Genomic DNA, 72089 nt, shown 5'->3' on the forward strand with positions numbered 1-72089 from the left:
ATATGTTTGTCCACAGACTCCCATTTTGCCCGCACCACTTCACCATTTCCGTCGGGTGTTTACGTGGCAATCCAGTACAGGTGGTTTGTTGAACTCGTCGTCCACTTGGGAGAGTTTCCCACTGTCCTTCTGTTTTGAGGCTGCCACAATCTTCTTTTTCAGTCCTATAATGAATCGACGAAATGTACTTATGAAATGGTCAAGTTTGCATGAAAAGGTAACAAACACTGATAACATATAATAACCACACTACTTACTATTGAGTATTGTATGAAGGCCAAAAAAATAATATGTGGTTCCGGTTAGACTCCCTTGAAAAATAGGGTAGGTAGGTAGGTGGGATTTTATTTTATTATGGTAATGATAGATTTTAAATGGAAACACCATTTTCTTTTACTTTCACTTCTTTGCATGTACCATTTATATATATTATTGATATGGTGTGATATACATCTATCAAAATGGTAGGGATCACCCTAGTTTTGAGAAGTCATATATATTTCAAATAAGAATTTTGCTAAAAAAAACCACCACACATATAAAGGGTGGAACCCCCCTTTGACAACTAAAATTAATGATAGAACTCCCTCCCTTCCCAAAATTTCTGGATCTGCCCATGATTTGTGTAAATTAAATTAGTGAATAGGGGTTTCCGTCATATGTAATTTTTGGAAATAGTTTAATTTTCATTAACGTGTCAATCCAAAGGATGTACATTTAGGAGTTATAACGGGGATTACAGTCCACCCACTCTACACCCCCCTGCCTTCACTTGATTGATAACAATTGGTATTTTTGCAAATGCTAACATTTAATTGTGTTGGAAAAATATGATGCCCACTAAAAGAGTAATACTAATAGCAATCCACGTATATTTATGCAAAGTTTTTGATCACATTACTGAGAGAGGTCAGTGGATTGATGCAAGCTGAAGATAACGAACAGTGATCAATCTCATAACTCCTACAAACAATACAAAATAGACAGAATATGTTTATACGGCAATCTAATCGAGCGTCCTGATGGGGCATGTAAGAGACTCATCATATGATACGTGTATTGTAACTTATGAATGTAAGTTTGTAAGATCTAATTATTTTCATTATGTGAATAAAGTTAATAAACGTCACAGACTGCAATAACATTTATCAACTTTCTTAGCGATGGAATCTTCATAATAAAGTTACACACGACCTAGCCTATTTTTCTCCAGCTTGGCGGCAACCTGGTGCTTTGGTTTTAGGCTTGGGCGAAGAGAGGAAGGCAAGGTTGAGGTCGTCCACTTTCCTCTTAGGATAAAGCGATGGAATCACACCAGAGCAGAGGCATTTTTTTCGCAGGAATTTCAAATTCCCTCATTAGTGAAAACTGAACCTCAAAACATCCGTCCGTGAAGTGTACACTAAAAACAACACTATACTTGAACGGTCCTGTCCATATTACACGGCTCAGTCTCACAAATCGACTCTATGTTGCTCTCTGTCGCTCGTCCTTCGGGGAAACATGGACGGGAACGGTGTACGAAGACCTGTTGTTACAATCTACAACTACACAGATACATCCCTTACTCTTACTTGCCATTTCTCTTCGAATAGTTTCTTCTCTTATATCCGGTATTGCATTTTCAGTCTCGTTTTCGGTATTATAAAGGTGTGGATTTATAGAAAAAGGTTGTTTTTGCCCATTATATCGTTTATTGATTAAAAAATAACTGAAAGAATTTTACGATCGGTATATATTTTTAAAAATACATAAGATAAACCAAAATGTATATTTGAATTCCGGGACACTTTAACAACAAAAATCCTAGATTAACGATTAAATCAATATTAATCAATTATATATTTTATATCATCCGACGCTACGAGAGCAGCCATTGAGTGTAATTTATGACGTCACATCACAAATTCCGGTTTATTTCATTAACAGTACTGTAAACATGACAGGTCACGAACAGTTAAGTATGGAGCTATTTAAATTTGAGCCAATTCTTTCGCAGAAAGAAATTAAGAAAAGAAGACGTCCAGTCGAGTCGCAGATTAGGCAGACGGTACGTTTCTTCATACAAATGTCTCAAATCTCAGCTTGACTTTGGTTGGATAAGGAATTTAAAAACAAAATTCACTTCTCCCCTTTCCTTCTGTTGAAACCCCTATACCATCAACTTGTTTGTCGGTAGCTTGCTTTGATTTAAAAACTGACTGTACACAGAACAAGCTCTTGCGTATCGAATCAGTTGAGAGATATAAACACCATATGCATACCGTACGGTTTCTTCACGGATCACTGGATGTGGGGGGAGCTCATCTATAATCATTGTTATTTACCTGGACAAGAGATTAGGGTGCTGTGTATACTCTTGATGTACACATTAAGGTCTCGGGGCTGTCTGCAGTGTTTCTGTGGTCATAGTGTTTGTATAATGGTTGTATCGAATATCCCTATGGCTAGATGAAACACAGTCTACATCACCCCCTCTTTATCTCGTTTACTCTGTCATTGGCTCAATGAATAATTTTTTTTATAAATATAGAGCTATCATAAATTGATAATATGAATTATTTCAATAAGTTACAAGTTTTAGAAATTAATGGGCAAATTATTATTTGATTTCTGATTGTGTAATTTATAATACATGTACATATATAGAGAGTGGGGAAATTACAATTATATTAAATTGCGTTGTTCAGGGGTCTTTTTAAAAACAATAGAATTACGCGAAAATAGCAGTAGTGGACATGTCATTGCTATCACAACTCTAGAATACAGGGTTTCCTCAAGATCTAAAGAAGGCCTGCAGGTACTGGCTGTTGTTGTTATCAAAACACTTCTCTGGGTTAGTTCTAGACCATAGTTTCTGCATATGTCACTCCACCTGAGATATATTGTTAAATCTTTGATTTAGAGACGGCTAACCATTTGGGGCTGTTAACATAAAGTTGGATCTTTAAGCAAATTTATAATGAACGTCGCATTAATCCAGCAAAACACGCACGCATGTTCGACTATGCATGTCCATGTATACTGGGCGCCAACGTCTTCCTATTTGAAACTGAATAAAATGAAATAGTACGAAAACTAATCAAAATATAAAAACGTGAAGAAATAAATTTTTTCCATCACTGCTTTTGTGTCTACAAACAATAAACAAACAATAAATAAACGGTATTCAAACGCGATTACTTGTGACCACATAGCTACGAAGTCTCTGTGCATGCACTCATACAAATCCGTGTCAAAAGATATAAGGTGTCTATGAAACGATGCCGAAAAGCTTTAGTTGCTGAAATATCAGTATTGTCCGGGGTGGGGGGGGGGTGTGGGGTGGGGTGGGGGGTACATTTGTTTTTAATACAAAACTACAAATCCAATGTTATGAAGGAAGCTTGGGAGATGTCACTTCTAGAGTAAATAATGTAAATTCAACAGATTATGTTTGGTCGGGGAAGAAATGAAGAAAAAGTGGACATGCCTAAACAGCAAAAGTAGGAAAAAGTTAGCTGTGGGATATTCTGAACGAATATTGAGTTCATCATAAAGATCACATGTCGCGGTATACGAAGCTTATCAACGATGTCCACATCCTTCATATAGTCGAATAGATTGTTTCTGTCCCTGAAACCACGTTCCCTCCAGATAAGCTACCTATCTCTGAGCAAAACATAGTTCAGTATAGACTTAAGACAAGCATCTGAATGTCTTAAGATTTCTAACAATCTTAAGATTATTTTAATGCCCATGGGTGAGGAATGAAATTAAATCTATGTTTGAATCATAAATCTAATTTAAATATATTACAAATTTTATTTGATTTCACGTATACATGTAATTAGTTTGAGAACGTTAGCAATCGAAAGATTACGACTTTGTTCAATTATCAAACTATATATTAGTTATCATAATGTCTCTGGCAGTGTTCAAGTTCCAGCTGGATTTAGCAATCATTCCATGACTTGAAGAATTACACAGTTATGCATTATGTCTCGCTTTAGGGCATACGAATCGCTTTTGTCTTATATCCATTTGTATGGCTCTCGATTATCTATCAAGGAATAGTTCGTCAATCTGGCACCTCGTTGGCAAAATTCGACTTTTGACGACATTTTCTTCGGGAAACAATATGGCTGTGACTGAATTTATTTCTAATATTCAAATATTTAGTTCATGTAATTTTCGAATCATTCGTTTACAACAAATGCTGCGAAATTATGTTTGCGGTAGATTAAAATACACAACGCTTGTTTCTAAACTTTTTCATTTTTCCAGCAAATTTAATTGTTTTCATGCCTAAAACTACTTTAAATGTGTTTAAAATGAAATAGTTTGCGTAGTTTTCAAGTTTGAAAGCGATGGAATTCAAATCTTGCGGTATTCATATATTTACTTTCGCTATTTTACTCGCCATTGCGTGTGACGTCATATGCGCCCTCGGGTTTGAAAACATCTATTAGCCATTTCATAAACAGATTAGATTTAATCGACAAAAAACCAATTATCACATTAGAGGCTTGTAAATTATATTGCATTAAGAAGTTTTGTGCCGTGCTCGGGTGTACTAGTTGTCGGTAGAAAGGATTTAGACTGAGTATTTTTCGAAGAAAGGTACGAGAAGAAAGACGTGGATATTTTTTTGCTGGAGCAAGAACTGTACCTTAAAAACAAACACCCAACCACCTTTCCAACAACCGCTTGAACAGAGACCCTGACAAACTTCGAGAAAAAGGATATATCGAAGCTGTAAGCACTGACAGGCTATCAACATACACTCTGTTTTGGTCTTTAAATTCAATACACACTCGGATTAACTGACCTTAACCTTGTAACAACATATGTAATTTATGTTGTGGTCTCAGTTTCTACAAACTGGTAGATTACAAAAAAATTAATGATACAAAATAAATGAAATTTTAATAATATAAGTAATAGAATAATGTAAGGTGAAGATAACGAACAGTGATCAATCTCATAATTCCTACAAGCAATACAATAATAATGCATTTCCTAACTTTAAATTAAATTATAAAATTATTTCCTCAGTGAACTCGTAAAGTCTTTCAAGAGTGTGTCAGTAGAACACTGTGCTCCCTCTTCCTAACGACGTGCTGATCACAATTCAAAAATAGTAATAAGACTGCTTTATCTTAATGAAATAATGTGATTCCCACTGCAAATTTCATTATTTTCAATGATTTGTCCCACTCCCTCTCTTTCCGAAACGCACCCGTGACAGTAGCTTGACCAAGGGCCTAGTTATCAACAATGTAACGTATTATAATTGTGTGATCCAAAAATAAATAATGATTGCACTGTTTATTTTGGAAAAACAGCGCCAATTACAGATGTATAAAGGAATAACATTACTAAACAGTTTGTAGACAGCGACCCATAATAACATTATTTACTCGCAATATAACCGATTTCATACTCGCTTTCCTCGCTATATTTGGGTATTTACATCGTTATATGTATTCACTGGTTGCGAAAAGATATAAAACTCGAGGAATTTGTCAACATCGATTTGAATGTTGCCCATGAAGAATAATTAGGCCCCAAATTTAAGCTGAGTTTTTAATAATACCTCACAGTACTTTCACAATCAGAAGGGTACATGTGACGTCACAGTACCACGTGACTACCTACTTAATTACATGTAACAAGACTTGAAATCGGGGCTTAGATTTACGTCTGTATTGTGGTTAATTATCACAAAATTTCGGCAAACGAACTATCAGAATTAATTACAAAAAGGAGACAAAATGCATATAATTTTGTAAACTTTGAAAACATGAATTGTGTCCTTTAAAGGGGTTGATGATTGTAGATAATTGCTATCAGCACATTCCGATCTCGGATACCCAGTTGACACACTTGCCTAAATCCGTCAGTCAGGGTTTGGGTCTAGTTTCAAAAAACTTTACTAAGATCTATCTTAAGATATGTTGTAAGATATTCTTAAGTTCTAACTTACGAATTTCCCAAGAATATCCATAACTGTTTCACGAAACGTTCGTAAGAAATCTCTTTTCCTAAGATATATCTTAAATACATGCACATGTATATCAAAAGGTAATCAATGTTTTCAAATTTTGCATTTACAGTTTGAATACCGGTAGTGACTGAATGGCTTGTGTAAATTAATCATTACAAAAATAATAATAGATAGAAAACCTTACGCTGCAGAAGCGTATCCTCCGGACGCCATAACACCCTTCCATAATGTTGCGCGTTTTTACATGGCAATGGTTCTGTTTCTTAAAACGCCTCTTATGAAGTTTGATTTCACCATTGAAAGAGTGACACAAGCTCTCAATTATTTGATATGAATGCTTTGTGATTTTTCCCGGAATAATAAAAAAGGTGGCGTGTTTGCTAATTAGATATTCTTGATTCCAAAATTCGCTGTGATTTTGTGCATGTGTTTTAACGAGTCATTGAATAAAATTGTAGTGTAATGAGCTACCTTAAAAGCTATCGATGCTAACAGTCTGTGATGAACTTGAAAACCAATGTAATTCTATTTTCACTGTAAATGGCATTGAATGTCCGTTTCGGATCTTAATCGTTGTTTTTCCATTCTCCGTCTTGGTTTTCAGAGATGAATATCACACAATACAACAAATATCTGGGTCCCGAGCTGAGATTTTTAAACGTGAAGTGATGACAACCATGTTATCGCAAAATCTCTTTATGGCATATTAATAACTAGTAATATAACAAAAGAAACCTAATAAAACTACGTTAGATAATGGATGATTTTAGTGTAAAGAAATATATAGGGAAGAATTAATATCTTGCGAGACAATAGTTATTTAATCATCAAAAAGCTTGTATAGCAAAGATTAGTTTATGGAAGGCAATAAACTTATTGGAGCTGAACCTGGACAAAACGGAGCTGATCATTTTCTCTCCAAAACATAATGCAGCAAGCATTTCATTACACCGCCTTAATGTTGAAAAAACATATTTGCTGCGTCATGTGTCACAAATCTTGACGTGCACTTCGATCCCTATCTCACTTTTGAGAATCACCGCTTGTTTCTAATTAATGAGTGGTTGATCAGTTTTTTATTTAAATGCCATCTGTTCAGTTAGCAAAGTTAAACTGCATTGTGATCAGGAATGTGACCTTCGGAATCTCAATTTTGTCACTGAACTGACAAATTGCCGTCAATGCATATACGTTAAAATTGATTGAAGATCTTGTCTTGGCAATAAAGTTAATTCGTACGTAAAGTCGGATCAGCATGATATTAACAGTTGTACATCAAATATTGCATTTATTAGACCAATGGGCTATATCGCAGCATTGATTATTGCTCGGCTTTGAAATCGGTGTCCCCAGGTGTCGGGCGACAGTAATTACGTGTATACACCCCCGAATGATTCCTCCTATGTTAGACGCCTTGCAAACTTGTATATATTAGGGCGTATGGTATCTCGTAATTATTTACAATTTTATATCTTTTTCAGAATATATTTCATGATAGTCCTGCAGATACAGAAGTTGTGATGGTGTGTTGATAAGGCGGTTTTCAACTTGTCATATCTGAGAGTTCCAACATGCAGGCCTGGATTAATGTGTATAAATCACAAATGAAGCTACTTAGTGTTATTTAGTTTTTTTTTTAAAAAGAATGACATTTCAATTCATGCACACTTGTCAAGTGAATCTGATGAGACTGCTACATATATTTGTGAGTAAAGTCACTCTGTCTTAACTAAAAAAAAACAAAAAAACGATTTACAGTTTATCACAACAAATGGATGGGGCAGTAGAGTTGTTGCGGACAATATGTGATTGTGATGACCAATTACTGAACAAGTCGAAGATTAGAAGAAGGTCCAAAATTCAATCATGTTTTTGATTCTAAAGTGCAGACAGCATGGAGATAGTCATATCATTCTCCCGTTCATCTATGATGGAGAAACGTGTGTAAATGTTTACAGAGTTCTCCCTAATAATTAAGTGTCCACAAGGTTGTATTAATTTATCAGAATATATAGTCCTTCACAGTACTCACTTTAACATTATTGTAGGTTGTTTCCAGATTTTTCTGAGGAAAAGTGCATAGTTTACATGTGTGAATTTTGAATATATGTCATTCTTGTCCGCAAATGTTGCTGACACCTCTTGTTATTGATGGACATAGTCATGTTATACAAATGATAGACCTCCTTCTTAAAGAGACTGTTTCACGTTTTTCGAAAGAAACGTTTTTCATATTTTATGTTAAAACTTAAAAATATAGCTCATTTAATTTTGAGAACCAAAATTCGGACCGTCTGAATGCAAGGATAAGAGCAGTATCTTGGCTTTGATTCTGTGTTATGTAAACAAAGACTCGAGTCTTTTTATATAAACAAACAAACCAAGGAAACGTTAATTCTGTAATCGAAAGCATTTTCATTTTGTACAATCACAAATTTTAACTTTTAAATGACATATTTTACCTAAAGTATACTTCAGATGTGATATACATAATAAACTTGGATCAATATCCATTTATTTTGAACAATAACACATCTCAATCTTTGTTTCCAAAACAAATAATAAACTCTCTATAATGAGCTTCTGTCACAATGAATAACTTTAATTTTTTTGTGAAACCTTCTAAACATATTAGACTGTAGCTTTTGATCATTTAAAGTGAAAAACAAAGTTTGGAGGAAAATCGTGAATCAGTCCCTTTAATTACATGTACATAAGATGATGTCAACTCCTTTGTCTTAATTGTATACACAATTCTAGCATTTGCATCATTTGTATAGCACTTGCTAGTTTAAAAAGGATTTTTAAAAAACTTTCATTTGACATGATAGATCTAAAACGGCCAAAATTCACAAATCTATTTACATCAAAACCTGACCTTAGGCCAGAAAAGTGCCACAGTGGGTTGATATTTTTCTCTTGGATCTTGAAAGAAATTCTTTATGTAGCAGTTTCCGAATAAAATGTATTCTCATGGCCAGGGTGGGACTTCACCAATAACTTTTTAACACTGCGCAATGCAACATTTGTGGATCAGAAGCTGTTGCAGTTTCTTTAAGTTTTCTCTCACATCTTGTTATTATATTTCATATTTTTGGTCGGGTTGCACAATGTGCAAACAGTTTATAAAATGGTGAATGACAGGTGGGCGAGCGACAGTAGCGTTCCTGTAATAATACGTAATTGTGTAATCAACTCCTTTTACACCTCTCACTTGATGTTCCTCAAACTTTTCCCTAAAATAGCACTAAAACTTAATTGTTATTTCAGATTCCAAAGATTTCGATTGAGCATCACTGAAGAGACATTATTTGTCGAAATGTGCATCTGGTGCATCAAAATTGGTACCGTATAAGTTTTACATTGAAGATATGCATATGCCTTTTTGAAAGTGATCAGACATTTTTCGTAAAATGTAAATGTAGTTGAATATCGTCATTTTTAAAGCATTTCTTTAATCGACAGTACCTATTCTGTGTGATCAAATCCTCTTATACCTCTAACTTGACATTCCGCAAACTTTGTACAGTTATTATGGACACATTGAAGATGTGCAGATGTGTTTCTGAAGTGATCAGACATTTTTTGTTAAAACAATTACATGTACACATGTAGTTGAACTTAGTCATTTTAAAGCATTTATTGAATATACGTCAACTATTTTGTGTAATCAAATCCTCATGCACCTCTAACTTGACATTCCTTAAACTTTGTACCGTCGTTATGAACACATTGAAGATGTGCAATGCGTTTTTTGAAAATGATTAGACTTTTTTTTAAAATTACGTGTAGTTGAACTTGATCATTTTTTATGCATTTCTTGAATAGATGGTACCTATGTTTTGTGATCAACTCGTGCACATCTTAATTGATATTCCTTAAACTTTGTACAGTAGTTATGGACACATTGAAGATGTGGATGTGTCTTTTTGAAAGTGATCAGACTTTTTTTTCAAAAAAAATTACATTTAGTTGAACTTTGTCATTTTTTAAAAGCATTTCCTGAATAGACGGTACCTATTTTTGTAATCAACTCCTCTTACAGCATTTATTTGACATCCTTCAGACCTCGTACAGCTGTCATGGAAGCATTAGAGATGTCCATGTGTCTTTCACAAGTGATCAGGCATTCTTTGAAAAATGTACACCGGCATAGTGAAGTTGAACTTAGTCATTTTCTAAGCATGGTACTTTATGTAACCAACTGGTCTCACAGCTTTTACTTCACATTTTCCAGACCCTGTACATTGTTGATTGTAATAAAAACATTGAAGATATACATGTAACATCTTTAGAAATGCTTCTCTTTTTTGTTGTTGAAAAATTCTACCTTTAATTTGTCATTTTTCCAGTATATTTCTACTGTGCTGTTCCTATGATAGATAATATCTTTTGCAACAACCCGGTCATTTCTGTTTTTGAATCATTTTTTAAATTTGTATTTTTGAATATGTTAATTACTTGATATGTCCTTGTTCTTGAAATTATATATAAATGAACTGTTATTGTGTTTTTTTTATAATGACAGTTTATATAGGATCCCTTAATTTCGAGCAGACAGTACCAGAAGTGTGCCACAAAGTTGCGGCAAACTGTGTGCCAGAAGTCTGCAGCAGGAGTGTGCCGAAAATTTGAAGAAATCTGTGTGTCAGAGGAAATATTTGCATACGAAAAGTATACTTCCGGCAAATATGCCGCACACTGTGTGCCAGGGGAAAAATTTGCGCACGAAAAGTATACTTGCGGCAAATTTGCAGCAACTGTGTGCCAGACGGCTTATATTTTGGTAAGGATATTTACTTTCGCTATTTTACCCGCCATTATGTGTGACGTCATATGCGTCCTCGGGTTTGAAAACATCTATTAGCCATTTCATAAACAGATTAAATTTAATCGACAAAAACCATTTATCACATTAAAGGCTTGTAAATTATATTGCATTAAGATGGTTTGTACCTTGCGCGGGTGTGCTAGTTGTCGGTAAAAAGGATTTAGACTGAGTATTTTTCGAAGAAAGGTACGAGAAGAAAGACGTGGATATTTTTTTGCTGGAGCAAGAACTGTACCTTAAAAACAAACACCCAGTCACCTTTTCAACAACCGCTTGAACAGAGACCCTGATAAACTGTGAGAAAAAGGATATATCGAAGCTGTAAACACTGGTAGGCTATCAGCATACACTCTGTTTTGGTCTTCAAATTCAATACACAATCGGATTAAGTGACCTTCACCTAGTAACAACATATACAATGTAACTTGTTCTCTCAGTTTCTACAAATTGGAAGATTTACAAAAACATTAATGATACAAAATAATTGAACTTTTACTCATATAGGTAATAGAATATTGTATTTCCTAACTTTAGATTAAATTATAAAATTATTTCCTTATTGAACTCATAAAGTCTTTCAAGAGTGTGTCAGTAGAACGCCGTGCTTCTTCTTCCTAACGACGTGCTGATCACAATTCAAAATCAGTAATGAGATTGCTTTATCTAAATGAAATAATGTGATTCCCACTGCAAATTTCATTATTTTCATTGATTTGCCCCCCCCCCTCTCTTTCCGAAATGCACCCGTGAAAGTAGATTGGCCAGGGGCCTAGTTGTCAACAATGTACAACTTATACGGTACCAATTTTGATGCACCAGATGCTCATTTCGAAAAATAATGTCTCTTCAGTGATGCTCAAGCCGAAATTTTGGAAATTCGAAATAACAATAAACTTGTGAGAGCTAAAAGGAAAACTAGAGTGCCAAAAAAAAAATGGAGCCAAATTCGTCCAAGGATAAGAGCTATGCATGAGGGAGATAATCCTTAATTTTGAAATGAATTTCTAAATTTAATCCCAGTAAATGTAACGTATCATAATTTGTCTAATCCACAAATAAATAATGATTGCACTGTTGTTTTTTTTTGAAAAGCAGCACCAATTACAGGTGTATAAAGGAATAACATTACCAAACAGTTTGTAGACAGTGACCCATAATAACATTATTTACTCGCAATACTGTCAATTTCATACTCGCTGTCTTTGGGTATTGACATCGCTATCTGTATTCAATAGTGGCGAAAAGATATAAAACTCGAGGAATTTGTCAACATCGATTTAAATGTTGCCCAATGAAGAATAAATTAGGCTCCTAATTTAAGCTGAGTTTTTGATAATACCTCACAGTACTTTCACAATCCGAAGGGTACAGGTAACGTCACTGTACCACGTGACTCCCTACTTAATTAACTACACTTTTGAAATCGGGGCTTAGATTTAAGTCTGTATTGTGGTTAATTATCGCAAAATTTCGGCGAACTAACTATTAAAACTCTGATATAGCGAATTTCTGGGGACCCTCTATAAAAATTCGCTATAAGTGTAGTTCGCTATACGTTTATAGCGAATAAAACTGATTTGTTCTACATGTATATCAGTTCTATAAGAAAGCAGCAATCGATATACTTGCGTTTGTATTGTCTTTAAGAGAAATGAAGCCTATATATTTTCGAGAAGAAAAAATATTTTAGACAAGAAATAAACTTGAGATTGATCACTGTTCGTTATCTTCACCTTGCATATGATAATTTATCTTGATATATTATTAAGCCATGCAAGAACAGGTGGAGAGAGAAATGTCAAAAAAAAATTGCGCAATACATACATATACAATCTAGTGGAATTGTCATTTACTTCTTGCTTTACACAAATAAAGGATTGTACAATAAAATAAATGCAATCAAACTTCAAATTTAATTAACAAGAATAGTAAACAATACCGACAATATATTTCCTAAACGTATGTGTAAGTATTGTTTTGCGTTAACAACGTTTTTTTGAAAAAAAATACAATCAAAAATTTTGTAATAAGTGTGGATAATTTATGTCAATGGAAAACGACTGTTAAAAATCAAAAAGAGTTTAAAATGAAAAAAATAAATTCGTTATAAAAGGTGATTTTTACGTTCATTTTTTATTCAAGGGGAAGAGGAATTTACTTCGTTACATCCGTAAATTCGCTATATCCGTGTTCGTTATAGACGCAGATTTTTATATAGAATAAATAAAGAATTTACCGGGAAAATCGTTTTCACTTCGCTATAGCCGTAATTTCGCTATATCCGTGTTCGCTATATTCGGGTTTTACTGTATCAATATTAATTACAAGAAGAAGACAAAATACATATAATTTTGTATACTTTCAAAACATGAATTGTGTACTTTAAAGGGGTTTATAAGCGTGTAGATATTTACTATCAACACATTCCGATCTCGGATACCCAGTTGACACAATTGCCTAAATCAGTCAGGATCTAGGCCTAGTTTAATAAAATTTTACTAAGATCGATCTTAAGATATGTCATAAGATATTATTAAGTTCTAACTTAGGAATTTCCCAATATATCCATAACTGTTTCACGAAACGTTCGTAAGAAATCTCTTTTCCTAAAATATATCGTAAATGAAAGGTAAAGATAACAAACAGTGATCAATCTCACAACTCCTACAAGCAATACGAAATAGATAGTTGGGCAAACATGGATCCCTGGACACCCCAAAGGTGGGATCAGGTGCCTACGAAGAGTAAGCATCCCCTGTCGACCGGTCACACCCGCCGTGAGTCCTATATCCTAATCAGCTGGTAAACGGAGTTATCCGTAGTAAAGATCAGTGTACCAAGAACAGCCCAGCAATCTGTATGAAACATGTCAGACAGCATTTGACCGAATAATAGGCTGTATTGACGAACTAGATCGTTATAACGACCATATAATTTGCGAAATGTTGACTTCAATCGAGACTGTTGAAACCCATGTGCTATCAATTTGTTTGTCAGTAGCTTGCCTCGATTTAAAAACTGGCTATACGCAGAACAAGATCTTGCGTATCGAATCAGTTGAGAGATATAAACACCATATGCAGCTGATAATGGAATATTGCTACATAAATATGGAAATTGACGATGGAGAAGCTGAAATCATCCCGTTTGTCTTACAGTTGATAGGTCAGTTTGCTGTTTATATCTACTTTCAACAAAATATCTAAGTATGAAGCAGAAATGGACGACACTGTGGTGTTTTTTATTTCGAGCTCACAGGGATCTATCGAATCGACAAAGGAATGAAAGTTGTCATTGTTAATAGACAAAATATCGTCGATATATCTAAATGTCGAATTGAAGGCCACAGCAGGATATGTCTTCTTCTCGCGTGCAAGTTTTTGAATAAATTCTGCTTCATATGAATATAGAAACAGGTCAGCTAACAAAGGAGCACAATTTGTGCCCATGGGAATTACAACATACTGTTGAAAGACCTGAGCACCAAAGACCACGAAGATATTGTAAATGAGAAACTCTAGCATATTTTTTATTTCAACTTCAGAGTACTTGTGCGTGGAATCAGAGTGGTGTTTAACAAAGTAAGTTTTTGGATGACTGATCACTAGATATGATATTTATTTTTTCCATTTTGTTGAAGAAGCAACTGTCTATGACGTCAAGAAGTCTAGTCTTTAATTTATCGTGAGGAACGGTTGTGTATAGTGTTGAGAAGTGTATTGTTGTATTACATTTACAATATTGGTGTGGTTTAAAATATATGAATTACAGAATTTGTAATTGGAAAACGTGTGTGTTATACGCATAGCCTAATGAATATTTGTTAGAGGATCTACCAACAAAATACCCTCTCTCCCTTCTCATCAGAACCACATTCCAAATCGCTACGTATACACTATTTCGAAATACGAATTGCATTATGATAGAAATTACTTTTACCATCTGATAGAACATAAATTATTTTAATGAGAATGAAATACTTTGAATGCACAAAAGTGCGTCACAATGCATGTTGAGGATGACACAATATGAAGTTAAAGTGTGACGTCAGCATTGATACTGACTGAGTGTGGAAAATGATTAAGATATTTCTGTTAGAGGGATATTTGTTTTGTTTCTTTAAAGAGAAACAAGTGCACTACAATAGATATACGTCTAATTCTAGTTACCGGTGTTAACTATTAATTTACGATCTGTCAAGACAGTTTGTATGAATTTTGAATGATTACATAGATTCTAACTTCACTAATAACTAACATACAATTCAATGTAAAGAACAATAGGCAAATATCTACACCACGTTTCAAATTTCCTGTTAAATGGATTCGTTGATGATCATCCATAATTTTTGATGATGTCTGCTAAGTGATATTCATTCATTTCTTCCTTTAATTCTAGAGATTTCGCATCAAGGGGGATAATCATTGTGTAAAAGAGTAGGCACTAGTGTAAAGTTTTGAGGGGTTTTACAAAATGGGGTAAATTGATTAACTGTTTTTATTTACTATATTGGTAGTATAAATAGCTGTCTTAAAAATGGCATGTACAATTAATGCCAGCCCTGCTGTGTTTCAGAGAAAATAGTGTCTGAAAAGAAGGCATAATGGTCTTTTTTTACCTTAATTTATGACTTATTTTAAAGAATAAACAAGAAAATACATTTTTTCAAACACAAGTGCAATAATCTAAGTATTTTCTTGAATTTCCATTCACTGTACGTTGTTGGGAAATTGTTTTATTAGAAATATTTGTGAAAAGATTAAAAACTTTTTAAAACTTTTTTATCATTTACTATCACTACACACAAAAGTGTGAGGGTTTTGTTTAGATTTGTGATTTTTGCACTTTCCACGTTTTTAAAGACAATTATCAATGGTTACTGACAGAATCTCTTAAAAGCTTGGGGAAAAATATCTTGCTGTGGCCTCAATGCTACATTTAGATATATCAATGCCGTCTTATCTCTCAACAATGTTAATTTCCATTCATATGTCGATTCGATATATCCTTGTCAACTCCAAATAAAATACACCACAGAGTCGTCCACTTGTGTTTCATACTTAGTTATTCTCATGAAAATAGAAGTTGACGGGAAATTACCAACTCAACTTAATGATAAACGAGATGATTTCAACTCCTTCATCGTCAACTTCCCGTATTTATGTAGCAACATTCCATTATCACCTATATATGGTGTTTATATCTCTCAAGTGATTCGATACCCCATAGCTTGCTCTGCATATGACGAGTTTGTGAATTGAAGCAGGTCACTGAGAAACAAGTTAATTGTGCAGGGGTTTCAGCAGTCTCGTTTAACATCTGCATTTTGCGAATTCAATGTTGGTTATAGCAATCTAGATTGCCAATAAAACATCATTGGGTCAAATGCTGCCTGACTTGTTTCGAAGCGGTTGTTAGGGCGTTTTTGGCACACCAATTGTGACTAATTGTGACTACAGATAACTCCGTTTACTTGATCAAGATATAGGGCTCACCGTCGGTTTGTCCGGTTACATGTAGCAGGGAATGCTTGCTCCTCATGGGCAACTGATCCCACTTCTGGTATATCCAGGAATCCGTGTTTGGCCAGCTATCTACTTTGTGTTGCTTATAGGAGTTATGAAATTGATAATCTTTCGTTATCGTCATGTTTCATCCTATTGTACCTGTATAATGGAGATTGCCACGGGAAGTATGTTCGTAGCATATGCGTGTTTTACCTCGGTGATTTAAATAAAATGGTGTCTGAGAAGGAACTTATCTTCAACAGTTTTTTACAATTACCAATCTCTTGCAATGCAATGTATGAGGGAATGGATACTTAATAAGACGTCTAGTAATATACCATTTCAAACGTACTATTATAGAAATTTGATAAAATCAAAGCTGTACGTAAAAGGTGAAGATAACGAACAGCGATCAATCTCATAACTTCTATAAGCAATACAAAATAGATAGTTGGGCTAAAAACGCATATGCCACGAACATACTTCCATTACCCAGGTACAATAGGATGAAAGATGAAGATACGTGTATCCTATTATTTGATTGTTTAAATCAACTATATTTCATAATTTGGGGGGCGTTTTCCCCTACGTAAGAATGAATTTTGTCACCATTCCGACCTTCGCAGCTGACCCTCCTCTGGTGTGTCCAGGGTCACGTTTTAGTCTTCATGTTGATTTTGTTTTCTTGATGTGCATGATGAGATTGATCACTGTTCGTTATCTTAACCTTTTTATTAGATGTTTTGAGGTGTATATGCATGCATTTTCTTCAGTTATGAAACATGCGGGTCTGGGAGCCTAATCATTTTTTCCTATCTACAGTTGTGACATTGAACAAAGAAATGGAGTCTCAGAATCTTAGATTAATGGAGACTACGTTTCCTTTGAATCAACGGCGTAATGAAATATTCCCGTATTCCTTCGTTTGGAATGATTTGAAATTACATGTACCTATGTTTGTCTCCAGTAGAGCAAAATCAAAGCAAGAAGGATTTTCAAATCAAATGCTTTTATGTGTTACACGGTTTTTCATTGGTGAAAAATTGGTATATCGTATCCAAAGAAAATACAATCTCTGAACCACTTTTTATTGGAATGCAGAGAATTCCTCTGGATGCTTTGCATCTATAGATCTATTTATGAATTGGGAATCCTCAAGTAAAACAATTTCACAATTCAATCGATCTATATGAATTTATTTAACTAAAACAAACAAATATTAAATATGAATAATAAATAATTAATTGAAAATCAAAAGAAAAAACATTGCTACTTGAAGACAACAACATAACACGTCTGCGTCTGCAATTCTGATGGTCAAATATATTCAACCGGGGATACCAAGAGTCCAGTTTGCACCTTGTGACTTCTTCATGTCGCAAAGTCAAATGCTAGATAGACTGCACACAGTCTCAGAGCAAACTGCAATATCCAAGCCCTTAACGACGATGTTGTAGAACTCCGGCATAATATGCTGATGAGTGGACTTTGAAATGAGCCTTCCGTACGACAATACAATAGCATTGACGCCTTAGCAATTCGCTAGTAAAACTCCAAAATCCCTGTAACACTAAGTGATGAAGTTAATTTTCATTAGTTAGTTTTTGTGGTGTTGTCTGTAAATAGTTGTTCATGCCTGTAAGGTGTTTCCGTAGTGTAAATGTTAGTTGATAGAGTTATATTGAGTATGCCGGTTTGGTCAGTCAGAATAGCGGCTGTTTGTCAAGCGTGTGGCCAGGTTTTCATACTGTCCAGCAGGGGTCTTTTCTTGACGAATTCCAGACGTCAGCTTGGGTAATGGGTAGCCAGGGAGACACGCATTTTACTGTTCGGGCATTGGTTTCCTCTAGCCAATAAGCTATTTTGTGTGAAATATCTGCGAGGTTTCGGGTTAATTTTCTCGTGTATAGTGTTTTTATTTTTGTTATTAATCAAGTCGCTTCGTGGATAGGTTTTAGTTTAAGTAATTGCTGTTTCAGTGCAGAGTGGTTTTAATAAACTAACTGGGCCATATCAGGCAGTTCTCCATTGTTCAGAAAGTGCTCGGCTTGGGTTTACCAGACTATGGAATCAGAACACGTGATAGCGCGCTGTACATGGTTGTTCCACGTGGTGGATTCAGCAACTATTTTGGGGGCCTAGTGTTTCCGTTGGTTTGAAGTCGGCGGTACCCAGTAATGTTGTCCAGTTGGAGACCCGTGAGTCCGGGACTGGAAGCGGAGGGTTTTTTAGCGATGTGTTATGTATGGAGGCCTGGTTGTGCCAATTGTGACATGACGTTCAATTAAATTGTGCTGAGTGGCCAAACTTTCGTTTTGAGTTTCAGTAAATTAACATGTTATCAAAAAGGAATCTGAATAAAATTTGTATTGACAAAACGTAATTTACTACTGTTTAATTTTATCTGTAGTTAACAGAATGTGTCACTATTTGAACCATTTTGTAATACATTTATTACCAGTTACATTTTCAGCCTGGACTGACATATTGGTTGTATTAACTATTGAATTTTCTTAATAGTTCATTGTCAATATTGCCAGATTTATTATAAGAGAGAGGGTTTGTGTATGTGAAAGAGTGATTACTTTCTTTTTTAAACATCTCTATATTTCTCATCTTATTATCTAATTAAATTTTCTTTTTGTTTACTCTACGATTTATCATTTTCTCTATTGCCTACACAAAATCTCGAAGAACTTCATTACACACTCACTTTTCCACATTGAAGCCGTGCCAACCCTCAATAGAACCCTATTTCATTCGTCTCTTATCGCATCCCGCATGACGACCATGCACATGCCCAACGCTTGCCTTTTGTATCGGTATCGAACCTTAAACAAAATTCCAGATCCACTGAAGAAATTTTCAGCAGTTTTCTCTCAACAGGACTTATCTCTCACTCATCCTTTAAAAACTGCACTTTTCAGTTCAAAAGAAAACCGTTTGTTCAACATTAAACAGTTCGTGGAAGTCACCATTCATGAGCTTAGTTTCATCAGTTCTGTATTCACAAATTACTACGCCCATGTCGAAATGACATAGAATGTGGTCCAAGAACAAATTGTCAATTCAACTGAATTATATCATGTTTTATTATTCAAACTCAATGTTTTAAAACTTTTTAGATGATAAGGAATGAATTTATCATTTTTTGTTGGAGGTATACCACAAAAAAAGATGGGAAACGTTGGCATCATGCACTACGCGCAATGATGCAGTTTTTCGTCCTTTTTCATGTTATACCTCCATGTAACAAAACAAATTTAAATGAAAAAGTCGTAACTGACAAAAGAAACATGTGTATGATATTATACATTCAATGCATAATAATGAAGGAGATATTAATAAGTATTCACCCAAGAAAAATCATATTCATCGAGGGCAATGCCAGAGGGTAATGTGGATTTTTTGGAATGAATACATCTTCATATCTCCCGAATATTCATGCTATAGATTATTATTTATTATACAGAAACTTTTGATAATTTGACTTGTAAATCTTCGAACATTGTCTACGCCATTGAGTGTAACCTGTGTGGCTTAATGTATGTGGGAGAAACCAAGGGTTCACTTACAAGTATACGGGGGCACAATTTTCAAATAGATAATGTTGGTATTCAACTTCTTTACAAACATTTTGATGCACCAGACCACTCCATCTTGTCCATGAGGGTAAGGATTTTTTGGAGGGAAATTATCATCAAACAAACAATCCAACATTAAGCACCTCTTTTCGTAGACAACGAGAAGATCACTTTATCGGGACCCTAGGCACTGCATTTCCATATGGATGCAATGATAATGTACATGGTATGGAAAATTTGACTAGTCCATAAGGAAATAACGTGAATGTGATGGGACTCTTTCATAAATACTCAAAGACGGAAACGCAGTCATGGACATCGTTCATATAAAAGACCAAGTATAAATGATGACACGTTTGATTCACTTTTGCCTTACGTCAACAGACAAATAGGTCCACATCATACTCATACAAAATTTTACTCTACCCCATTGAGAGTTTTACATACATTATTTGAAGAAGCTACAGCTAGTCTATACTTCGATTTTTCAACACCTAAATATAGACTGAACTCCATGATTATGAAATTAGGACATTAACGACAAATTGACAACTCAACTATATGACAAACGGGATGATTTCAGCTTCTCCATCGTCAACTTCCCACATTTATGCAGCAATATTCCATTATCACCTGCATATAGTGTTTATATCTCTCAACTGATTCGATACACAAGATCTTGTTCTGTGTATAGTCAGTTTTTAAATCAAGGCAACTTACTGATAAACAAGTTGATGGTACACGGGTTTCAAGAGTCTTGATTGAAATCAGCATTTCGCATATTATGTGGTGGTTATACCGATCTAGTTTGTTAATACAACCTATCATTTGATCAAATGTTGTCTGACGTGTTTAATATCGAATGTTAGGCCATTCCTGGTACACTGATTTTGACTACGGATAACGCCGTTTACCTTATGAGAATATAGAGCTCACGACGGGTATGGCCATTCGACAGGGGATGCTTACTCCTCATTGGGACCTGATCCCACCTATGGTGGGTCCAGGGGTCCGTATTTGCCCAACTTTCTATTTTGTATTGCTTATAGGAGTTGTCATATTGATCACTGTTCGTTATCTTAACCCTTCATTATGGATGTTGCCTATCACATGCTTTTTAAACCAGCACGGGTCTTGGATAATATTCCTTCCAAATCATGCCGCCAGTTCCTTAAGCTCCAATTTAGAAACAGAGGAATAGATGCCGCCACCATGTGCAACATTCTTCGCCATAAAAGGGTTCAGTCGTGTATTACAACTTATTTCAAGTTCAAGTCTATACCCTGTATTTCCTACAGCTATACTTCTACTATTGCATCCAAACTTTTTAATAATAAAGAAACTTTACAGTTCCTAGATATATACCATCTTATACATAATCCATCAACGTGTTCTTGTTCTTCATCTTCTATCAACTATAGGCCAGCTGGTCATATCATTACTGGGGATGTTGATATAGGTGAAAATGACTTCAAATCATTTATATTAAAAGATCCCAAATGCAGATATCCTTGGTATTTCAATTGGCGACAGACTTTCATCTCTGTTTTGAATTGTGTCGAAGATTATATCAGACGATGGACTAAATATGAAAGAGAAGAACTTGATACATTGTCAGAATGGGTATAAAGCATAAGAGGAATATCAAAATTTCGCATTAGACATATTAAAACAAAAGGTGTAGACTTGAACTTGAAATATGTTTGAATAGAAGACTGCATTTTACATGACGAAGAAAGTTTCTTATGTTGACGGTATCTATTCCCTAGTAAATTTAGTTAAAGGAACTGGCGGCATGATTTGAAAGGAATAAAAGCTGAAAATAACGAACCGTGATCAATTTCGTAACTCCAATAACGAATACAAAATAAAGAGTTGGGCAAACAAGGACCCCTGGGTATACCGTCACCCACAAACTGCGGTGGTTTAAAGAACCTGCGATGGACAAGATCCATAATCATAGAATTCGGTCTTTATTCAGATGTTCAAAAATGCAAGATGGACTAGCTCTGTTGACTTCCAAAAACGTATACAAAACTATCAATGTAACAGAGTAAAGTTTTGTACGAATGTGATGAGGACCTTATTGTTTTTTATGCAAGGCAACAGTGAAACAAGTGAGAGAACGTCTGTATGCAAGGTGAATACTTCTCTTTTATATGAACAATGTTCATGTCTGCGTTTTCGTCTTTTTGTATTTCGAAAAAATCCCAACACATTCTCGTTATTTCCTTGTGAATTAGTCAAATTTCCAACATCGAATGCATTATATATCATACGGAAATGCAGTGCCTAAGACCAGTGTTCTTCTCATTGTCTACAAAAACGGGTATTTAAAGTTCGATTGTTTGCATCATGGTAATTATTTCCAGAATCCTGACCATTATCGACAAGAGGGAATGGCCTGGGGAATTAAAATGTTTATGGATAAGTTGGTTTCCACAATTATTTATTTGAAATATGTGTCCCGACCGCCTTTTATCAAATGAACCTTTAGTTTCCCCAACATTAATTAAGGCACGGAAGTTACACTCAACGTTTGAAGATTTACAAGTCAAATTTTCCAAAAGTTTGGTACTTCCGATGAAAATACAAGTAAATGAATGTCTAATGATCGATGTACAGTTTTACAATTTTTAAAGAACATTTTGAAATCGAGCACATAAGATCTTAATGCAACTTGGCAATCTTTCATTTGGGTATAGAAATTATATCAAATCATTATTGAATTCTTCATGTTTGATTTTTCGAAATAAAATCCAAGTTTTTATGGTCACTAAGGGACAGTTAAATCCTCAATACTTAAGCTCAGAGTCACTAACTATATGTTATAAACTCGTCGGGTAATCATTTCAAGCGTTGATTTCAAAATCCGCATCATAAAGATATGCGCTTTTTCTGGGAGAACGCTATACCACATAATCAAGTGTTACCGAGCTTTCTGATTGGCTGGGACCTCAAAAACTAGAAATAAATGAAATATCATGTTCACATGGCGAAAATCTACTTGATTTTTCCATCATTGGGATATGGTTCATTATCATATTTTGATCGTTCAATCAACAATTGCATTTCTAATCACTTTCCATTAGGCCTTGTAATTTAGTTATAAATAACGGTTTCGTTGAATAGTGTACTACTCGGGTAAGTAAAACATCAAAATTACACAAAAACTGTATAGTTGGTGATAAACCACGAGGAAAATATATTATAGACTTCTAATGCAGCACTGATTTTATCAAATTTCTATAATAATATGTTTGTAGAGGTATAGTATTGATCGTTTTGTTATACATCCACTCTTCCATGCATTGCAATGCAAGAGGCTGGTAGTCGTGGTAAAACTTGTTGACAAAAAGTTCCTTCTCCGACACCAATTTATTTAAATCACCCAGACCAAAAACGCAAATGTCATGGACATACTTTCCATGGCAGACTTCACCAGGCCCCTGCCATGTCGTACTGACGGGTATCCACAATTTCCTGTTTGGAACACCTACAAAAGAGGGCTGGTCTTAAAATCAATCGCAAAGTTTTATTCATATCATCCAAGGAATGATTTTGAAGTCAGTAAAGCGAATTAAACCTTCGGAAAAATGATAAAAAAAGTCATGCTAGGTAAAGAAAACAATATTTTCCACAAATAACAATATGTCTGATATTATACACCTACATGTATGTATTGGGAATGAGAGCACTAGCAAGTTTATTGTCCCCCAAGACAGCAACTATTTCCCGAGGCGCAGCTGTTGCTGTCGAGGGGAACAATAAACTTGCTATTATCCGAATAGTCAGTAAATAGGTGTTTTATTTTACCGAAAAAGACTTTACTTGTTTAAGACATATCAAAGTGAAGTAAACTAACATAAAGCATTAGCCTAGATGAAATCGACCGAGGCGATCCGAGTGGTAAACTATAATTGGAGTTATCAGACTTTCACATCACAGAATAGAAAACGCGGGAAAATATAGCATCCGGTAAATAGTTTCAAGACTAGCCACCCCCCCCCCACCTAGGGTGAGATAATTCAGAAATTATTTCGCGGATAGCGTTATTCAGAAGAAATAGCAAATTTATTCACCTAACATTTATATAGCAAAAACATTCTGAGGTATAATAAAATATATTATGCATATAATCCAGTTAACATTACTTTCCTTTTATCCTGTACCCCTGAAAATTTTTTTTAGATCTCAAGGCACATTATTCCTGATCAGAAAAATAATTATACTTTATTCATTGGCATCCAACACACCAAAACAACATTACCTTTGCGATGAACGCATGCCAAATATTTTGAAAAGTATTTGCTATATTTGCTGTTGGATTTGAAAACTATAACCTTTCTTCATATAATTGATTAATTCGGAGCTTTCTGATTGGCAACTACATGTGCATTCGAAGTGAACAAACAGGCAAAAAATGAAATGACCAATCAGGCATCGTTTTTAATATTCTAGTATTTTGTATCGACGAAAGGCGAAGAAAACGAACAGTGATAAATCTCATAACGCCTATAAGCAATACAAAACAGATAGTTGGGCAAGCACAGACTCCTGGACACAACAGGGGTGGTATCAGGTATTTAGAAGGAGTAAGCATCCCCTGTTAACCGGTCACGCCCGCCGTGAGCCCTATATCCTGATCGCGTAAACGGAGTTATTCGTAGTCATAATCAGTGTGCCAAGAGCGACCTAACAATCAGTACGAAACACGCCAGACAACATTTGTCCCAATGATAGGTTGATTGATTGATTGATTGAATATTGTTTAACGTCCCTCTCGAGAATATTTCACTCATATGGAAACGTTGTATTGACGAACTAGATCGTTATGACAGCCATAGAATTTGCGAAACGTTGACTTCAATCGAGACTGTTGAAACCCCTGTACCATCAACTTGTTTGTCAGTAACTTGCCTCGATTTAAAAACTGATTATGCGCAGAACAAGCACTTGCGTAGCGAATCAGTGAAGAGATATTAACACCATGTGCAAGTGATAATGGAATATTGCTGCATAAATATGGTGAGTTGACTAGTTACTGTTAATTTACGTAGGGTCCGACATTGGGAGTGAAAGTCTCATGTGATTTGGATCTGGAATTAAAAAATGAGGTCCCATGTCATGGAGAGGGATTTCATGACAAAGATCCCCATTGCTACTTCTTCAAATAAAGTTGATTTCGTTTTAATGAGTGTAACAATTCTTGAATGGGACGAATGACAAAACACAAGGAAATCTACTTAACCAGTCCTCCTGATAATTCTATATTACATTTGCTACGCATAAGGGTGTTTACCTGATCATAATATAGGGTTCACGGCGGGTGTAACAAGTCGACAGGGAATGCTTACTCCTCCTAGGTACCTGATACCATCTCTGGTATATGTTTGCTCAACTGTCTATTTTGTATTGCTTATAGGAGTTATGAAATTGAGCACTGTTCGTTATCTTAAGCTTTCTTTTGATATAGTATATGTTGACAAAAATAAAATACAGTTTTGAATTTGACATCTTGATTTGCTGAATCGAGAAATATAAATGCATTGTTGACTGAAGTTGTTTTGGTAAGTATTCTTACTCGAAGTACGAAATTTGGTAGATCAATGTACATATTAGATTCATCTCTCTATCATCATCTGTCTTGTATATTATCTCGCGATAAGTTTTGATTTAAGGAAGAATTAAACCAGATATCTTTATGATGATGCCCACTTTTTAAAAATTCCAAGCCTTACAGACTCATTTTATTTTGGGGTAAAGTTCAGTAGGTCATAGGCTCCAAACAATATTCGGCAATTAAAAAGAGGAATCGTTATAGCAGACTCTGACTCCCCAATAAACTCCAAAATATTCACCTTCAAATGAGTCTATTTTTTTTTTTTTGGCTTTTTTTTTTCGAGAGAAGTAATCAAACTGATAGAAGAAAAAAAATCGATAATTTTTGCCAAAGTACATCATGTAAGTTTAGGATATACTCACCTCTGTAGTTAACACCCTGCACATTAAGATGCTTGTTAAATACTAGCGTGGCCCAGAAGGTCTCATCAGGACTGTATGTATCTTCTAACCATTTCAAAATGCCTTGGGCTTTGTGGTCATTTATAGAATAATTCACGAAGTCCCTACTGAACACACCGTAAGCACTTCCCTTTCCTACAGTGATATTATATGGCGGCGGATCCTTCTTTTTTTCTGTAGATTTTAATTTCCCATTTTTGACAACATATGTCTTATTGAATCGATATATTGCATTATGATCGTAAACACTTTCTATGCTATTTGTTCCGTTATATATTGTAAGAATTTTAATGATTTCTGAATTTGTTTTCAAAGGGAATGCCTGGGAAGGTAAATTTATTACATATCGCCATTTAACATCAGTGTTGTTCAATAAATCGGACATACAGTTCAAATCTGCCTGAAGTCGAGAAAATCCTGCGTATATCACATCCTCTAATTTTGAAGCAATGAATACATTAGGGAGACATTTAGCGATGGATTTCATAGCGTAAAGTAAAGTATTATCTGAACTTTGATCTACGTGTATGCAGTAGAAATTGTGTGGGCGATAAATAACACGAAGCAGTTTCTCTGTCTGAACAGCATCTTTATAAGTTAATATTGTATAGGCGATGGGAAAACCAAGTTCTTCAGGCGATACGAAGAAATATTCATAATTGTACACCTCTAAGAACTTCTCACAATTCTGTGCAAGATCTCCCATCTCTGTGTCTGTTGGAAACGTGTAATTCCGTTCAGACATCGTTGTATTAGCAACTGATATGTACTCTTCCTCACCGTCAATTATTTGTTGGCAATCTACCTCATGCACAAAACGCTTTAGATGGGAACGTGGATGGTTCTCAGATGCTATATCCAATCGTTTATTGGGGAAATTTGCCGAATATTTTACATACATATACATCATATCACTCTCCTCTTTCGGTGTCATCAGTAATGAAGGTGCATAGAATACTCTATGGTGAATCATGAAACAGGTAAGGACAAGGAGGAACGTTAACATCAAGAAAAGTTTACGAATTTGTATCCGCCTCATCATCGGCAATACAGAATGTTGTCTATCTAAAACAAAACAAAATGAATTATTATACTAAACAGCAATACTTGTAATTTTTTAGTGCGACTTCAATGATACCTTTCATTCCAAATGACTCTTTTGCCGCCTTTCGTCACATTTGTGATTTAAATTGACATAAAATAATAGCATAGTACACAATCGGAAAGCCTCGGAAACCAGGCTACACAAAGGTTTGTAAAATTTAGAGGAGTTTCGATCAAATGCGGAAAGAAATGAAATGTATACTCTCGCGCTGTGGGGCAATAGTGAATCTAGACTAAAGATTTTAGCTCGATTCACAAAACAGAAGTTTGTCCGATCGATTGATTTAAAGTTCCGATTAAAAATAATTTCATAATAGAACGGCAGGTTATTCACGATACATGTTTGACCGGTTAATTGATGCGAAAAAAATCTGTTCTCGGCAGTTTCCATAAAGTCACGTTGTAAAACTTAAAAGATATAAAGACCCCTAAAGCATGCTAACCACTTTATATCTGTATCCAAATTAGAAAAAATAAAATGTGTTTCTTTATATACCACTGATTTCGCAAGAAAAAAAAACTTTACTTGCATATTATTCAATAATAGATGTGGCACTTGCTTGCAGATTTTGTAGTATAACGCCATCGCTATACATAGATGTTGACGTCTTCGATGAATCTCGCGATGGTAAGCGGATCACATACATTGGTAAACCAGTTGTACATGTATATATTGCACCCTGAATTATTTTTGTATGTGGCAATAAAAAAATAACATAGAGCCCTTCACAAAGTAGATAAATGACTACAATAAACATTATTCTTTATTAATACACATCTGCAGTCACAGACATCTGTCCAGCAGCAATGAACGCGACTTTTCAAATATTATTTTATGATAGGAGAAAACAACGAATAACAATCAATCCCATAATTCATTACAAAATAGAGAGTTGTGTAACCACGGACCCCTGGATATATCAGAGGTGCAATCAGGTACCTAGGAGGAGCAAACAGTCCATGTCGATCGGTTACACCCGCCGTGAGCACGTTGATCAGGTAAACGGAGTTATCCGTAGTCAAAATCAGTGTCCAATGAACCGCCTAACAATCTGTATTTGACTTAATGATAAATTGTATATAATGGACTGGTTCGCGTCAACGCATTACAAATATATTAAATGTAATTGACAAATAAACACACAAAAAAGCTACCTGAAAAGGGACATGACGCTTGAAAATCATTGCGCTATGAAATTGGCCGATTTAAAAGATGTTCAAAGTTTGCAATTTCTGATAAAATCCTTAAGAAAAGCTCCATAAAGTTGCTGTTAAAGTGGTAAAAGTTTTAAAATATTTTGTTTTGACTCTTGTAACATAAATAAAAGCATTGGTGCTCTGTTTTCTTTTTCTCGTGTTTACCCAATTTACAACGATCCCAATACTCTGGTGTCATTTGATAGAACTTTAAGAGCCTGTCTAGCAAAAAATCATGCAATACTGTCCAAATCGTTGGTTACCACATCTTGATGAAATCTGGTAAGTAGGTAGACATCCAAAATAGTAAATGAAAAATTTCCCACAAACATCGCTATTTTCAACATGGTGGTCATACGCAGCGCCATCTGTATTTTGCATATTTTCATCAATATCATATGTAAAAATCCAGATAAAAGGTAAAGATAAAATGTAATTTATTTCACTAAAAAATTGAATTTTTTTTTCAAAAGTAATTCAACGTTACAACAGACACTTCTCTTCCAAAACCGGCATAAGTCATAATCAAACATGAAACCCATCAAAGGGCAGACAACTCCTAAGAATCCCGTGCGGATCCGGGTTAGAATAGGTCCTCAGTACCGCCTAGCTTGACGTAAGAGGCGCCTAAATGGGGCGGTCCTTCGGATGAGACCGCAAAAACCGAGGTCCCGTGCCACATCAGGTGTGGCACGATAAAGATCCCCATGAGTGAAATATTCTCGAGAGGGACGTTAAACAATATCTAATCAATCAATCAACTCCTAAAAATTGGCATATTGCCAATTTTTAGAAATAATTGATTGGTTGATTAACTGTTTTCCGCCACACTTAACAATTTTTCAGTTATCTGTTGGCGCCCAGTTTTTATTGGTAAAAGAGATCCCAGAAACAATGTACCAACGACCTTCCGAAAGTAAACTTGGAAACTTTCTCACTTACCAGCGGGAGTGGGATTCGAACTCGTGCCGACCAGGGGTGAGAAGCTGTGTGATTTTGAGCGCAATGCACTAACCACTCGACAACGGAGGCACCTTCAGAAATGAAGAAAAAGTACAAACCGGAAGGGTCAAATCTTCCAAGAGCAGGCTAGGATATAATTCATTTTCATACTACTGTCAAAAAAGACTACTAAACATGATTAAACCACATCATTGAGCTTGGCATTTAAAACTGATATGAGATATTTAGATAATGCCTACTTAGATAATGCCTGTTTCTAAAAAAAATTGAAAAGGGTTATTGTACATTACTATTTTTAAGCCAAAATTAAAGTTAGACATCATGAAATGAATTACATAACAATAGTAGACAATAATAATCCAAAATTGATATAGGTCATAAACAAATATGCAACATATCAAAGGGGAGACAACTCTTAAAATTGGCATATTGTCAATTTCTCAGATATAAAGAAAAAGTACATATTTGAATGGTCAAACCTTCCAAGAGCAGGCTAGGTAATATTTTTACACTTATGTCAAAATAGACTACTAAACATCAGTAAAGCATATCATTGAGCTTGGCTTTTAAAAATCAAATGAGATACGCGGTTGAGTTAAGGCTTTCCCCATAAAATTTTTAATGCCAGTGCTGTACATAAATATACTTTACCGCACTGGCACATTGCACGACGTCACAATGAAAATTACGTCATGACGAAGGTCATGACGTACATATCTACAGTCCTTTTGTGGTTGGAAATGTCAAAATATTGTTTCGTTATTTACCACCGCTGTCAAACGGTAAACTGCAATCGCGTAAAAGTTTCTGTCAAATGGGTTATATTAATTCTCTTTGATATTGAAAAAGTTTCAATTTCTTCTTTATATAGCGTACATGCTAAAGTAATATCCATATCATATTGTGATATTGATATCGCCCCTAATCTACACGTATAGTTACTTTCACAATGAACTCATTTGCATAAACAGGGTTTCCGTACATAAAAGTTTTATCATTGGCACGACACCCCGAGGTTTTTAAGTGAAAGATGTTTCATTTATGTGACATGTGAACTTCAGTGCCAAAGGAAAGTTAGGGGAGCATGTTCTGGCTTCAACAGAAAATATGTTTTTCAGGCTAGATTCAACTTCGTATGTGCAAAAATCGCTGCATCTTGCATATTCAATGCAAAAATTAGACATGTTACAAGTCACAATAAACTTGCTCTCAGCACTTTTCAAATTAAGAAATTAATATGCTTTGAAGTTATATTAACTTCAACTTGCATTGATATCTGGATATCGTGCCAATTATACGATTTATACATACACGATACGTTTTTATTTTGATATTTGATCACGTGATAGAGAGTTGATGTTGAGACTGTCAGTCTGGTGAAAAATGTATAAGAGGTCAATATTCACTTAATGATATATACATATTGTTTTTGTATAAAAGGGTTGTGTTTACAGAATTTGTCACAAATTGATCTGTTTATTAATGCTTTTTTTCCTGATATATTTCTATGGCCCTACTTAACACAACTGCGTATTAGGGTTTAGATACCGGGTAATGCCTTTTTTAAAAAGGTATTCAAATATGTTATGGTACATTTATGTTATTAAACTAAAATTAAAGTTATGCATCATGAAATGAATTTCATAGTTACAACTGTCAATAACCTTCCAAAATGGCATAAGTCATAATGAGATATTAGGGTTTAGATACCGGGTAATGCCTTTTTTAAAAAGGTATTCAAATATGTTATGGTACATTTATGTTGTTAAACTAAAATTAAAGTTATGCATCATGAAATGAATTTCATAGTTACAACTGTCAATAGCCTTCCAAAATGGCATAAGTCATAATCAAACATACCACTCATCAAAGGGCAGACAACTCCTAAAAATTGGCAATATGCCCATCTTTCATAAATGAAGAAAAAGTACATCCTGGAAGGGTTAAATCTTCTACGAGCAGGCAAGGAAATAATTCGTTTTTATACTCATAAATATACTACTAAACATCATTAAAGCATATTATTGAGCTTGGCATTTAAAAATCAAATGAGATGTTAGGGGTTTAAATGATGTCTTTTTCTTAAAAACATTTACAGAAAAGTAATGTTTGTGACGTTCATATTGAAATACATTGTGTTTTCTTTAAATTTATTTCTTTTTTCTTCTCTTTGTATCAATTCCATAGTATTTAAAAGATCATATCGTAACTTCCTTTCTATTACATCTAAACATTTATCAGATAAAGATTGCGTGGTGCAATCTGCATATGTGTTGACTTTAGAGTATTTTAGACGTGTTAGGTAGTCATTCACAAAAAATGAAAAAAAGATGACCTAGCATAAAATCTCTGTGACGTTGCTGATAACATCTTCGTCCCTATCTGTTTGACATATTGTGATATTTCCTGTAAATCATAAGTCTTTTCACATAAAACAAAAGGGATACATACTGCTACATCATGATTAACAGTGTCAAATGCTTTGCTGGGGTCAATAAAAAGTACATTTGTCAAATTTTTTTATTGATAGTTTAAAACCAATAATATTATGTATATTTTGGTTTAAAACCATTTTCATGCTTTGTTAAAGACACCGAAAATGTCGTACGCTTTCTTCACAGGTCGCTGGATCTGCACGTAAGGCAGCATTTGACCAAATGATAGCTTATATTAGCTAACTAGATCTCTAAAGACTTTCCGAAATGCAGACTTTAAACGAGACTGTTAAAACCCCTGTAACATCAGCCTGTTTGTCAATAGCCTAACGCGATATAAAAACTGGTCATCCGCAGAACAAGTTCTTGGTATCGAATCAGTTGAGAGAGATAAACACCACATTAAGGTGATAATGGAATATTGCTATATAAATATGGATCATTTGGAACACCAACGTGAAAAGATTTATCTTCATAGGAAGGCGAAAATGGAAAACAAAAAATGGGCGTGTGCGGAAGAGTCAAAGAAAACTTTCTTCTGATATCAGAAATTTAATTTTGAATAACAAAATATCAAGATTAGCTATTTCAAAAATCCAAAGAAAACTACAGACCACTCACTAATTCATTACATCAAAACAAGGCATCCTGAATTTCATAGATTGATTTTACATGGTATACCTATACCGTCCGTGTTTTTTTTTTTAATGCATCTATCGTGTTTCCTTTCGAAAATATTTGTTAATTATATGTATCCCAAACGACCGAGCTCATGAATTTTGAAACTATACACGCACATCTATAAATTTTGGATATCACTACAGTGTTATTTACGTAACTATAGTTCATTTTCACATACAATGTATATACATGTAATAATGCATTACAAAAATTAAATACCATGTATCATTTGTCAAAATATAATAGTATACTGATATTATTAGAGATGATGCCAAACATGCATGTTTTCTACTTGTCCATGTACAGTGTACATATTTATAAAAGGTGAAGATAACGGAACGTGGTCGATCCCATAGCTCCTATAAGGAATAGAAATAAAGAGTTGGGCAAACACGGATCCCTGGACATACCAGAGGTGGGATCAGGTGACCTTAATGAGTAAGCATCACCTGTTGACCAGCGACATCCGCCGTGAAGATCTATATCTTGATCCGATAATAGTTTTATGTAAGAAACAGTCTCGAAATTGGTTCATACACGCCAGACAGCATTCGATCCAATAATATATTTTATTTGTAAGTTAGATGTATCGTCTGAATGGCAAATGTCCAGGACTAAAATACTTTAAAATCCATATATCCAGAATATAACACTCATTAAGATGATATTCGCAGTACTTTCATTAAAATTCTTAAATTTTGATTGTGCATTGAAAATGCTCTCCCCATCGGAGGACGAGATGTTGATATGGTCCAGTACTATATAGCGAGTGAATATAAAACCTTCAGTACAAGACTACTTACCTGACACTGTCCAATAAGTGAACAAAAGAAACATACTTCTACACAAGACTGGTTATATTGTCAGACTATTAAAAAGATAGCTTTATTCATAATTATCATTGGCAATGGGTTACCTGAGTCTGTCCATTCTTAGAGCAAAACATGTAATGTTTTAAGTAGGATATAAGCCTCCAACTGTCCATTCTGTGAGAGAAGGAACTAATCTTGGCCCTACGGGCTTTGATCAGTTCTTTCTCTCACAGAATGGATAGTTTTTGGCTGATATCCTTTACATATATTGTGTTCTATTCATCTCAGAAAACGAGAAGTGGGAACGTAAAACACAGATTAAGGATCCGAAACGATCCTTTGTGTTATAATATATACCTCAGAACAATATCATACACGGTGAACATAGAATTTGATTAGTCGTAAAGTTTTATCGATAGACTGTTCCCATAACTAGGTTTTCTTTTAAATCACATCAAATTTATACCCAGGAATAAAGAATTTTACTATAGGGACGACAGAGATCAGTGATGAGTGAAGGTTATTTAAATCACGGGGTTTAAAAGTCCTGTTTGTTGTATTGTAAACCCAAACAGGGAACGGAAAAGCACCGATAAAGGATCCGAAACGGTCCTTTGTAATTCTTCACAGTACAATTCATACAATGACGTCACTAAGATGTGGTATAACCCGATTAAGAATCGCATTTCTTTGTGTCGATGAACAATACCCCCATTGAATTTGATCAGGTTTACTCCCCCTGTACAATTTCTTCGATTCCTCGATCCCATAAGTAGGTCGAAGCTTTTACATGACCCTTTCGATTCTTCTCGAGAACAATACGTTATCTTAAAATAATCGGAAAAACCCCGGTAATCGGTTATCAATAGATCTTATCTAAAAATAAGTGGAAAAACCCTTTACCAATACATTGTATACCTATTGGTCTCGAAAACAATAGGGCTATCTAAAAATAACTGGAAAAACGTTGGGTTTTTTCAGCTATTTTTAGTCATCTATTGTCCTTAATTAGGTTAAGGTTGTAATGTGACCCATTCTATTCTTCTCGAGAACAATAGGTCTATTGTTTATTAACCCCATACAGCCGCCTATACTACTATTATATATTAAACTGTCCCAAATGAAACTATTGAAATAAAATAATTCAAACGGAAAATAAAAACATGCATGTCTTATTCTTTCATTGCTGTCAGGGGAGAGGTGGTTGGGTGGGGGTGTTCAATTTTTTTTTTTCAATTTCGAATACGAGATTTACTGTAAATTATACAAAATCAACTAAGACCGAAAATCACAAGGGTACATGAATATAATTATGTATATGTGGAAATTAGTGTGAATTCATTGTTTTTTAATTTCAACGACTCTGTATTTGCTTTCACAGATTTTGTTGTCTTATTGAGTACATAAATTTGTAGATCGTGCCATGCTGGTTAGTACAAAAATTGAACTCAAACCATTCAATTCCAAGTTCGGTACCACTTTTCAACAACATCCGCTATTTTCGTTTTCGACAAATCCGGTCTAACAAAAGGGTGTTGCTAAAACGCGGAACGGAAAACGGAATAGAATTTAAGAATTAGAATGATTAATGTAGCTAAGATAACAACAAAATCATAGGAAAATACTTTGTTATGAAAAATTTGGGGAATTCCTTTACAAGCGGTAAAACAATTTTATCTTAAAATTCTGTATCATACATTGATTAAGCGAAGTTAAACATTTGTATAAGAATTTAAAAAGCGTTTTACAAGATTTTAAAATGTTGGCATTGACAGATGTGTTAGTGAGCCGTGACACCTATGATTAGGGAATGGAAAGAACACACGTACTTGATATGCCCCCACCCCCCTCCCCCGTGGCAAAACGTCATGAACACACATTTACATGTAAATTCATACATAATATCGTGTATGTGTATACTTACAACAGGGAGTGTGGTATGTATATAACGGCAATTCATGATCTTATTAAGTCAGCCAGTTACACATCTTGTGTTTGATATATTATATTTTCAAGTAACAGAGGCTTATTGACCGCAGCAATCTATTCCTAAATAGGGAGGACTTATAGCAGTTTCTTTCTAAACTAAATACAAGTATCTTAACTTTAACATCAATAATGAGATGACCTTTTAATCCCATTCAAGCATAAATTGTTGTGTATTAGTCTTTTAGCTATTTCATATCTGTTTATTTTTCACACTGTTGATCGTCAACTTAACCTTAGTTTTCATTGGTTTTGTTTAAATCATTCTTTCCTGCTGTATTTTTTCGAGGTTCAACACTAATCCGCAGGATGTTGTTAAATGTACAAATTTTCACAAAATTTCATCCCAAAGGAGGCAAACCTTTATACGCAAGGAACTCGTTGGCTTTAAAATTTGATGTGATGCATATATACATGTATTATACGAGTTGTAGAATTAAATTACAAATAAAAGCAAGTTCAATTTAAGAAGCTTAAGGTCAGTTTGGAGGAAATTAATGAAAAAATGTTTTATCTTTTACGGTGGTGCTTTCATGAAGGTGGGATTACTCATTGGATTTAAAATTTGAAAATTCAAATCTTTTTCAGTACGATTATTATTGATTTTTTAAAAAATTATTTTTGTTTTCTTTATTAATATTTTTATGGTAAGTTAATGATTTTAAAATACAATATGCAGTGATATGAAGTATACGAAGCGGTGGATTCTGTGGATGACTTTCCGCCCTCTTTGTAATTTCTGCTTCCCTTGTTTATGATAAACCTTTTATTTTGCAAAATGCTGACCTCCTAATAACATATTGCATACAATATTTTTTCCGTTTCGTTTTCCGTTCTGTGTTTTAGCAACACCCCCCCCCCCCAAATACACAACTTTTATATTTTAAAATTTGTAAATATATTTATCCTGCATTTCAGTCATGTAATGACTGTGCATAAAAGGTCCTTGTCAAAAGTCCATGAAACAGGAATGATAGCTTGCATAAGCACGACATTTTATCTCGCTACATTGTACTTTACAGGGCTCAATTGTTTACTGATATAAATCTTTCCATAGCATTTTTGTAGAAGAATTCTATGATTTTATATCACCTTTACAATTCTGTTTTGAAAATTTTAAAAGAGCAATATAATCATTTTTATTACCAAAACAAACAAAGAACACAGCTCGATGTCGCACAAAATCAACAACATCAACAAATAAACAACGTGATGTTCAATATTTCCTTTAATTAAGTTGCTCACTACACCCAGAAATAGTTTCTCAAATCGGTACGAATTAGTTTAATCATAACAGATATGATGATATTTATGATAAGTACAAATGCCAAAAAAAAAAAAAGGCAGAAAATATGCAAATTTTGATAAAAACATGATTTCCCCCAAAAAATATTAACCACAAATACTTTCACAAAACATTTAAATCGCCATCTTGTGACGTAGTGTCATAAAGAGTGTAAGCTTTAGTGTTGTGAGCTACCTTAAAGGGGTGGTTCACGGTTTTTGAAAAAAAAAACATTTTTGATGTTAAACATTAAAAGTATGACTCGTTCAATGTTGACAGCCAAGCTTTGAACCTTCTGAATGGAGGAATAAAAGCTATATTTTAACCTTAACTGTTCCAGTGTATATAAAAACTCGAGTCTTTTTATGTAAACAAACAAACCATTAAAATATTAATTTTGCATCTTAATTTTGCGTAGTCACAAATTTCAACTTTTAGATGACACATTTAAACTTAGGAATGCTTGAAATATGATAAATATAATAAAGTTAGATTGATATCTAATAATATAAATTCAAAGTTTCAGCCTGAAATATGTACGTACAATCTCGAGGCAGACGTAGACACGACCATGACTCTCCTGGAGGAGTTCACCTCTGTTACAGAGGAGGAGGTACAGAGAATAATCAAGCATTCACCTAATAAATCGTGTGAGCTAGACCCAATACCAACATGGCTTTTAAAATCTTGTTTGCAAGAACTTCTACCAATTCTGACAAATATTATAAACCTATCGCTTGAATTTGCAAGTGTACCAGCAATATTAAAAAAAGCACATATAAGACCTCTTCTGAAAAAAGCAAATCTTGAACCAAATACTCTTAAGAACTATAGACCTGTGTCAAATTTGCCTTTTGTTTCAAAGGTCCTGGAAAAGCTAGTGAACTCCCGTATTGAAGACCATTTGACATTAAATAACCTTCATGAAGAACACCAGTCAGCATATAGGCAGTTCCATTCCACGGAATCTGCACTACTGAAGGTACAGACTGATATACTACACTCTTTAGACAAAATGATGTCACTATACTTGTGATGCTGGATCTTTCCGCTGCATTTGACACTATCGAACACACTACCCTGTTGCACCGACTTGAACATCTGTTCGGAATAACAGGCAAATCACTAGGATGGATATCATCTTACCTCAGTGACCGTCACCAAACGGTCTGCATAGATGGTGCCAAGTCAACGCCAGTGAAAATGAATTTCAGTGTGCCTCAAGGATCAGTGCTGGGTCCCAAATTCTATACAATGTACAAAAAACCAATTGGTTCCATCTGTAGATATCATGGACTTGATCACCATTTTTACGCTGATGACTCTCAACTTTATCTTTCTTTTAAACCTAGGGGCATAGCTACACAGGCAGATACATTACATCGTATTGGGGTTTGTCTATATGACATTGTGTTTTGGATGCATGGCAATATGTTGAAACTCAACACGGATAAGACTGAGGTCTTTGTGTTTGCATCTGATCGAAATGCAAACCTCATTAGAAACATTTCAGTGACAGTAGGTGACTCACAAATTAATCCTTCAACCTGCGTTCGAAATCTTGGTGTCATGTTTGACTCCAAGATGGATATGGATAAACAATTGGACTCTATCAGCAGATCATGTTTTGCACAGTTGCGGCAAATAGGCCACATCAGAGAATATTTAACAACAGAAGCAACTAAATCTCTTATGGACTCCCGAATTACATCAAGGTTAGATTACTGTAACGCTCTCCTGGTTGGTTTTCCAAAGAAAGTCCCGAGCAAGCTCCAACATATTCAGAACACTTCCGCACGTCTCAAATCCAGGACCTCTCGTTATAACCACATCACTCCAATACTAAAAGAACTACACTGGTTACCTGTGCAGTATAGGACACAATATAAGATACTTACTTATACTTACAAAGCCTTACATGATGAGTGTCCAACTTATATCAAACAATTACTAGAGGTATATAAGCCTACCCGAAATCTTAGATCTATAAAACAATCAGTCACTTTAGTTATTCCAAAAAGTCGAACCGTAACATACGGAGATCGGTGTTTCAGAACAATAGCTCCAAAACTGTGGAATGCCCTTCCAGAACATGTAAGGGACTGTAGAACACTGTGTGCATTCAAGAAGTCACTGAAACCACATTTTGTCCATGAAGTTTTCCAGGACTAGTTTCTATCATTTCAGTCATTCGTGTAGGTTAGATTCTGTGTAAAACTGTGAAAACTAAAGACTGTGTGTCTTAACTTTCGAGTACCATTTTGTGATGTTTTATTAAAAAAAGAAGGGGAGGGGGGTAATTGTATGTTTTAATGTGTTATATCTGAGACATTATATGCTGTGTGTATGTGTGTGTATTTCATTATTATTATTATTCTAATATGACCTGAAGCTGATGTTTATCCTTATCTAGCATATTTATGGTATCTTGTGTTTTCATGTTTTATATGTACAATGAGGATAGGTACAGCTTTTCATGTTTTGTTTATTTTCTATGTATTATGTGCAAGGTGAAGATAACGAACAGTGATCAATCTCATAACTCCTACAAGCAATACAAAATAGATAGTTGGGCAAACACGGACCCCTGGACACACCAGAGGTGGGATCAGGTGCCTAGGAGGAGTAAGCATCCCCTGTTGACCGGTCACATCCGATTCTCTTGTAAGATATAAATGCATTGTAAAGCACCTTTGAGCGTACATAGTGTATGAAAAGGGTGCTATATAAATATGGTATTATTTTCTTTAAATATCCATTTCTTTTGAAAATTTCGTAAACAATAACATATCGGAATCTTTGTTTACATAACAAATAATAAAATGAGCTTCTGTGATAATGTATAACCTAAATTTTTGTGAAACCTTTTAAACACATTTGACAGTAGATTTTGATCAAAAAGATTTTAGTGAAAATCGTGAATCAATCTGTTTAACGCCGTTTTCTAACTCAATAAACCTGGTTTTGTCGTAGCGGCTCCTATATAGAGTTGGGCAAACACGGACCACTGGATATACATCAAATAACAAACACATATTAAATACGACTAATGCAGATAAGAATAAAAGCATCAAATAAGCAAGTATGTTAGCATGGAAATGAAGAAGAACACGGGGAGAGTAAACAGAATGTTTTCATTTTTCTGGAAGAGGCCTCCTTTAGAGTTGATAAGATACTTTTATTCATACATATTCAAGTAATAGTACTATTATGAATAAATAACTCCATTCTTTAGATTTCAGCAGTAATGATTAAGTAATAAAGTAACGTTACATTGTAGTAAAGGTTAGATTTAATGATTTTACAAACTCCCATCCTGAATAGTTTCTCTAAAGTATAATCGTATCTTACATTAAACACTAATGACCAATATATTTATATTTCTGTCACAGATAGGGGAAGATATAATGTAACGCATATTTTCAAAATCAATGTAATGTAGGTGTTAAGCACAAGATAACTGAATCCTCGCGAAAGCTACATATTATGCGGGAAAAAATGTGAAGACTAGGCTATGCAGTACATTAGCTGACCATATCGCTGATATCCGACTTTTCAGTATGACCCAAGCTCTCACTCGTTCATCCGCAATACACACATGTGACAATATAAAAGCGGGAGCAAGTGTCGGGATGACTCGGATGAATATTATACCAGTTAAGGAAACGATGATAGAGTTGTTTGTTGTTGTTGTTTTTCATTTTGTTTTTATCTTCTTTGGTAACTTGTAACTTTGTGATAAATATCTATTGAATAAACCATTCTAAAATGAGTTGTTCTTTTATATTCTACATTCATTAATCACACCAACAAAGATCACAGGAGCATTGAACAAAGATAGGTGATATTTTTCCACAGGGCGGATAGTTGAAATAAACACAATGATATGAGATACAAACGCTGCGGAAACCTATCACAAAGGACTAAAACCAAAATTGCATGATTTGGCCCTGTCAATCTTTGGAAATAAAACTTTATATTTATAGAAGAAATCTTAGGCCAGACTTTAATTAGAAATTATACTATTAATTTCCATATCGAGTGTTGTGCAGGAAACAGCACGAGCGTAATTATATGCATTGAAACCGGATGCGGTATGTCAAAAATACATATTTTTTATAGAAATTCTAAACTTTATTTAATAAATTTTTATGGGCGCCACTCTTGAACCAAGATGATATTTTATATACGGTTATATCGTTATCTGAAAAATATTGTGTATTAGTTTCGTGTTGGTTCACGCGCGGTGCCATATTTTATTTGATGATTTTGAACTTTTGAAACTTGCCTAGAATTTTCCGGATTACCGTTTTAAGTGGCTAAATTGGGCATGAAATTTGATAGTTTAAATGTGTTTTGTCATGTTTCGAATCAAACAGTAATGAATTCAATGTTAATATTGATTATCACATTATTTATCGAATCTCACTCGGGTTACGGTGATCGAAGATAGGGAATTTCCAATGCGATAAAAATATATCCATATAAATATACTGGTTTCAAAGCTGTGAAATATGAGACTTTGCTATGGTATTTTTTCTAATATTAGATGGATTAAGCAATTTTATGTACTTCACTTAAGGTTTCCTAAGTAAACATACGCACCAGGCCTAGTGAACACTTTCCAAAATCTTTGTTCCTCAGTTCTTGCATAAGGAATGACGTCGCCTGTCAAGCTGACGAAATTAGTCAGCTCTTCATAACAATGGAGTTTACTCACAGGGGCTTGCTCCAATCGGAACACGCTCAGCCTGTCGGTTACGGAAATGGCCGAGTTGTTACGATTGGGGCTTGCTCCCATTAAAACAATACATGCATTGTAAACAATGCTTTATGTTAGCTAAAATATAACTATTTGATTAAAATATTGTTTTAAATGGTAGCAATTTAAACCCTGTTGTTTACTGTAACCATGGGGAAAACTGACGGGAGACAACTCTTTCAAGCTTCTTAATGGGGTGTCCTATGGGGAATTATTAAGCAAATCTATAGGCTAATACTATCACAACTAGTTTTTCAAGGATAAATTCCTAGTAGGGAATGGTGTTAATAGAAATGAAAAGCAATTAAATCATTGAATTATAAATACGTATTTCAAAACTAAAATGATATGCGGTAAAAATGAATAAATTAATTTAAAATCAATAAACATATAGATAAATCATAAATGTGAATAATTAAAAATACAAGGGTATAAGTACATACACAAGAACAATAGCTATCTAGTAGATAAAAAGAAATAGACACACAAGTAGACAAATGAATAGTATAAATACTGTAGATAAAATAAATACAAGGGGGGGGGGGGGTCTAGGGGCCCGGTTGGACTTCTTGCTTTCGTCAGAAAATTGTGCTTTAAAAGTACGAATAACACATTTTGAAGGTGACCCCACCTTTGAAAACCAAAACTAATGGTGGACCCCCCCCTTTTTTTTTAATTCCTGGATCTGTCCCTGACATATCAAATAAATATAAACACACAAGAAGATAAATAATTTGACTACATAAAAGCATACGGATAATAATAGAAGAAGAGGAAGAAAAAAAAAACAGGAGTAAATAGATGAATGAACAAATCGTTAATAAACATGAATAGATTATAAAGTATATTAAACATGAATAAATAAATGCATCCCCTATAAATAATAAAGATGTGTTAGTAGCATATTTAAATGGATAAATAAATAACAGAAATAATTCAAAGGCATGGGGATATGAACTTTAAAATGAGTACAGTAATGAAAGCCGACAATTTCTTGTATTATCATTATTATTACGATTATCATTTTTTATTGTATTTTCATATAAATGACATCGGGCGTAAAAGTGATTGATAGTATTGTTGGTACTAATCTGATTTTATAATACACAGCACATTTTCTAAACTTCATCCAACCTTGTTTCATAATGCTGCTGGCTCTTTGTGTCTAGCATCTTTTTTCAATGACAGACGGGCGACGTCTGTATTTATATACCGAAAGGTAGAAGTCTATAGGAAAAATAATTGTGTTATACAATTCTCAATTTGACATCAGATAAAGTGTTAATCGGGGATATATGCATTTGCTCGATCAAGATATGGGGCTCACGGCGGTTGTGACCGGTCGACAGGGGATGCTTACTCCTCCTGTGCACCTGATCCCACCTCTGGTATATTCAGGGCAAGGGTCCGTGTTTGCACAACTCTATTTAGTATTGCTTATAGGAGTTATGAGATTGATCACTGTTCGTTATCTTCGCCTTTCATGCATATGTTAATGTTTTTAGCAGAATCGTTATATACCGAGATTCAATCTCTTCATGAAAAATAAATTGATATCAACATCAGTCTTGGGGTTCACAAAAAACTTTTCCGAGACACTATCTATATTGTATAAATGTAGCCTAATATCATCATGAATTTTGTTCTAGCCAGTAATTGAAGGCATAATAACCAGGGTGAATTTCAAACACAGAGACATTGTAACGATTGAACGACAAACACAAATCGGACTCAAATGCAGAAAAGCTCACATCATAGATTTTAAAAACCTAAGCAATTTATTTAGCAAGAAAGTGCCTAAGAATTTTCTACAATTCAGGAGTATCAGCGAGTTGGGCTAGAGTTTTAATGAACACGGCTACATTCTTCTTTTATCAATTCATTATGCACACCTTTCGTCAATATTGATGTTTTCTCTTAATTGACCGATATACATATTCTAGCACTTGTGAGTTTATCATATTTTGAAGCTCACTTGATACTTTTCAAATATTTTTATTAGAGATGTCATCGAGTATTCGACAATCACTTGGTCATACCGATCATCGACTAAATTTTTCACAGTCGAGTACTCGTTAGAATAGCTTTTTTAAATAATGTTCATATCCTTACAGCTATATCTCCCGAAGGGGGGGGGGGATGTTCACGACTGTGAATTAAAACTTTACCTCTCCGAAACCAGGTACCCTGATGGCAATCCAATTATTTAATGGTCTATGAAGCAAAACGGCTTTCCTTTCCTGGCATCCCTAGCTGGTGAGGTTTTGTTCGTGCCTTCAGAAAGAATTTTTTTCTTCGACTTGACAATTGGGAGACAAAACTTAGAAATAGGCTCTCGTCCAATATTTGTCGACCAAATTATGTTTGGTTTTGAACAAGAATATATTGTACATGCATTGGAAAAAAAAAACGTATGCATATGTTTACGTGATTCTTTTTATGCCTGAGTACACGTACATTTTAATTGTTGCTTGTATAGAATTTCAATTGTTGCTTGTATAGAATTTCCGTATCAAAATAAAAATTATCGTGGTGGATTAATTACGGTTATCGATAGCCTTTCATCCCGTGCCGTGTACTTGCCTATCCAGGTGCACCGAGGTGTAACTCATGCTTGAGTTAGGTACACTTGTACCATATCAGTCCGTTTTTTGACTGTGTACTTGACTATCGCTCGACTAAAGCGTCCAAGTAAAATTGACATCCCTAATTTTTTATGTTCTGATGAATGTTTACATGTAACTATACTTGTCCAATTAAAACTTAAACTGGCATGTATATAAACAGTGTGATTCGGTAAAATAACAGGTTTGTGATAAAAAAATTTTTTTAAAAACATGATATTTATTAGTTATCTAATTTTATGTTACTCATATTTTTGTTCTTGAATTGCATTATATATTTTTTTATCTTAGGAAAGCATTGCCCCCTCCCCCGTAAATCCGCTAATGATTACAACACCCTTGTGGAATCTTTGTGAGAATGTCAACAAATCAACTGAATATGAACGATACAACACTGGCATCCTCATTGCATTTCACAAGCTTACATGCAAAACACAAAGCTTTTTCCATACAATGTCATATTTATTATCAAAATGAATACTCATTGTATCTGAAAATCCACGAGGGAATTTAATGAAAAACTTAATAATATTAAATGATAGTTTTTTCTCCTTTACGCCATTCGAGTAAATATTGACTTCGTTAATTAACTACCTTAGCAATACAATGACGTCAAAATGACGTTACAATGTAATTACATTCATTTCATTGCTATATTTAGAAGCACGTAGAAAGAAAGTCGTAGAGGAAATCGGATAAAATTAACTGATTTAGAAAGCAGATTTTGTAGCCTTTTGACCCCCAATACTACATTATTGTAAATTTATGTAATTTGTGATATGCGAACCCATTCTCTATCTACATTGTATATGTAATTTTGTAACAATCTGTATTTAAGGTCATTTTGTGTTTTTAACCAGTTCAAGTTTCTGATGTATTGTCCAATCATATGGTAAGGTCATATCACGTGATGTTTAGATAGCGTCAGTTCTGAAATTAATTTGTTACAAGGAGGAATTTAGAAGTTTTACCCACCATGATTGTTATGATGTATGTTTGCATTATGAAATAAGCATTTTAGATAAAAGATAAAAACAAATCAAAAAAAAAAAAAAAAAAAAGAATCGAGTGATCATTCGCAGTGTAGGTGAAGCGAGTCTGAATTTGTAAAATTAACTTTTGAAGAAAAACTACTACAAAAGCAAGCAAAAATGATTGCAAGTAGATACGTACCACAGTTTAGATATGTTTGTACTTTATTTTGTCAAGTTTTTAATTTTAATTTTAATTTTACTTGTATAACAGGGGAGATCACTTTATCAAATTCAGGGATTTTTATAGAAGCAACTTGTGCTGTCAGTATTGTCTAGATCTCCCCTTAACTGTTTTTGTTATCATTATATAGAATGATAATATTTGTTAATTGTCATCTAATAAATGACAATATTTCACACAATACCGGTGTTATGTTATGTTGTTGTTCCATCATTATATGGAACTCTGCCAATATTACATGAAAGATTTTAAATTTTGGAAACAGGCCCATTTTTCATGATTTCTGGCTTTAGTCCTTTGCGGACACTTTTATATCAGAAACTGTGAATACAAGCAATGTGTACAAGTTGCAATTATGTGTAACTTCCAGGTTTCAATAAATCTCCATTCCGCTAAGTTGTTTTTAAATGTTTTAGACCTACTGAATTTGTCTCGCATCCAAATCAATGTACATAAATTTTGAAAATCAGCAGCCTGCAAGATGTCGAAAAACGACCTGTGTTAATGCATATGCAGACGTCATTGCGCATGTAGGTAAGACAATTAAAATAATTTTAAAAAAATTAATGGCTGGCCAAAAGCATTCTACTTGCAAGCTTTACAATGTAAAACATGGATAAGAGTTCATCTATAAATTGTTGATTTTGCAAAAGCAGTAGTTATGATACGTATTACCTTACAAAGGTAGATTTCCTGCAGTCAGCATGTATGCAAGTGAGGATAACCTCTGGAAACTCGTTATAATATGACTAAAATGATTAAGGAACAGTAATTTCGGATAAGTTCACATGCACAAAAGGAAGGCGGTACGTTACTCAGATTCATGTGTAATGTACCCGTCAATCCCGGACCTCTTCTTCCAATGGTTGAGAAACAACGACTCATCAATATTCATTAAATCCCATATTTTTGTACGTGTCATTACGTTGCATATCTCGGTCACCATGGCTGTTTGACAAAGACAAATTTTGTCTATACAAAGTTATTGTGATGCAACAAAAATAAAAACAAACGTGCAATGCATCTGATGTCCTGTTTATTTAGATGAAGCAACAGCCGCGGATCTGTAGATCTCTGGGGGATATGTTAAGGAGAAAGTCCGAAAACTGTCCATTCTGTGAGAGAGAGAACTGTTCGAGGCCCGAAGGGCCGAGAATAGTTCATTTTGCTCACAGAATGGACAGTTTGAGGACATTATCCTAACTAAAACATTTTCTCTGTTGTTAACTCAATAGACTGTTCCAGGTGATGGTTATTATGTAACGCATTCAATTCATTTTCTGGAAACTGAGTGGCATTTCAAAACACAACGACAAAAGGGGGAAAATGAAGGGGTATTGTTGAACTTAACGAACAGTGCTAGGTAAATTTATAGTTAGATGGTAGCTCATTTGATTTCTTACTACTTCCCATACAAACTGTCATAGTCAACATGTCATCATCAGATGGAGAGAGTTTATTTATAACGCAATCAAAATACAGGGATATTGAGGACAGCGTAAATAAGCGATATGGTGAAACTTCTCTAAACCAGCCGGCTCTCGGACCGGAAGAAACGGTCGTTTTAGAGGGATGGCCGGTATACTGAGAATTTAGCAATTATAGACATTTTATCTCAATATTCACAAATTGGGTATTGTTCACTTTGATCTGGTGATCTATAATCAATTATCGGTGTAAATCAAATTAGTCCGCTTGTACCTAAGGATAATTATGCATTACAAGAAATATTCTCGCTGAAATCATCTAATTTTAAACTGAAAATCTATAACAGGATACATAAAGAAAACACAGAGGCCTATTATTGGAATTCCTCTTACCTATAAAAACTCTGTTTACATTTTTAACCGGAAAGCAGAACTCTTTAACTGATAAAATATGAAAGTTACCAGCCAACTTGGCTTAAAGTGGTAAACTACCTCCAGTTTACAATGATCAACCCAGGTAAGGGGATTTCTGAACTATGATCAACGCTAAATGAAAACACTGTTTAAAGTTTTATGAATTTAATAAAGTGAGAATTAACCTTTGTAAATGATAACAAATAATAAGTAATGATCAAAATATAACAAATAGTAAAGTCTATGGAAATTTCACAGAAACAAATAAAGTTATATCAGAAATATGATTTAATTTAGCAAATGAACAACAAGAATCTCAATAAATAAATAGGAAGTTTATGGAAAAAAAATATATAAATAATAGAAATTGGCAGGAATGTGGAAGACCTATGAAAAATATGAGAGACTAAATAAAAAAAAATGTCCCTACTGAGCCTCCATACTAATGAAAATGGTCAAACATCTCTCTATGAATAAACACTACTATAAATAACTGAATTGGAAAATGTAAGGAAAATGAGCTACATCACCCAATATGAACTCTATCAACACTCTAGAGTTGAACTATGAAAAACACTGAAAAGTCTGGGCTCTAAAAATAACTAACCCAGCAAATGAACTACACCAAAAATATAAAGGGCAAAATAATAAAGAATAGTGGTTCTAGAATTAACATCTGTTATCTACATCTCCCAAAACCAGGCTGGACTTGGAAAGGGAACCTAACTTATCTATAAAAATCCTAACATCCTAACTCTAATCATAAAGTGCTCGCTCAGCACGTGCTAAATGAAACCTAGAATGCCGTGTACCTTGAGGTTGGCATTAAAAGCAGAGATAAAGTGCCATGAGGCTTATCCCCAACCAAGTGAAGAAAACTACACGAACACGGCTTTAAATACCCTAGCTATGCCCAAAAATAAACGCCAATAGATATCAAAGATCCTAAGGCTAACTTAGCCAATTAGAACACAGCTATCAAAAGTACTACGGAAAGACTGCCAACATGGATGACACTTCCTGTTTTAAAAGTAAAACATGTGGAAAGTCAACACATGACCTAGCTTATAAACGACTAACAATAAAGGGGTTTTACGTAAGTAATAACTAAAAACTCAATGTAAATAACATTATCATACTGAAATACTAGCAAATAATAAGTAAATATAAATTACGAAACCAGGGCTATGGAAATAAAAATCCAAACCACTACACATTCATCACTTATGTCATTAACAATTTTGTTTAGACGTTTTTAAAAAGTACAGTAGTAAATATGAAATTGTGATTTGAATATTTCTTTGGAATTTTAAGTCTATAAAAACCAAGAAAAGTAATCTATCTTTTAATAATTATCATTAACAGTCATGGGTTTGTTCTTTATTAACTACCGCTTATATCCATACGAAAGTATGGTGAAACAATATGGCGTTTGATACGGTATTCATTCAATAATTTCCTAACTGTTTTTTACATTTTGTACAGAATTTGGAAGGGTCTCTTGCAGAGAGTTTATTTATAACGCAATCAAAATACAAGAATACTGAGGACAGTGTAAATAAGCGATATACAGTGAAACTTCTTTAAACCGGCCGGCTCTCGGACCGAAAAAAACGGCCGGTTTAGAGGGAAGGCCGGTATACCGAGAATTTAGCAATTATAGACATTTTATCTCAATATTCACAAAGTAGGTACTGTTCACTTTGATCTGGTGATCTATAATCAATTATCGGTATTGTATTTCAAGAACATGGAGAAAGAAAATACCGCTGAGGTACACACAAGCGGAAACCTTGTATGCAAATGCCCCAATTGGTGTTCATGTTTTGACAAAAACTATCGCAAATCTTTGTGAACGAGCGGGATTCAAAGGGCACTATAAAAATCAATCATTGGGAGTAACAGCAGCAACACGCGTGTATGAAGCTGGATGGGATCAGTATTAAACCAGTAAATACTTAGTTGTAGCACCCTGTGCAGTTAACTTTGGGAAGTTTCTAGTATACCGGTCCCCAATAGCACGCGACTGTGCATGAGCAGTTATTCCCCTTGACGCTGCTAAGCGGACTGTAAACACGTCGCTAATTACATTTTAGCCTCGGATGCAGAGACGTGAAACTCGAAAATTTTCGGATAAAAAAATTCATTAGAAAGCTTCGCAGAGTTTGAGCGTATTTAAGCCAGCCTTAATAGAAAATAATTATTTTAACAATTGAACTACAATTTAGCATAATATTAAACGCTACCAGTTAACGTTATTATGACGTCAAAAAGGACTCGTTTAATTGACGTCATAAGAAAGACGTTGCTAAACAATTTTTTCATACATATTTGAATTGCCTGATGAACCATGCAGACATGGAGAAAGCGCTAGCAGCAGTAAATGATTGTTTTTTATGGAATGTGTTATTCTGATTTTCAATATATATATATATATATATATATATATATATATATATATATATATACAAAGCACTAAAATGACCAACGACACCAACAACGAGATTGTCTAATTTTCGGGACGACCCGTCCCTTCTTCAGGACAAACGAAAACAATTACATAATGTGGTCAATATCAACAGAGCATAATAACAAAAACTACATATAAATACATCTAGCACTACAACTACACTAATCTACAAACGTATTTACAACGCAGACTACATGTTTTTGGTCTTTAGGCTTGCCAATCAATATCAAAAGTGGAGCGAATTAGGACATGCCTTATTCGTCCAAAGACCTGATCCAAAATGTCCGAAAAGAAAAACAATAAACTTAATTAATCTCAAGTGGAACGAGTTAACCCAATTACGTTGACAAATAGTAAAGCTAACTCGTACCCAGAGAGATTCTATTTTAACCATGCATAATTTATAAAAGATAATAGTAAGTAACAAATACAAATAAATAAATAAATAATAAATAAATAAATGAAATAAATGAAAAATGTCGTTGGTCATTTTAGTGCTTTGTATAATTTTTGTATATGACCTTGTATCCATGTTGTGGATCCGACACTTCGAGGTATCGGGTGTTGTTGGAACTTTAGTGCTTTTATATATATATATATATATATATATATATATATATATATATAATTCTACGCAAGAAGAAAAAATCTCTCGCTGTGGCCTTCAATTCGACATTTAGATATATCGACGACGTTTTGCCTATTAACAATAATAGCTTTCATTCATATGTCGATTTGATATATCCCTGTGAGCTCGAGATAAAGGACACCACTAAGTCGTCCACTTCTGCTTTATACTTAGATATTTTATTGAAAGTAGACATTAACGGCAAACTGACAACTCAACTGTATGTCAAACGGGATGATTTCAGCTTCTCCATCGTCAACTTCCCATATTTATGTAGCGATATTTCATTATCACCTGCATATGGTGTTTATATATCTCAACTGATTCGATATGCAAGAGCTTGTTCTGCGTATAGTCAGTGTTTAAATCGAGGTAAGCTACTGACAAACAAGTTGATGGTACAGGGGTTTCAACAGTCTCAATTGAAGTCAGCATTTCGTAAATTCTATGGTCGTTATAACGATCTAGTTTGTCAATACAACCTCGCATTTGGTCAAATGCTGTCTGACGTGTTTCATACCGATTGTTAAGCCGTTCTTGACACACTGATTTTGACTGCGGATAACTCCGTTTACCTGATCAAGATATAGGGCTCACAGCGGCTGTGACCGGTCAACATGGGATGCTTACTCCTCCTAGGCACCTGATCCCACTTGTGGTGTGTCCAGGGGTCCGTGTTTGCCCAACTATCTATTTTTTTTTTGCTTATATATCTTCACCTTGCATATATATATATATATATATATATATACTAAACAGCCTTCGGTGGCACTTATTTTAGCGCCATATTTTGGGGATCGGTATACTTGAAGTGTTCACTAGTTCACTAACTTCCTTAATCAAAAGGATTCAATGATCCTTGATGAGAGTTATTGCCCCTTATGTTATACGATTTCTACGTAAAACACACAAAACTTTAGAATGTTTAGTCGGACATGTCACTAACTGTAATAAGATCAGTGATCTTTGTGTTTCAAAATTGGGTCAAGATCAAAGTCAAGGTAATCCACCAATAATAACAAATAGCATTGTATACCATACAAGGCGAATATAACGAACAGTGATCAATCTCATAACTCCTACAAGCAACACAAAATAGATAGTTGGGCAAACACGGACCCTTGGACACACCAAAGGTGGGATCAGGTACCTAGGAGGAGTAAGCATATTTCCTGCTGGAGATACCGTCGAAAGATGATATGCATAAGTATTGATATCTTATATTATCTAAACATAATTTTTCGCAGTTCTGAATTTTGACCCTTCTGTGGATGACAATGACTCGTGTCAAAATGTTTGTTAGAGCTACTCCTACTAAGCCAAAAGTCATAGAGACATGAAACCGTCGATGATGAATTTACATAAAATCTTACTTGCAGTCAGAGATTAAGCAAAGGGAGCTGAGAACCTTTAAACATAGTTATTGCCCCTGGAAGTTTCCAATATTATTATTTAAGCCTATATCTTTTACATTGATATAGATAGAAATATAGGGGTGACTTATTTATATTAAGGTCCTTAATCTTTAACCTTTCACCCAAGGTCAAATGTCGAGGTAATCGAAAAATACAAGAAGATAGCATTTGTATACTCTTTTTCCTGTATGAGATACTCTTGATATGCGATCTGCATATGTATTGCCTTTTTAATGGGTTTCAATAGAATTCGTTGCATTTCTTAAAGGGAAAGGCAACCCTAAACACAAAGTTACTTTTATGAATAAAGTATAATTTACTGATATCGTAATTGACAGTTTTTAACTATAAAAATCCTTGCTTAACAATTAAATCAATATTAATATATCATGCATTTTAAACTACCCGCCACTCAGAGAGTGGCCATTGGAGTTTAATTTATGACGTGACACAGTCTATTCCGCTTTATTTCATCAGCAGCACTGTAAACATGATAAGTCACGAACAATTAAGTTTGGAGCCGTGTAGATTTGAGCCCGTTCTTTTGCAAGAAGAAATTGAAAAGAGAAGACGTTCAGTCGAGTCGCAGACCAGGCAGACAGTACACGTTCTTCATACAAATGTCGAGAACTTCAACTTGTAATTACGCAAATTATGGATCCACAGTTTACGTAATCTTTTCTTTTCAAATGACTTGGTTGAGTCAGGAATTTCGAAAAATAACCCTTTTCACATTTCCCCTTCGAATTAGTGTAATTAACTACTTGCCAGGAAGGCATCAACCTATTTATTCGTAAGATCTACAACATGCTCATCTTTGATGGTCTCGCAGATGCTTGCGTTCACCTCCCCCCATCTGAATAAGCTACATGAGTTGATTTTTTGTTGCAAATATATCTAATGTATGTCAACAACGTCTTGCATATCCATCAAGTCCAAAATAATTCAAAATAAGCCCTTTTTAAAACAAAAATACCCTAGGCCACTGGTTATTATAAGTTTAATATAATACCAGTGAGGGTATTTTTTAAGGGAATTATTTGGACTTGATGGGTATGCAAGACGTTGTTGACATGCTTTAGAAATATTTTCAAGAAAACAATAATTAAATCAACTCACGAAAGGTGAAGATAACGAACAGTAATCAATTTCATAACTCCTACAAGCAATACAAAATAGATAGTTGGGCAAACACGGATCACCCTGGACACACCAGAGGTGGGATCAGATGCTAAAGAGGAGTAAGCACCTTGTCGACCGGTCACATCCGCCGTGAGCCCTATATCCTGATCAGGTAAACGGAGTAATATGCAGTCAAAATCAGTGTGCCAAGAAGCTTATTTGGATGGGGGGTGGGGTGGGGGCTGAACCCAAGCACCTGTGGATGATCTTAGAATCTCATCAAAACCGGAACTGACATGATATTGTGACGTTAAAATTATTGATTTTTGTGGTCTTCAATAGAAAAGAGTTGCACATCATGGCAGCCTCTACAGATCGCGGGCATTTCAATTTTTGACGTTTTCAAATTAGTACTGAAGCTTATCTAGGCCATATATCAACAGAATTGTATGACCAATCTTTATCATATGATTAATCCTATTATTTATCATGGAAAAATCTTTTGGGTTGCCTTTCCCTTTAGTTTTGAACCTTATGTGAATGATAGTGACTAGTAATCAAAACCTTATTATCGCTGCTGTTACTAAACTGAAAGTCATAAAGATACGCAACCATCGTTAGATGGATTTCCATTCAAACACCCTTGCAGTGAGAGATTAACCGAAGGTATCCAATAACCCTTTAGCATAGTTATTGCCCCTGAAAGTCTCTAATATCATTATTTAAGCCTATAGCTCCTGTGTCACGACCTTTGGACGCTAGAGGACAGATCACGATGATCATTATGTAAGATATTAAACATGTTTCAACATTTTTTTATTGATGCAGAGTGTGTATTAACACAGTGGTTCACATCTTTAAGGATTGTTCTTTTTACCTCTACTCCCACTATCAGTGGACTTTTTTTTTAAATCGTCAGTCGTCAAAGGATATAGAGAAAATGGAGTTCAATAATCTCAAAATTAGACGGTAGACTTATTCGTTGCTCGCAACAAAATCGTGTCTAGTTATTATTATTGTTATTATAAGCATCATTTTGTGAGAGTTGGAACAACACATACCACTGTATATACCATAGTTTCCCGCTTTACTATCGAACCGCGAGGGAAAATTAATTATCATCAATTTACATTACCATCAGGGATTAAAGCTTTGCCCTGGACCCACAGAGGGCCGCATTGCGCCCCCCAGACCCCATGCCTCATAAAGTAGCGCCCCGTAATCGCAATTCCTGGATCCGCCCCTGACTAAAGCTTGAAAGTGTTTGCAGATGAGAACACACCAGGCAGACATGTTCCTCACGTGAAGAGACATACATATCAATGAAATGAAAAAGCAGCAACAATAGAATTGACATTCGAAGTCTTTTTTTTTTTTTCATTTACATATCTACTGTGGTGGTGTTTTACAATGTACAACTCGTACTTATCCAAAATCTTGATTTTGAATATAAAACCCCAGTCAGCACGTCAAAAACATTTCAGCAAGTTGTCTGCAGCCATCATATTCATATCAAATTCATTCTTTTTTTTTAAAAGGAGCAATTGACAATGTCACAATGAGGACAGCTGAGAAGTTCTGGGTGCTTCTAGACTGAAGTCATTCCGCCCTAATGGTTTAAATAATCTTTCGACAGGTTGTATTTTAGCCGTCTTCCTCGTTTGATCGTGTCGTATTTCCAAGTTATGTAGGAGTGCATTCAAGCTCGCCGTTTCCGTTGTTCTCGTACTTCGTTCTTAGAGTTACGGACGACGAGAAAATATGTGCGCACGAACGTGTTTTTTTTCTTCGACCACACTACCTACAGAGGTGGTGTGAGTTTTTGCACCTTGAACCCGTTCTCGGGTTGCGTACTTGACGTTCGGGATCGACAGGAATTTGTACTCGTACGAAGTACGGCGATCTCGAACACACTCCTTCACCTTTTAAACTCAGCATTATCATTTTTTTTAAAATATATACATATATTTTATTTGAAAGCATACAATTTTGGTTGGGATAAAATATCTTATTCCTCACCTATGGTGCCAGGCCCATTGGATTGGATGTATTTCTTTATTAATTACATACGTATATATATATATATATATATATATATATATATATATAAAGCACAGAAAATTTCACTTTATGTGGATACCCACTTCCGCCCCTATCCGGGGTTGAACTCACGACCTGCGGAACCAAATCTCCTAGCAGCATGTAACCAGAGCGCTAGACCGCTCGACCATTTAGGCAAGTCATAAAACTTGCTTTCGATGACGATGGAATTCTCGCCACGCTGTCACACGCTACACGGTCATTGAGAATGGAAATGGGATAAAGTTATTTAACGTACATTTAAGAGGATATACATGATACACACTGTATTCAAAATATTCTATATAAAGCACAGAAATAGCAATGAACTTTTAAATGGGCAGTTATGTTCATTTAAGAGTTCATTGCTATTTCTGTGCTTTATATATATATATATATATATATATATATATATATATATATATAAATACATACACGATACTACTTTTAAGAAAATGATTATATAAGACAAATACATACGCATACATATACAACATGTAGATATACATTCATATACATAAATTTGATATTCATAATACTATATCAAATATATACAAATATGGTAGAGATGTTTTTCAATAAGCCATGCTGCCTGTGGGGAACAGCCTTAGACACACAATGTCCATATTTTCCCCTTCAGGCAGCGCTAATGAAGGACAGACTCCTTCAGATAGTCTGACTATTTTTTATTATTATTATCATCATCACAAAGTCATAGAAATATCATAAAACCATTTATAATTGAAGTTGAAATTAAGTGTTTTATAAGTCTCATATTGGTACATTAAGTTTGTTTTTACAAAATAGGAAATGTCATTAATATTTTCTTCTGTATTTTCATATCTTAACTTCATCTTTATTTTATATATGTAATAAGCTGTATATGATAATAAATGATTTATTGAAGTGGTAGTTTTATTTTCTTCATGAAAAAATCCTAATGCAACATGTTTCCATTTTACATTAAATTTCAAATGATTTTCTAATTTCTTCCATATTAATTGTACGTTTCATTACTGATACGGTGCTTGGGGATTGACCACAGGCATTGGACATTTTAAAAATCTATAATAAAAAAATTGTCTTCCTGTAAACATGATATTCACAAGGTATATCACGCCTCCCTCTTGATTTTCTTTTTTACCAGCTGCATCGCTTGAAAATTTCGGAGAAGAGTAAGATAAAATATGATAATTAGACCCCTACCGTTTAGAAGAAACACTGTCTAGGTCTTACCTCTCGCATCGTCATGGTGAACTGGAGATAAAGTCCATTTATAGGCTATAATCAACCGTCAAACATCGTCTACTACTTCTTAACGACTCATCTCTATGGGCGTTTCCTCGTCGTTGATTAAGTTGCTCCCTCAGTAGGTCGGGATATATGGAGACTATATCGCAAATAGTATGTCTGACTTATCATACGTAGTTCATCAAGTTCAAATAAAAACCATGTAGTATATACTGTAGACATAAGCCTTTATCAAAAATTATATACACTGTATTGCATGACCAAATACCACATACTACACACAGCGCAAACACGACAAATAATACTAATCTTTAGAGTAATTTTGTTAAAAAATATTATTTGGCAATTCGTACCATTATGGATTTGGATATGGTAAAAAGTGCCGTAAACGAATCAAAGTACTGAAAGTACTGAAACGCATTAAGCTGATTTCGTGAATTCTGTCTGAATGTTAATGAGCAGGAACAACAGGAGAAGAAGTTCATGTTTTATTCTTTACTTTCGCACAACTAAATGATACATTTTCTATAAGGAAATAACATATATGGATGGGAAACAACACCCTGAAACTTTTCACCATGTTAAAACACTGGCCACTATCATAATTTTGGTCCCACTCGGAACTAAAACCTTGTGTTTGGATCAAGAAATTTACAATTTTGGTATCATCATATTCCAGGCCTGGTATCGGTCTCCATGAACTTGAATAAAATATTCACTACTAATATTGCTCCTCTTAGAAACAGTGAAGAGGTATATCGAGGAAACCATCCATGACAATTAGGAGCATCATAATCAAAAGACTCCAGAAGGTATGTTTTAGCTGTTCGTTAAGGAAAAATGAACAATTCACTTTCTATACACTGACTAGTTATCATTTCACAGGTCAGCGCATATTTCACTATATTCAATTACTTATTAATTTTGGGGGTATAAATGTTGCTGTATACACCAGTTTCTGTGGATATTTTCCATAAGTTCATGAAAATTTGTTTGACGGGATCATGCAAACTGTTGGGGGTGTCCATTGAGCTGAAATACCAAAGTAATTTGAAGAATGCAATGGATGCAACAGAAGTGATCTGATATGGCCAAATTGATATGAATAGCTTGTCCTTCACTTACAGCAATTACAAGAGTCACCACAAAGAAAAGTCTTTAATGTGTATTACACCTAATGCAGCTTTTTTCCAGTTTGTATAATGGATACAAATCTGATTCGGCAATTGGCAACCATTGTAACATTTTATAGAAGTTGCAAGTTGGTGATATGTTCCTGGCGGACAAAAGATTTTGTGTATATGACACACTTTCAAATGACATGCCACTTAATGCCCCACTATTTCTTACAAATAAAGCTCACTTCTCAAAAGAGAAAGCAAAACTTTGCTATAGAATATGCAAAGACAGAATCCATGTAGGATGGGAAAATGAGAGACTATTTTCTTAAAATTCTATCCATATTCTATCACAGTATATATATTGTTCTGACAACATCTTTGTGTGGCCCAAGTGAATTTGCAGGTTCCTCTTTTGAAAGAGATTGCAGATAAAAGTAATGAATACCATACGTGCTATATAACTTTTCTACAAATTCATACGAATATAAAGCATTTTGTTCTCATTCTGAAGGTTGTCAAATCTGCATTATTAAAAGAAATGTAAAATCCATTTTTTTTAGTAAATGCGTGTAATCTAATGATTTTTGTAAAGCTGGACACTGTGTTTAAACATATTTTGATTGATCTAAAATAAGAAAAACTCTTTCTATAATGTTTATTTAATAGTATAAATGTAATTACATGACTTTGATATATACACCACTGATATCATAATAAAGTATGTGTACATTTGGTTAAGTGTGTGTTTTATAATTCAATTAATAAAATTGAAAGAAGATGCTAACATTTAAAGACTGCAGAAATAATTTATTATTATTATTAAACTCTATCACGTTTAAAATGTTTGTTGACCATAATGAGAGGTGAAGATAACGAACAGTGAAGGAGGATGAATTGATGGTGACTTTGAACAACCAAGTCGAAAACCACACCTAACGCCTTCAATCAGATAGTTAAGTTTAAGAGGGTCATAGCCTGGAGCTGACTTTGCAAATTTACCGGGTTTATTGGGTTTGGAAGGACTGGCATTTGCAATGTTTGACTGGGGTGGGAGGTTGACCAGTTTGATTTTGCCCCTGTGCACTTACATTTGGGATGTTGGCCATTGCACTCTTGACATAAATGAGCGTACTTGCAGGGATAGGTGTTACATCGCTGACCTTTATTGTAGGCGAAACTTTGGTGGAACGAAAAGACTGCCCCTTATTAGCTTTATAAGTTTGGGGTTGACGTACTCCCATTGATGCTGCCTTCAGGCGCATTATAGCAATTGGCCTTTCCCAGGGACTAACTGAAGATTCCCTGGAACGACGAAAGGATTCATCATAGTTTCTCCATGCTTGATTAACATGGAGCCTGCTTATTTTCACGAAAGCATATTCAAGAATATTGCAGGCATAAGTAGGGAACGTTTGCAAGTAAATTGATTCAAAGATTAAAATAGCATCTGTCCACTGATTAATGCCTAGTGGTGTTTTATTGTTGGATGCCTGGTTGACCTCTATTTTACCAGCTTTGGCCAGTGGTTCTTCACCTGAAGACAGAAGCAAAGATTTCAAATATACAAATCCGTGATTCCATATCTTTTGTTTTAATTTCTGTGACACTGTTGCCCCAAGTGGCACATAATTACACAATTCTATTGGAATTTGACTTTGTGACCTACTTTCCGACTCACCTGTAAAAACATTGTCTAACAAGGAACTTAAGTTGGAGGCCAACACATCCTGATTTCCCTGACTGCGAATTACCATAGAGGGGCTCGCGGGTGTAATGTCACTTATAGTTTCTGATGCCTCCTGCTGAATTTATGTTCCTTGTTGTCGCTGTTGGACAACTATATTCTTAGCTAATTCTGCATAAGTTAATTGTGTGGCTAAAGTATCCACTGCACTTGAACTTGCTTGAACATGATAAATTGGGAGCTTCTGAGCTACCTGGAGAGTTAACTCTCCTGCGCTTCGTTGACAGGCGCTGTCTGGACTTGGGTGGCATTGTTCCTGTAACAATAAACATTCTACAGCAAATTGTCAAATATTTATGAAAGATGGCATTATTTAGCAACCAATTTGCCACTAGAAACGTCAAATCAGTATAGAAATACATAGTATACACCTACATATGTAATGCACAAGATGCATGATAAACTGATGAAGTGTGAGTATGTAATAATTGCCATACACACAAATGTCAACGTAGAATAAGGATTTACTATGCATAAGAAACTTGAACTGATATAAAAGGATAATGATAATAATATTTGCTTAATGCAATATCGGTAGACCACATGGGCATTGTGATTTTGAACTGAATTATTAGTTTCATTAAGAAATAAGGTAAAACGACACAAATTAAAATAGGTAATGACAATAAATTGTGCCTAACCTGTAAACATTTCTTATAACAAAGGTTTTAAAATTGTATAAATTCTCAATCATGAAATATACACTCCAAACAGGGTGACAAACATCAAGAGAGATGGTTTACCACTATTAAATGAAATCTAAAGGTGAAATCAATCCCTGGGATACTCTACATAAAATATATGATTCTGACCCATTATATGTAAATCTGGGTAACTCCGACCTAAAATGTAAAGCTTGGTAACTCCAAACAAAATGTAAATCTAGGTAACTCCGACCCAAAATGTAAATATGGGTAACACCGACCCAAAATATAAATATGGGTAACTCCGACTCAAAATATACACATGGGTAACTGCGACCCAAAATGTAAATATGGGTAACTCTGACCCAAAAATATAAATACGGGTAACTCTGACCCAATGAGCTAATAAAGATAACTCCGACCCAACTAAAAAACATGGGTAACTCCGACTCAAAAGAAAATATGGGTAACTCCAGCCCACAGAAATTTATGGGTTAACTCAAACCCACATAAAATTATGAGCAACTTTGACCCGCTTGCAAATAGTGAGTAAAACTCTAATTCGCACGATTACTATGTATAGGTACCTAATAACTGACCCATATATGTACAAGAAAGATCCCATATGCATTGAATAGAATATGCTGTTAGGATTCTATTGGACCGCAATAAAATAGAGACAGACTATGTATCAATCTATTGCACAAGACGCATTTAAATGCCATTATGCATATGACTTGTTTGTTGAACAGAAAGCAAATAGTACCTGCATGTGGATGTTCAACATGATAATTACAAGAGTCAATCAATAGAACATAGATACCATTTTACCAAGGTGTAGTATACATGTCAAATACAATTCAACGGATGTTGATCTGATATGCACCTGTGAATGCTTTGCTTGAAATTAAGCTTAGGTCAGTGTATATTAAAATATTATATATACACATAACGGAAAATATATACAATTCCGTGCAAAATCAAAAAATATACTGGCCTGAGGAATTTTGGAGCCTGAATTACAGCATTGCTTATACTCCGAAGATAATTCCTCATAGGTTGGTTGTGGGAAGGGGTGCAATCCAGGTGTACACCATCTGGCCCAAGATAAGAGAGGGAAGCCCAGAAACCACGATGACTCCAAAATACCACTCCCGATGCATATCCATCTGGATGTTGATCCGTATCACCATTTCCATGTATCCCGGACAGGTGGCAAACGAGTCTACGAATTAATTGGTCAATATAAACTAAGCGAACTCCGACACTTTATTTGCAGCCAAGTCTGCCTACAAGCAAATCAAAAATGTAGAGTGACGCTAAGTTGGAGTCGCGTGATTAATTACTGAATGCTGATTGGATAATGATATAAGTATTGAGTTTGGGAGAATAGAAAAAAATCTTCAATGTATGTTACAAAAATCGGCTTGAAAACATGAAAATACGCATTTAAACCATAAATACAGTTATTTTAACAATTGTTGCTGGGGTTTCTGAATCATGGGTAAATTTGCAAAGCAAACAACACTTACCAGAGCATGTTGAAAAGCTTCCATTGGGTAGAGGATTGTCCAATGAAAGGTGAAGATAACGAACATTGATCTAGTCCTTATCACCAAATCTCTGATATTCCTGGGTTATCTAAAGGCCAGCATTAGTGGTTTGATGGATTATCTTACCAATCTAGGATTATTCAAAGATTAGGAAGGTTATCATATGGAATTTTGTTTAAGGCCTTCAAGGTAAGATGGTAAGTGGTGACAAGAGGCACTCTACAGCCTTTGGTTTCCTCCCTATACTGCAAAAGTGAAGACCTCTCAATTGATAGCATTTGTAAGAGATAACCTCGTTTGCATAAACCAGACTTTATATAAATGTTGACTTTTTTTTTCAAAAGATTAATTGCTGGAACAAATTTGTCTGGGACAAATTGCCACACTTTTGAAAATGTGTTGTAGATGGCAGCGAGATAGCACGAAATATGTAAGACTCCAAAAAGTGCGATGGGACTCCAAAATGCGATGGTCACGCCAAACCCCGATGGTCTGTGCCAAACCCCGATGGTGTGACACGCCAAAGTGCGATGATCCACACTCATGCGCCAAAGTGCGATGGTCTAACACGCCAAAGTGCGATGGTGTGACACGCCGAAATCCATTGGTTTGTAAACGACACAGTGTTGTGATACTGACTGTACCAACCGTGTGTTGTTTTACTAAATTATCAGTGCAAAATCCATGCATAAAAAATAAGAAATTCAACTTATTTCATTAACATCTAGTTGTCGTGTTATTAAACACAAAACTTTCCAATGCGAAATTGTATAGAATGTTTTGCATTATAGCATATCCCCAGGATTTTATTACGTGTACGTCACAAGTAATAAATGATCATGAATTAAAGAATGTTTGGGCTAAGAAGATAGTTCGACAACAAATGTACTTTGTCGTTTTCACTATCCTCAACCCTGTATACCTTGCCGTTGCTGTCGTCCGTGTTCCATTTCTTCGGTTTTATTTTTAAAGATGTTAAGAATGACGTCAAAATGACGTGACGTCACAACCGTTACTGAACTCCGCACCATCAGACTTTGGCGTGGCCATCGCACTTTGGCGTCCGTAACGTTAACAAACCATCGCACTTTGGGGCAGACCATCGCACTTTGGCGTGACCACCGCACTTTGGAGCGACCATCACACTTTAGATAGATAGATAAATAGATAGATAGATAGATAGATAGATAGATAGATAGATAGATAGATAGATAGATACAGTGGGTGTGGCACGTTAAAGAACCCTCACTCTCCATGACCGTACTCACTGCTCCATAACCGTAAGCGTCGAGTATAGGACTAAATTTGAAGCCCTTCACCGATATTATTATCCTTCAGAATAATACAGTCAATTTCATTGGTCGAGAGCTGGTCACATGGAGGGAGACAATTCGTGATGTCTCCCTCACGCGCAGTTTGACAACTGTGTTGTCTCCCTGAAGATAACCTCTAATGGCACAAGCCAGAAAGCTCTATTAAAATAATTGAAAATATGCGGGATCGTTAATCAAAAACTTCAGCGTCAACCTTGACGATCATAAATAACAATCGAGATGAAATATGTTTCTATTCTAATGCAATTCTGCATTTCATTTGACATTTACGTTTTTGTCTTGAAATATGTTACGAAATATTTACGTTTGACGTTATATTTTTGCGTCATTCTACTGTGACGTCACAATTGAAAGCTTTCTCTCGTTTAACATTCTCAAACCTCAACGTTCACCTTTCGTTAACATATATATCTAATACATATATATGACATTGAGTGTAAAACAAAATAATGTATGTAGTTGAGGGTAACATTGATTTCACCCCTCGAAAACTATTGAAAATTTATCAGAATTTACTGCAGAGAAAGTTATTACGAATTTGTTGACGTTTTAAATAGAAAAGATACATGGTACAAGTCAATAAATGTGTGATAGTTTTTTTAACGTTCAGATTCTTCAGGATAATAAAACTATTATGGACTGCTTAGCAGGGAGACATCACAAATTATCAGGTCTGAGTAGGGTTATTACCCGTGGGCGCGTGTGCGCCCGAGGATGATAACCCTACTCAGACCTGATAATTTGTGATGTTTCCCTGCTAAACAGGCCTTAATTGTATACTGTAAATTCTTAAATATCAAATATGATGCACAGAATGGCAAGTGTACTACACGGGCTCCGAATATCACATTGACACTAATCTTAAAAGCGATCTATCGTAAGGATATGCGATTTGGGGTAAGATATATGTTAATGGTAAACTGACAACCCAAGTGTATATGAAAACGGGATGAGTTTAATTTTCACATTTGAGCTATAAACAGTGTTTACGATTTAGTTAGAAAAGCAATGCATTTAAATTACCCTAACCCTCATAAATAAAATTACGTATGCAATTAAGTGTGACAAAAGTGGGGGGACCCGATTGTTGTTAGTTATTTTTAGCAATGGAATCCTATTAACGTTTCATTCAGTCATTCATTATGGCTGAATGTAAGAAAGCAATTTTTGTAGAGATTTCACCGCAGTTTGTAATATAATGTATCTAATGTTGTTCAATTTATGCAATTGAGACTGGGATGGGCTATTTGAAGTTTGGGGAGTTAATGTACATGTGGAATTCTGTTTTAGTGATAATTTTGTAGTACATTTCAAGAAGTATCACACACACACACACACACACACACACACACACACACACACACACACTTTTTAACAGAAAATGAAGTGCATGTATACATTAAGGGACTTTATGTGTATTTTATAGATTAATGATTACAACTTGACTGTTTTATCGGGATATCTAGACCTGTGCTATAACATAATGATTTAAAGAGAAAATACTCCAATTTTACTTTTAAAAGAATAGTGATATTATAAAAATTCTAAACTTTGTACAAGTATATCATCATCATCAGTCATGACAATAACCTATGCATTTTGAATGTTTCTTTTATACATATATGCTAGTATCTATTTTGTATTGCGGGTTCCTACAATAGAAACTCATAAACACTACGTAGTTGTGAATAATGACTTTTATATACTTGTATGAAATGAATGCAAATTACATTTCAATATAGTCATGTGCATATATATTGCAATAGTTTGTATCTCATATTAACAGTATTAACCACGATTTTCAATACGAGGGAAAAATTGCTGTTTTACATTATGAAAAAAAGTTATACATTACCTTTGATAGCTATTTCATTGAACCATGCACTTGTTAGTATCATAGAGATAAGCAATATTATACACGTACTTTAGGTACTAACACATTTATTTACATAGCATCTGTATTACCAATTCCAGGAACTAATATTTCAAAACGAATAAACAAAAGCATTTTTAACTTTCTTTGTTATTGATATAATCCTTAAGTTTCAAGCACTGAAAGCTGCATGGTATCAAGACTTATCAAAAATGATAATCAAAATACTATTAAAAAGCATATAGAAAACAAACTCAGAAGTCAAAATACAGATACTGAATATGTCATTAAAATGAATTCTATAGATATTAAAGATTTTAATGCATTTGACGATCTGCCAATGTTTTACAAAGAAGTATTTATATACTTTAATAAATGCAAAAAATTAAAACCGTTAAATACAATGAACACATCAGAAATACTCCAAGAGCCCACATGGTATAATAGACATTTTACGTACATGGGAAGACCGATATTCTTCACGAATTGGGTGAAAAGCGGGATAAAATACGTGAAAGACCTATTTATAGAGCATGAATTCAAAACAATCAATGATGTAAAAAGTACATTAAGTTGTAAAGCGAACTATACATGTGAATATAAGGTTGTTAAATCTAATTGAAAAACTAAAAAATCAGGCAAAGTTTGTTAACATAAAAGATAAAAGAATATTCTTATTTCATAAAAACGAGTATCATATTTAAGATAATATAAAATGTAAAATCTTTTATGAAGTTTTATTAAAAAGTAAATTTATATATCCCATATATCAGAAAAATTCCAAACTGAATATGAAATAAACAAAGAAGATTGGATGGACATATATATTCAAAAATCAAATTTGCATTGGACAAAAATATTGCAGAATTTAATTAAAAACTGTCAAATAATACACTTTGCTGCACGCAAATGCTGAGCAAGTGGAAGAAAGAGCAAAATGGAATTTGTTTCTTATCTGATATAACTGAAAATATTGAACACCTGATTTTCAAATGTAAAAATGTACAAAACATTTGGAAAATTGTAAGTCTCACCACAAAAGTTAACATCAGATGGAAAGATATATTGATTGGATTTCATCATGAAAATAACAGAAAGATACAATTGTTAAACAATATCATATATTGTGTTGCTCTTAAAATATATAAATATAAGATGTTCTGTAGACTAGAAAATGTGGATGAACAGGAATACAGAACGAACAGAACCATATCAAACAAAAAGTTTTAATTTGGTGTAAAATTTTGAAATACTGTAAATGTAATCTAAATACGGATGTTATAGAAAAACTAAGTAATGTTTTGTGACATGTATGTATATGTGTGTGTATATATATGTATGTATATGTATATGTTATGGAAAGCCGTAGGGTACCCCCACATTATTATTATTTTTCCCTATATAAAATACCAAAATTATAATCTCTTCCAAAAATAAAAATTTTCCCCCTATTTGCCGATAGTATTATTATATCGCAGCGATAATAATAATCTGTCCCGAATCTCAGACACCAAATTATAATTTCATCCCCAAAAGAAAAATATTCTTTATTTATGACATTATTATAATTATAAATACTGCCGCAATAATTATAAAAACTGACCCGATTTAAAGTAACACATTATCTTTATAAATATAATCTTTCCACTACAATAATAATTACTGAACATCGCCAACAATAATTATCTTTTTTTTTATTTGAACGCTACAAAATATAATCTGTAAGTTTACAATAATAATTCTGGACCAGCCAAAAAGACAAGATTATTATTGTTAGTGGAAAAGATTTGGACGCTTGAAAAAGAAAACGTTTGTCTGAATCGGATTCACAATAATAATCTCCGACTTCAGATTGGCAGATATTATATGAAGCGTGAAGGCAGATATTATTTCATGCGTGACTGTGCAAGCGGTTGGTCGAGAGGGAAATCACGTGACATAGTTTCACTTTGACTTTATTATGGAAATGGTCGTTTGTCGAAAAGGTATCCTGGTATGTGTTTCTTTTGGAGGATGATAAATGTGAATGAATCAATGAATAAATCTCTGTTGGAACCGGAGTATAACATTTTATATCTTTGTGACATGATAGATAGAAAGGGAATTTTATCAAACACACTGGCCAGCTGCACAGGCAGTTTTTTTTTGTAACACGGGCCACCCTAGGGCTTAATTACGCAAAATGATATAGGGCTCACGGCGAGTGTGACCGGTCGACAGGGGATGTTTACTCCTTCTAGGCACCTGGTCCCACCTCTGGTATATCCAGGGGTCCGTGTTTGCCCAACTTTCTATTTTGTATTGCTTATATAGGAGTTACGAGATTGATCACTGTTCGTTATCTTCACCTTTCATGCATCTCTTTAATCTGTGTTTTATGTTGATTTCTTAATGTACTGAATAGGGTGTCATCACATGAGGTGTCCATTTCTGGTACAGGAACAACCCTATCCGGGGAGTGGGCGTGTCAGTACTAAGTAGCACCTCCACCGCTAAATCCCACATCATTTTGTATACATGACCACCCTTCTGCTTAGATAATTCACAAAGGTGGTACTAAGTACACATACGTCATGCAGTTAATTGTTTCCCAGCTATTCACACGACCATCTAAGGGTGCATACAATGTATAATTAAGGAGGTACCTTACATCGTCATAATGACTGATTTCCTTTTAAAACATGGATGAAAAAATCAGTATCAGCAACATTTATCTATTCCTTTTTTATTTAACTACCTAGCCAAGTAGCTCAGTAGGTTAGCAAACTGACTGGTTGTGCGTTCGAGTTTCCAGATTTCTACTAAAACTGCATTTTTGACATTAAAATGAAGTAAATTTGAAAAATTTTAATTTCAAAATATTGTTGTACATATCCTTAGGATTACAAGGAGAAAGCTTTAAGAACCCTGGCTTATATTTGCCATGATTGTCATGCAATAAATTTGTGCACGATTCAGTTATTGCTTTTCATTAATCTAATTGATGTGTATATCAATGTGGTGGAGATACTGCTCACATTCAAGTTTGGAGCTCAGTATAAATATATCTAATTATTTTAATCTGTTTTTGTATAAGTATTAATGCACAGAAGAGAACTACAATTCAATAAGATCATTAATTCAATTATAGAAATGTTGAATTGATGATTAGTTGCTCTCTCTAAAAGAATTATTGCATACATCTGCAGTCAATTAATGTTATATTTAATCCAATTGTAGAGAGCAATACATCAATTACAGTGCACATTAAATGAATTATTGCTCTCTACAATTGAATTGTAGCTTGCACCAATTCAGTTGTTGATATCATCAATTCATTTGAAGAGAGCAACAATTCAATCATATCGCACATCAATTCAGCAGAATAATTAGTGCTATCACCAATTCAATTAATGTATGCAAAAATTCTGAAATGAATATATGTTCAAATTATTTGAAGAGATCATTGACTTGTTGAATGCTTCAAATGAATTGATAGTATCTTCAAAATAATTAAAGATGCCTTAAATTATTTGAGTTTATATTGATTTGGCACTCCATACAACTGAGCCAAAGACCTCAAACTTGTCTGATCAGAATGTCATTGTTGCAAGTCCTCTTTCAATTTTTCATTTGGCATTTCAATGAAACTTAGTAGAAAATATCTTGGAGTAAAGAACCTTTAAGTTTGTTCATTTCAGGTTCCATGCCACCCCCAAAAGGGAAATGGACCTTGTATCAATTCATGAAATATAATAAAGACCAAAACATGTTAAAGCATCTGCCATATTCAAGTGGTCTAGTGTTTCTTAACAAAGAATGACTTCCAGAAAACCATCCATATAAGAAGGTTAAACATTTTTTTCCCATTGAGACGTACCGGTAGTACATACACAAGAAAGATATTTCATTGAACTGAGAATCAATTCCAAAATACTTTTAAATAATTGTTATAATGAGGGTTTTAGGAGAAATCAACACCAAGCATGGTTCAAAGAGTTATATTGTCTTAATCACATTAACCCTAAAATATTTAAACAATGTCACATGGCATTGTGTCTAAAACATATATATACAATTATGTAGATGCATACTGTAATTTACACTATAGCAACCAACATAACTATTTTAGATCAGAACCTTTGCTTTGGCAACCATAGTCTATTAAAGCACAAACACTTTAAGTATCAAAGACAATTCAATAAATACATGTATATAATTTATTACACAATCATACATATCTGACATTAATAATACATATCAGAAGGTGCTAAACATTTTGAATATATAAATGCATAGTAAATAAAAAAAATTCTGTAAACTTCTCCTGTGGTTAGCAAGTTTAACAGTACAAAGGTATGGCTTACACAAAATTCATGGGTGTTTTTGTAGGGGATGGTGGAGTGGGATGGGAGAGTTCAAAGAACAAATTCTGTTCATGAATAGCCTTTAGCATTCATACCAAATGAAATTCTGTAAAGCTCCACATTTAAAATATTTCAAGGATAAAAAAAAACACCCCCAGAACATGTGAATACATGAAAATGTATCTGATTAGTTAAATACATAAAACTATGGAACAGAAATCAGCTGGCAATAAAAGCAAGTGTACAAAGTCATGGAAACAAATGTATATTCTACAACATCTCATGATGTTAAAGAATCATCAAATGCATCATGCACTCCCTCAGATATATGTAGAGATGATGAGCAGAGGTCCAGTCTCTCAAGGTGTCAGGCAAAGGCAGATCATGCTGATGCAAAATAGATGTTGCCACACATGTAAAATCTTCATCAATATCTTGGAAATTGTTTAAATATGAGTCTCTGTAAATGAGGCGCTGTATTTTGTTGAACTGCACAGAAGTATTGTGAAGCACCTCAAATAAAAAAATAAAAACTATTATAATTGTACAATGAATCTCTAGACATATTCAACATAACCAGTATATAAATTGAACAAGAGGCCCACAAGCCTAAATTTATCGGTCACCTGAGTACTAGTGAAAAATTATCACTACTCCCAAGGGCTATGGAATCTAGAAATAATTTCCTGTTCTGAAATCTAATCTAAATTTTAACATTCAGCAAAAGTATAAAACAAGATGTGTTCTTACAACTTCAATGCCCTCATAAGTGCATACATTGATGAAAGGCTTCACATAATACAAGAGATGTGTGTAAAACACATATGCCCCCAGGGTGCAAAATTGAAAAGAGTTATACACACACATTATTTAATGGATAGTAGTATCATCAATGCAAAATATTGAGCGGACAATATCTTCCTATGTCAAGAGAGGATTGACCATGTGACCTCAAAATCAATAGGGGTCATCTTCTTCTGAAGATATACCAGTGTACCAAGTTTGATGTCTGTCAAGCAAAGGATTCTCTAGACATTAAGTGGTCAGTGTATTCCTATGTCCAGTTTGACCTTTGACCATTTGACCTCAAAATCAAAAGGGGTCATTTACGCCTTAGGATATACCAGTATACCAAGTTTGATGTCTGTCAAGCAAAGGGTTCTCAAGATATTGAGCGGACAGTCTATTCCTATGTCCAGAGTAGATTGACCTTTGACCTGAAAAACAATATGGGTCCTCTTCTCATAACCAACCCACGTATGAAATATCATTATGATCAAGTGAATGGTTCGCAAGATATTGAGCAGACAACATGTGGTCTACCGACCGAATGACAGGTGCAAAGCAAAATACCCCTCTTCTTTGAAGGGGGGGGGGCATAATAGGTATATCAACATTAAAAGATTATACTAATTTGGACCCATCCTAGAGTCAAAACCCTGGGTTGTGAAATTCACCATTTTTTGTACATCTTTTTCTGCTATTCCTTGGTATAAATGCATTTAGATTTTCTACAGTATCACCAAACTTGCACATAAACACTATATTTTAAGTTTGGCCCCACCCTGGGGTCAGAACCCCTACCCCAGGGACCATGAAATTTACAATTGTGGTAAAGACTTCCTGCTGCACATCTTAATGCATTAATTTTTCCTAAACGTGCGGTTCTAGAGAAGAAGATTTTTGAAAATGGGTCAATTTTGGACAGTTTTTGCCCCACCTCTAAGGTCCTTCACGCTTCAAATAATATCTGCCTTCACGCTTCATATAATATCTGCCAATCTGAAGTCGGAGATTATTATTGTGAATCCGAGTCAGACAAACGTTTTCTGTTTCAAGCGTCCAAATAATAATCTTGTCTTTTTGGCTGGTCCAGAATTATTATTGTCACTACAGATTATATTCTGTAGCGTTCAAATAAAAAAGATAATTATTGTTGGCGATGTTCAGTAATTATTATTGTGGTGGAAAGATTATATTTATAAAGATAATGTGTGACTTTAAATCGGGTCAGTTTTTATAATTATTGCGGCAGTATTTATAATTATAATAATGTCATAAATTGAAGAATATTTTTCTTTTGGGGATGAAATTATAATTTGGTATCTGAGAATCGGGACAGATTATTATTATCGCTGCGATATAATAATAATATCGGGCAAATAGGGGGAAAATTTTATTTTTGGAAGAGATTATAATTTTGGTATTTTATATAGGGAAAAATAATAATAATGTGGGGGTACCCTACGGCTTTCCATAATATGTGTACATACTGTCATCACATTGTATATATTTTATAATACACACTATGAAATTATTCATAGTAACAATGTTTTTTTTGTGTGTGTGTGTGTGATTGAAATCAATATTATAAATGTATTTAATAAACCGCTACTTTCGGGAGTAACCTGTCTCCCAGCTAGGCTGCCTAAGGGTCATCTATGGACTCTTAAGTTGGCGTGTGTGGACCTTTAAGGCAGCATGAGCGGAATATTAATTCTTCAGTCTATTTAAATAACATAATTTCTATGAATCAAATCTTAAGTCATCTCATCTATATTGATCTTCTTTTTTCTCAAAAAAAAAATGTATACTAGAATGGTTTGTTTTGTTTGTCCAAACAAATATCATAATTGACACACATAATATATTTTTTATATATTCGTTATAATACGCTAGACAGATAAATATACTTAAACTTGTACATTATAGAATATAATTTATAGAATGTGCCCTGCGTGGCACAGTAGGAAATGTCTTGTTAAATTTTGAGGGAGCTTAGCCAGGGCCCCATCCCTGACAGCTGCCCTATAAATTAGTGCATTTTATTATTACTATCATTATTGTTATAGAATAGGTTCTGGGAAATAAAATATATATATATTAAATAAAAAAAATATTATACACGTAAATCGTTCATGAATTTGAAGGAAAGCTCGTTGAACATGACAAATTTTATTTGAATTTAAAGTCTTGAAATTAACATGCCCATAAGTACAACATGAAACAACAAACCAATATTCAATACAACTAAAACAGGTAAGAATAAATTCATGAAATACATGTAACAAACAGATATTGAATACGACTAGTACAAGCAATGATAAAATCATCAAATAGCAAACACATACTAATATTAGAAACAGGTAAAAAAAAATCATCAAATAGCAAACAAATATCAAATACGTCTAATAGACGTAACAATAATATCATCAAACTACGTAAACTAGACTACGTAAACTACGCAAGCGACAGGACGAAGAGGATCATAGCAATCGTAGAACAAAACGGTAAATTGTAGTCTGGAATATGCCGCTTTTAAATTTGATCATTAAAATTTGTTTAAACATATGCATGAAAGGTGAAGATAACGAACAGTGATCAATCTCATAACTCCTACAAGCAATACAAAATAGATAGTTGGGCAAACACGGACCCCTGGAAACACCAGAGGTGGGATCAGGTGCCTAGGAGGAGTAAGCATCCCCTGTTGACCGGTCACACCCGCCGTGACCCCCATATCCTGATCAGGTAAACGGAGTTATCCGCAGTCAAAATCAGTGTGCCAAGAACGGCTTAACAATCGGTATGAAACACATATGCAAGTCTTTCCCTTTCACTCATCTATTACAATTCTGAATAAACAGCACCATTCTTTATCATTAATTA

General features: G+C 34.4%; 1 protein-coding gene and 2 long non-coding RNA genes across 6 annotated transcripts in view; all 3 read right to left on the minus strand.

Annotated features, from left to right (window-relative positions):
- Positions 1-19401: 19401 nt before the first annotated feature.
- Positions 19402-45755, minus strand: LOC125668004 (N-acetyllactosaminide beta-1,6-N-acetylglucosaminyl-transferase-like). 3 transcript variants are annotated; one of them, XM_056164070.1, is made up of 3 exons: positions 45675-45755; positions 25897-27000; positions 19402-23407 (listed from the first exon to the last, which is right to left on the minus strand). In XM_056164070.1, the coding sequence occupies exons 2-3, from the start codon at positions 26975-26977 to the stop codon at positions 23130-23132; spliced, it is 1359 nt and encodes a 452-aa protein (XP_056020045.1). In that variant the 5' UTR covers positions 26978-27000; positions 45675-45755; the 3' UTR covers positions 19402-23129. The 3 variants fall into 3 exon arrangements, with proteins under 3 accessions (XP_056020045.1, XP_056020044.1, XP_056020043.1); XM_056164069.1 differs by lacking the exon at positions 45675-45755 and adding an exon at positions 37545-37645; XM_056164068.1 differs by lacking the exon at positions 45675-45755 and adding an exon at positions 29179-29320.
- Positions 45756-57571: 11816 nt separating this feature from the next.
- On the minus strand, positions 57572-61462 carry LOC125668008 (uncharacterized). Of its 2 annotated transcripts, none has more exons than XR_008802721.1 (3): positions 60847-61462; positions 58605-60539; positions 57572-58460 (listed from the first exon to the last, which is right to left on the minus strand). It is a non-coding gene; the product is annotated as an uncharacterized LOC125668008 (long non-coding RNA). The 2 variants fall into 2 exon arrangements; XR_008802720.1 differs by having other exon boundaries at positions 58605-60603.
- Positions 61463-68259: 6797 nt separating this feature from the next.
- LOC130054409 (uncharacterized) overlaps positions 68260-72089 on the minus strand; it is a 23022-nt gene continuing 19192 nt past the window's right edge. The window contains exon 2 of the long non-coding RNA XR_008802722.1: positions 68260-68933. This is a non-coding gene — a long non-coding RNA (uncharacterized LOC130054409). The remainder of the gene's footprint in view (positions 68934-72089) is intronic.

This window comes from Ostrea edulis, chromosome 4 (genome assembly GCF_947568905.1).
Source record: "Ostrea edulis chromosome 4, xbOstEdul1.1, whole genome shotgun sequence".
Taxonomy (NCBI): Eukaryota; Metazoa; Mollusca; class Bivalvia; order Ostreida; family Ostreidae; genus Ostrea; species Ostrea edulis.

Coding starts and splice junctions, on each gene's coding strand:
- LOC125668004 (XM_056164070.1), bottom strand. CDS start 26,977: ATGATGAGGCGGATACAAATTCGTAAACTTTTCTTGATGTTAACGTTC. Junction 23,408..25,896: donor GCAGGGTGTTAACTACAGAG/GTGAGTATATCC, acceptor CCTCTTTTGTAG/GTGTTCCAAACAGGAAATTG.